Genomic DNA, 60948 nt, shown 5'->3' with positions numbered 1-60948 from the left:
GTGCCCGCTCATCACTAGTTACCAGTACTGAGCACCTGAGCATGGTAGTGCCCACTCATCACTAGTTACCAGTACTGAGCACCCGAGCATGGTAGTGCTCGCTCATCACTAGTTACCAGTACTGAGCACCCGAGCATGGTAGTGCCCGCTCATCACTAGTTACCAGTACTGAGCACCTGAGCATGGTAGTGCTCACTCATCACTAGTTACCAGTACTGAGCACCCGAGCATGGTAGTGCTCACTCATCACTTGTTACGAGTACTGAGCACCTGAGCATTGTAGTGCCCGCTCATCACTAGTTACCAGTACTGAGCACCCGAGCATGGTAGTGCCCGCTCATCACTAGTTACCAGTACTGAGCACCCGAGCATGGTAGTGCCCGCTCATCACTAGTTACCAGTACTGAGCACCCGAGCATAGTAGTGCCCGCTCATCACTAGTTACGAGTACTGAGCACCCGAGCATGGTAGTGCCCGCTCATCACTAGTTACCAGTACTGAGCACCCGAGCATGGTAGTGCCCGCTCATCACTAGTTACCAGTACTGAGCAGCCGAGCATGGTAGTGCCCGCTCATCACTAGTTACCAGTACTGAGCACCTGAGCATGGTAGTGCCCGCTCATCACTAGTTACCAGTACTGAGCACCTGAGCATGGTAGTGCCCGCTCATCACTAGTTACCAGTACTGAGCACCTGAGCATGGTAGTGCCCGCTCATCACTAGTTACCAGTACTTAGCACCCGAGCATGGTAGTGTCCGCTCATCACTAGTTACCAGTACTGAGAACCCGAGCATGGTAGTGCCCACTCATCACTAGTTACCAGTACTGAACACCCGAGCATGGTAGTGCCCGCTCATCACTAGTTATGAGTACTGAGCACCCGAGCATGGTAGTGCCCGCTCATCACTAGTTACGAGTACTGAGCACCTGAGCATGGTAGTGCCCGCTCATCACTAGTTACCAGTACTGAGCACCCGAGCATGGTAGTGCCTGCTCATCACTAGTTACCAGTACTGAGCACCTGAGCATGGTAGTGCCCGCTCATCACTAGTTACCAGTACTGAGCACCTGAGCATGGTAGTGCCCGCTCATCACTAGTTACCAGTACTGAGCACCTGAGCATGGTAGTGCCCGCTCATCACTAGTTACGAGTACTGAGTACCCGAGCATGGTAGTGCCCGCTCATCACTAGTTACCAGTACTGAGCACCCGAGCATGGTAGTGCCCGCTCATCACTAGTTACCAGTACTGAGCACCCGAGCATGGTAGTGCCTGCTCATCACTAGTTACCAGTACTGAGCACCTGAGCATGGTAGTGCCCGCTCATCACTAGTTACCAGTACTGAGCACCCGAGCATGGTAGTGCCCGCTCATCACTAGTTACCAGTACTGAGCACCCGAGCATGGTAGTGCCCGCTCATCACTAGTTATTAGAACTAAGCACCCGAGCATGGTAGTGCCCGCTCATCACTAGTTACCAGTACTGAGCACCTGAGCATGGTAGTGCCCGCTCATCACTAGTTACCAGTACTGAGCACCCGAGCATGGTAGTGCCCGCTCATCACTAGTTACCAGTACTGAGCACCTGAGCATGGTAGTGCCCGCTCATCACTAGTTACCAGTACTGAGCACCTGAGCATGGTAGTGCCCGCTCATCACTAGTTACCAGTACTGAGCACCCGAGCATGGTAGTGCCCGCTCATCACTAGTAATATGTAATCTGCCGCAGTGATATCATTAGTAGATGGCGCCCTTCTTTCGGTGCCCCCTGCAGATGGTGACTTTGTGCCCTTCTTCCAGGAGTGAGATGGAAGTGCAGCATCACCTCTTTTCCTGCAGGATAATGTATTCTCAGCGTCTCCTTCTGTCTGTGTTGCTATTTTTTCTCTTGTCACATTCGTCACTTTGTGCTTTGCAGATTTCTCGCCCTTGTCTATTCCCTGCGCAGTCACTCGCCCCCTCCTGTCGCTTTCTCTATGGATTTGTCCATATAGCTGACATCTTCCAGCCATTGTGCACTTTTCCTCCTCTGCACCCACAAACCTTCCCAATCTGCCCTGCACCCCCAGCCCCCCCTGGCAGTGTCCTCCGCGGAGGGTGGGGGTCCTCGTGTGCCCGCTCCTCGCCGTCCTGTACCTGGCGAGCGTCACATCTGCTGACATTATGCAAATTCTATATTTGCATCGTTAACATCTGTTTCTAAAACTGTAAAGCCGCGAGGACGTCACCGCCAAATCCTGGAAAAGTACCAGGGCTATGGGACGAGCAAATATAGATCACCAGGAGAGCGCGGAGGGGTAACCCCAAATATGCTGCGGGAACAGTATACCCATACATAACATTCATCCAAAGAATATTCAAGCTTCAGTCACAATGTATCAGTGTGCGGAGAGCCGAGGACGCTGCCTGACCACCATCTTATATAGAGTCATTACACACAGAGGGATCTATTCCTATATATTATATAGAGTCATTACACAGAGGGATCTATTCCTATATATTATATATTGTCATTACACACAGAGGGATCTATTCCTATATATTATTTAGAGTCATTACACACAGAGGGATCTATTCCTATATATTATATAGAGTCATTACACACAGAGGGATCTATTCCTATATATTATATAGAGTCATTACACACAGAGGGAGCTATTCCTATATATTATATAGAGTCATTACACACAGAGGGATCTATTCCTATATATTATAGAGTCATTACACACAGAGGGATCTATTTCTATATATTATATAGAGTCATTACACACAGAGGGATCTATTTCTATATATTATATAGAGTCATTACACACAGAGGGATTTATTCCTATATATTATATAGAGTCATTACACACAGAGGGATCTATTCCTATATATTATATAGAGTCATTACACACAGAGGGATCTATTCCTATATATTATATAGAGTCATTACACACAGAGGATCTATTCCTATATATTATATACAGTCATTACACACAGAGGGATCTATTCCTATATATTATATAGAGTCATTACACACAGAGGGATCTATTCCTATATATTATATAGAGTCATTACACACAGAGGGATCTATTCCTATATATTATATAGAGTCATTACACACAGAGGGATCTATTCCTATATATTATATAGAGTCATTACACACAGAGGGATCTATTCCTATATATTATATAGAGTCATTACACACAGAGGGATCTATTCCTATATATTATATAGAGGCATTACACACAGAGGGATCTATTCCTATATATTATATAGAGTCATTACACACAGAGGGATCTATTCCTATATATTATATAGAGTCATTACACACAGAGAGATCTATTCCTATATATTATATAGAGGCATTACACACAGAGGGATCTATTCCTATATATTATATAGAGTCATTACACACAGAAGGATCTATTCCTATATATTATAGAGTCATTACACACAGAGGGATCTATTCCTATATATTATATAGAGTCATTACACACAGAGGGATCTATTCCTTTATATTATATAGAGTCATTACACACAGAGGGATCTATTCCTATATATTATATAGAGTCATTACACACAGAGAGATCTATTACTATATATTATATAGAGTCATTACACACAGAGGGATCTATTCCTATATATTATATAGAATCATTACACACAGAGAGATCTATTCCTATATATTATATAGAGTCATTACACACAGAGGGATCTATTCCTATATATTATATCGAGTCATTACACACAGAGGGATCTATTCCTATATATTATATAGAGTCATTACACAGAGAGGGATCTATTCCTATATATTATATAGAGTCATTACACACAGAGGGATCTATTCCTATATATTATATAGAGGCATTACACACAGAGGGATCTATTCCTATATATTATATAGTCATTACACACAGAGGGATCTATTTCTATATGTTAAATAGAGTCATTAATTGGACAGGTACTACTTGCACAGAGCCACTGATTGGCTGCAGCGCTCCATTCCCAGTATGACAGTCTCCTGAGTGCACAGCAGCCCCTGCTTGATCAGCATTGTGTCTTTTTGCCTCCTGTAATGTGTTGCTGTGACTGATCTTATACTGTATCTTTGGCTGCAGATCTTTACGTCTCGCTGCAGCCTCTGCTGGTTCAGTGTCTGCACAGATCACGTCTCTGGTTTGTGGGTAGATCCTGCGCTGTTTTTTAGGGCAGGTCGGTCTTCTGAGTCCTGAATCATTTGAAGTTACAAATGACTCTACATTCCCGGCTATATCTGGCTGCTCACACTTTTTTGCTGATTCGGTGGCTCCGTTCTCCCATGGTATATATAGGGGTCTGATATAGAAAAAATAATAATTCATGTCCTTTTTATTTTTTTTACATACACTTAAAGTCAAAAATTCAACTCTAGTTTCTAGTTCTAGTTCTAGTTAAGACAATCCTTGCTGCCTGAAGCCACCACTAGAGGGAGCTTCACATACTACGGTCATTGTGTAAGTCATATGCCTTCAGCTCCCTCTAGTGGTGGCTGCAGGAAGTTACTCTTTTATTGTATAATTCTATCCCTAGAGCTCCCTCTAGTGGTGGCTGCAGGAAGTTACTCTTTTATTGTATAATTCTATCTCTAGAGCTCCCTCTAGTGGTGGCTGCAGGAAGTTACACTTTTATTGTATAATTCTATCCCTAGAGCTCCCTCTAGTGGTGGCTGCAGGAAGCTACACTTTTATTGTATATTTCTATCTCTAGAGCTCCCTCTAGTGGTGGCTGCAGGAAGTTACACTTTTATTGTATAATTCTATCCCTAGAGCCCCCTCTAGTGGTGGCTGCAGGAAGTTACACTTTTATAGTATAATTCTATCCCTAGAGCTCCCTCTAGTGGTGGCTGCAGGAAGTTACCCTTTTATTGTATAATTCTATCCCTAGAGCTCCCTCTAGTGGTGGCTGCAGGAAGTTACACTTTTATTGTATAATTCTATCTCTAGAGCTCCCTCTAGTGGTGGCTGCAGGAAGTTACACTTTTATTGTATAATTCTATCTCTAGAGCTCCCTCTAGTGGTGGCTGCAGGAAGTTACCCTTTTATTGTATATTTCTATCTCTAGAGCTCCCTCTAGTGGTGGCTGCAGGAAGTTACTCTTTTATTGTATAATTCTATCCCTAGAGCTCCCTCTAGTGGTGGCTGCAGGAAGTTACCCTTTTATTGTATATTTCTATCTCTAGAGCTCCCTCTAGTGGTGGCTGCAGGAAGTTACACTTTTATTGTATAATTCTATCCCTAGAGCTCCCTCTAGTGGTGGCTGCAGGAAGTTACACTTTTATTGTATAATTCTATCTCTAGAGCTCCCTCTAGTGGTGGCTGCAGGAAGTTACACTTTTATTGTATAATTCTATCTCTAGAGCTCCCTCTAGTGGTGGCTGCAGGAAGTTACACTTTTATTGTATAATTCTATCCCTGGAGCTCCCTCTAGTGGTGGCTGCAGGAAGTTACACTTTTATTGTATAATTCTATCCCTAGAGCTCCCTCTAGTGGTGGCTGCAGGAAGTTACACTTTTATTGTATAATTCTATCTCTAGAGCTCCCTCTAGTGGTGGCTGCAGGAAGTTACACTTTTATTGTAGAATTCTATCCCTAGAGCTCCCTCTAGTGGTGGCTGCTGGAAGTTACCCTTTTATTGTATAATTCTATCCCTAGAGCTCCCTCTAGTGGTGGCTGCAGGAAGTTACCCTTTTATTGTATAATTCTATCCCTAGAGCTCCCTCTAGTGGTGGCTGCAGGAAGTTACACTTTTATTGTATAATTCTATCTCTAGAGCTCCCTCTAGTGGTGGCTGCAGGAAGTTACACTTTTATTGTATAATTCTATCTCTAGAGCTCCCTCTAGTGGTGGCTGCAGGAAGTTACACTTTTATTGTATAATTCTATCTCTAGAGCTCCCTCTAGTGGTGGCTGCAGGAAGTTACACTTTTATTGTATAATTCTATCTCTAGAGCTCCCTCTAGTGGTGGCTGCAGGAAGTTACCCTTTTATTGTATAATTCTATCTCTAGAGCTCCCTCTAGTGGTGGCTGCAGGAAGTTACACTTTTATTGTATAATTCTATCTCTAGAGCTCCCTCTAGTGGTGGCTGCAGGAAGTTACCCTTTTATTGTATAATTCTATCTCTAGAGCTCCCTCTAGTGGTGGCTGCAGGAAGTTACACTTTTATTGTATAATTCTATCTCTAGAGCTCCCTCTAGTGGTGGCTGCTGGAAGTTACACTTTTATTGTATAATTCTATCTCTAGAGCTCCCTCTAGTGGTGGCTGCAGGAAGTTACACTTTTATTGTATAATTCTATCTCTAGAGCTCCCTCTAGTGGTGGCTGCAGGAAGTTACACTTTAATTGTATAATTCTATCCCTAGAGCTCCCTCTAGTGGTGGCTGCAGGAAGTTACACTTTTATTGTATAATTCTATCTCTAGAGCTCCCTCTAGTGGTGGCTGCTGGAAGTTACACTTTTATTGTATAATTCTATCTCTAGAGCTCCCTCTAGTGGTGGCTGCACTAAGTTACACTTTTATTGTATAATTCTATCTCTAGAGCTCCCTCTAGTGGTGGCTGCAGGAAGTTACACTTTTATTGTATAATTCTATCTCTAGAGCTCCCTCTAGTGGTGGCTGCAGGAAGTTACACTTTTATAGTATAATTCTATCCCTAGAGCTCCCTCTAGTGGTGGCTGCAGGAAGTTACTCTTCTATTGTATAATTCTATCTCTAGAGCTCCCTCTAGTGGTGGCTGCACTAAGTTACACTTTTATAGTAGAATTCTATCCCTAGAGCTCCCTCTAGTGGTGGCTGCAGGAAGTTACATTTTTGTTTTATAATTCTATCCCTAGAGCTCCCTCTAGTGGTGGCTGCAGGAAGTTACACTTTTATTGTATAATTCTATCTCTAGAGCTCCCTCTAGTGGTGGCTGCAGGAAGTTACACTTTTATTGTAGAATTCTATCCCTAGAGCTCCCTCTAGTGGTGGCTGCTGGAAGTTACCCTTTTATTGTATAATTCTATCCCTAGAGCTCCCTCTAGTGGTGGCTGCAGGAAGTTACCCTTTTATTGTATAATTCTATCCCTAGAGCTCCCTCTAGTGGTGGCTGCAGGAAGTTACACTTTTATTGTATAATTCTATCTCTAGAGCTCCCTCTAGTGGTGGCTGCAGGAAGTTACACTTTTATTGTATAATTCTATCTCTAGAGCTCCCTCTAGTGGTGGCTGCAGGAAGTTACACTTTTATTGTATAATTCTATCTCTAGAGCTCCCTCTAGTGGTGGCTGCAGGAAGTTACACTTTTATTGTATAATTCTATCTCTAGAGCTCCCTCTAGTGGTGGCTGCAGGAAGTTACCCTTTTATTGTATAATTCTATCTCTAGAGCTCCCTCTAGTGGTGGCTGCAGGAAGTTACACTTTTATTGTATAATTCTATCTCTAGAGCTCCCTCTAGTGGTGGCTGCAGGAAGTTACCCTTTTATTGTATAATTCTATCTCTAGAGCTCCCTCTAGTGGTGGCTGCAGGAAGTTACACTTTTATTGTATAATTCTATCTCTAGAGCTCCCTCTAGTGGTGGCTGCTGGAAGTTACACTTTTATTGTATAATTCTATCTCTAGAGCTCCCTCTAGTGGTGGCTGCAGGAAGTTACACTTTTATTGTATAATTCTATCTCTAGAGCTCCCTCTAGTGGTGGCTGCAGGAAGTTACACTTTAATTGTATAATTCTATCCCTAGAGCTCCCTCTAGTGGTGGCTGCAGGAAGTTACACTTTTATTGTATAATTCTATCTCTAGAGCTCCCTCTAGTGGTGGCTGCTGGAAGTTACACTTTTATTGTATAATTCTATCTCTAGAGCTCCCTCTAGTGGTGGCTGCACTAAGTTACACTTTTATTGTATAATTCTATCTCTAGAGCTCCCTCTAGTGGTGGCTGCAGGAAGTTACACTTTTATTGTATAATTCTATCTCTAGAGCTCCCTCTAGTGGTGGCTGCAGGAAGTTACACTTTTATAGTATAATTCTATCCCTAGAGCTCCCTCTAGTGGTGGCTGCAGGAAGTTACTCTTCTATTGTATAATTCTATCTCTAGAGCTCCCTCTAGTGGTGGCTGCACTAAGTTACACTTTTATAGTAGAATTCTATCCCTAGAGCTCCCTCTAGTGGTGGCTGCAGGAAGTTACATTTTTGTTTTATAATTCTATCTCTCTGTAGAGGGTTTGGTGCTTTGTATCTGTACAATATCTTTACAATGTAAATGGTTTAATACAATATATGCTTTTGTTTTTCTTCCCTTTGCCTCAGGTTCACGTTGATATGTTTTATGGCGGTGGTTGCCTGTCATATTCTCTGCCTTTCTGGCTGGCACTGTGTACTGGAATGCTCACCTTGAGTGCCCTGTCGCTGTGCCAGCCTCCGGGTTATTCCCTAGCTGCTCGTGTCTCTGCGCCAGGCTAGACTGATGCCATCGTATCTGCCCCTTCCTCACTCTGTTCCCAAGAGCATAAGTGGGGGTCTATTATATGTACGGGTGGATGAGGCATGGTGTTGTCTGACCTCCGGTCCCCCAAAATCTTCTACCATTGGACTTTTTACTTAGTCACTGTCCTATCAGCAAACTTTGCATAAATCAACAGTACTGGAACAAATCTGCTTCTTTCCCCACTTATGAGCCGCTTTTCCCCTCATCCTCCGGCCTCCTGAACCCATCGTTAACTAGAAAATACTGTCATGTCCTGCTGAAAACAAGATGGACTGCGGCTCCCTGAGGGATCGGATCCCAGTTTCCTATTGAAGTTTATAGAGTGAGAAAGAAGAGGAGCAGAAGAGGCAGAAACACACTTAGACCAGGGATGCTGCTTTTTATAGTTACGTGTTTTAGGGTTTTATCTCATCCCAGACCTGGATTCACAGCTACTCTGCTCAGTACTAGAAGCCGAAGCTTTCTAGTATGTGTTTTATCTCACCCCAGACCTGGATTCACAGCTACTATGCTGAGTACTAGAAGCCGAAGCTTTCTAGTATGTGTTTTATCTCATCCCAGACCTTGATTCACAGCTACTCTGCTCAGTAGTAGAAGCCGAAGCTTTCTAGTATGTGTTATATCTCATCCCAGACCTGGATTCACAGCTACTCTGCTCAGTACTAGAAGCTGAATCTTTCTAGTATGTGTTTTATCTCATCCCAGACCTGGATTCACAGCTCCTCTGCTCAGCACTAGAAGCCGAAGCTTTCTAGTATGTGTTTTATCTCATCCCGGACCTGGATTCACAGCTACTCTGCTCAGCACTAGAAGCCGAAGCTTTCTAGTATGTGTTTTATCTCATCCTAGACCTGGATTCACAGCTACTCTGCTCAATACTAGGAGCCGAAGCTTTCTAGTATGTGTTTTATCTCATCCAAGACTTGGATTCAGAGCTTCACTACTCTTTAATGTTCACAATGCTGAAGCTTTCTAGTGACACAATCAGACTGCGCTCTAGCACCCCCCTTGTTTGCAGGTCAATTTTGGTACTGCTGGACAATAAGAGAATGAGACTGCTTAGTTACTAATGCTAAATATTGAAGGTCTCCCAGCATGGGTAATGTATATATCACCGATTCCTGCTAATGAATATATAAATAAATATATATATATATATATATATATATACATATATACACCACGGTATCCATATGGGTAGCATCGCAATAAATCTGCACAACAATAACTTCGCTGCCACCACCGGACCATTCACAGGTCGTCCGGACACCTGTAACAGATAGCAAAAGGCTCTTCGGGCTCGGATTCGTATATAGAGCAGGAGGAACGGAGCGATTAAATTTTATATATTTAATCCAAAAATAGGCAGTGTTTATAAAATACACAAGATGTTACAAAAGGGAACCATACAAATACAGTGTAGACAGTTACATAAAACTAAAAGGGATAAACATGAAACTTACTGAACTCGTGCCATAGATGTGACGTCCGAATTTATGGAGGGAGGGTCTCCAGTAGAAGATGGTAAAGGAACGGCCAGCACCACAGCTTAGGTATGCCCTCCAGTGCTGACAACCTCCAAAAATGGGCTTCTGACTTTTGTGCCCTCAGGTCGCCCTCCCATCTGTGACCTCATTTTATGATATCTTGTGGGCTGTGCCGAGGGGTTCAGAAAAGTCAGTCTAGTTTTTCGCATATCTTTGCCCCTGGGCCACACAGGTGAGAGGTATTAGCGTCATATTTTATTTCTCGATTTTTCATTCGCATAGATACGAAACAACACATCTCGCATGATTTTATTGGCCAATACCCATTTGTCGTGATACCAGCGATCACCTGGCAAAGCCAAACGGTGCGCTGCGTTCAGCGCTTTGCTGGGATCCCGACAGTATGCTTAGCATTTTTCTAGTATTAACGTAGCACCTAAAACTGTGTTAATAGCTTTTCTACTTAAAAGAACAAAGACATGTCTTTCTCTGTACATTTTCCCTCCAGATGCTTCCATCCGCCTGGTCGTAAATACCACAATCTCAGTGTGCTAATGCTGGGGTGGGGGGTCGTATAAGGGACCTTAAGAGTTTTACCATGACATCTAGTATGTGTTTTATCTCATCTCAGAGTTGGATTCACAGCTACACTGCTCAGTATTGCTGTATAATGTTCCCAATGCTGAAGCTTTCTAGTATGTGTTTTATCTCATTCCAGAGTGGGATTCACAGCTACACTACTCAGTACTAGAAGCTGAAGCTTTCTAGTATGTGTTTTATCTCATTCCAGAGTGGGATTCACAGCTACACTGCTCAGTACTAGAAGCTGAAGCTTTCTAGTATGTGTTTTATCTCATTCCAGAGTGGCATTCACAGCTACACTGCTCAGTACTAGAAGCTGAAGCTTTCTAGTATGTGTTTTATCTCATTCCAGAGTGGGATTCACAGCTACACTACTCAGTACTAGAAGCTGAAGCTTTCTAGTATGTGTTTTATCTCATTCCAGAGTGGGATTCACAGCTACACTACTCAGTACTAAAAGCTGAAGCTTTATAGTATGTGTTTTATCTCATTCCAGAGCCCAATTCACAGCTACACTGCTCAGTACTGCTCTAAAATATTCTCAATGATGAAGATTTCTGGTACTTGTTACATCTCATCCCAGAGCTCAGGTTTACAGCTACATTTCTCAGTACTGCTCCAAAATATTCTCAATGGTGATGTTTTCTATTATGTGTTTTATTTAATCCCAAAGCTCAATTCACAGCTACACTTTCTTGTACTTGTTATATCTCATCTCTGAGCTCAATTTACAGCTACACTGCTGAGTATTGCTCTATAATATTCTCAATGATATAGCTTTCTAGTACATGTTTTATCTCAGCCCAGAGGTCAATTCACAGCTACACTGCTCAGTACTTGTCTATAATGTTCTCTATGCTGAAGTTTTATAGTAAGTGTTTATCTCATCCCACAGCTGGATTCACAGCTACACTGCTCAGTACTGTGCTATACTATTCTCTTGCTGAAACTTCATAGTAAGTGTTGTAGCTCATCTTAGAGCTGGATTCACAGCCACACTGCTCAGTATTGTTCTATAATGTTCTCCATTCTTAAGCTTTCTAGTACATGTTCTATCTCATCCCAAAGCTGGATTCACAGCAATACTGCTCAGTACTGTGTTATAATATTCTCTTACTGAAATTTCATAGTAAGTGTTTTATTTTAGCAACGAGATGGAATCACCATACTACACTGCTCAGTATTGCTCTATGATGCTCTCCATTCTGAAGCTTCATAGTAGGTGTTTTATCTCATCCCAGTGCTGGATTCTTAGCCACACTGCTCAGTGCTCTTCCATAATGTCCTCCTTGCTGAAGCTTTCTAGTATGTGTTTTATCTCATCCCAGACCTGGATTCACAGCTACTCTGCTCAGTACTAGAAGCTGAAGCTTTCTAGTATGTGTTTTATCTCATCCCAGACCTGGATTCACAGCTACTCTGCTCAGTACTAGAAGCTGAAGCTTTCTAGTATGTGTTTTATCTCATCCCAGAGCTGGATCCACAGCTACACTGCTCAGTACTGCTCTATAATGTGCTTCATAGTAAGTGTTTTATCTCATTCCAGAGATGGCTTCACTGCCACACTGCTCAGTGCTCTTCCATAATGTTCCCCTTGCTGAAGCTTTCTAGTAAGTGTTTTATCTCATCCCAGAGCTGGATTCATAGCTCCACTGCTCAGTGTATAATGTCCTCCATGCTGCTCCTGAGCATGTGCTGATAGACAGGACACAAGACCCCTCCTGTGTGTTGCAGTGGATGGAAAATCCCCCTGCAGCCGGTCTGTGACAAGCCGCTGACACACTGTGACTTGTCCCTTGGGTGCTCGTCTCCTCTCTTCTTATGTCCAGTCATCTCCATATTTGTATTCGTTTTGGAAGCATCAAATCATAAATGAATCCCTCATTAGGATGTGAGCGTCAGTCTCGCTGAATGTCTCCCATTTGACTCCTTTCCGGCTGTTATTGTTTTATCCTGATAATAAAAGGTCAGCGCCACCTTTGTGTGACCGGGGATCGCAGCCCTCACCTGTGCGGGGTCAGAAGACGCCGAGATACAGAGGAAAGTGACGCAGCTCAGGGGTTTAAAGAAATATTTTTTATATATATATTTATTTTACTCACTTATATAGCGCCATTATTTCCAGAGCGGTTTACATCATCACTGCACCGGGGCTCACGGTATAGATTCCCTGTGTATGTCTATGGAGCACGGGAGGAAACTGGAGAACCCGGAGGAAACGACCACAAACACGGGGAGAACATACAAACTCCATACAGAGGCTGGCCTTAATGGGATTTAAGCTCAGGATTCCAGCGCTGCAAGACTGCAGCGCTAACCACTGAGACCACATGAACAATGCTAACCACTGAGCCACCATGTACAATGCTAACCACTAAGCCCACATGTACAATGCTAACCACTAAGCCCACATGTACAATGCTAACCATTGAGCCACCGCATACAATGCTAGCTACTGTGTACAATGCTAACCACTGAGCCACTGTGAGGCAATGCTAACCACTGAGCCACCGTGTACAATACTAACCACTAAGACATTGTGTACAGTGTCACCCACTGAGTCAACATGTACAATGCTAACCACTGAGACACTGTGTTCAATGATACCCACTGAACCACCATGTACAATGATAACTTCTGAGCTACCATGTACAATGCTAACCACTGATCCCCCGTATACAATGCTAACCACTGATCCACCGTGTACTATGCTAACAATTGAGTCACCGTTTACAATGCTAAATCCTGAGCCACTATGTACAATGCTAACCACTGAGCCACCTTGTACAATACTAACCATTGAGTCACCTTGTATGATGATAAGCACTGAGCTACGTGTACAGTGCTAACCACTGAGCCACCATGCACAATGTTAACCACTAAACCACTGTGTACAATGCTAAGTCCTGAGCCACCATGTACAATGCTAACCACTGAGCTACTGTGTACAATGCAAACCACTGAGCCAACATGTACAATGCTAACCTCTGAGACCCTTTTTACAGTGCTAACCACTGAGACACCATAAACAATGCTAACCACTGAGTCACCATCTACACTGCTAACCACTGTGTACAATGCTAACCACTGAACCATTGTGTACAATGCTAACCACTGAGCCACTGTATACAATGCTAACCACTGAGCCACCGTGTACAGTGCTAACCACTGAGCCACCTGTACAATACTAACCACTGAGCCACCTGTACAATACTAACCACTGAGCCACCTGTAAAATACTAACCACTGAGCTGCCCATCTTTATAAAATGGGAGATTTATCAGCTTTGGTTAATGGTTGAAATGAGAAGTTTATACAGGTTTGGGGCCCTGTATTTTATCCTTGGCTCCTCTGAATTTCATTGTGATTTAATGATACATTAGAGTTTCTTCCCTTAATCCTCTCCACTTTCTCCCCCTTTATCCTCTTCTCCTTCTTCTTACTTTTCCCCGCTGGTGGATGCAGACAGAAGAGGGCCCCTGTGCAAGAACAATACAGGGCCCTCTGCAGCCCAAGAGCTCCCAAAAAGCAAAAGGTCACCTTGTGGAGTCAGTAATGGACGGACCCCTTATCACTGGGCCCTGTGTGGAGGCACAGGATGAATGTCCGCTGCTCCCTCCATCTTTCTTCTCTTTCTCCAGCACTTGCTTTCCCTCGTCCGGTGACCTTCATACCGGGAGAAGATGGTGGGCTGGAGCCGGCACAGAGCGGCCATACTGGGCATTATTGCAGCGCATTCATTACACGGGAGAGCGTTAATGTACGTCCTGTAGCCTCGGTCCTTCCGCTCTTCTGCTCGGACTCTTCCTCCTTATTTCTCTTTATTCTTACATTTATTTTATGTATTGAAGATCATTTTCCAATAAAAGCAGATTAAACACAACCCACTGATGAGCCCGGAGCTGCTGTCCCCCTCCAGTGCTCGGGCTGGGGTGACACGTCACGCGTGGCTGTTACATTGTGCGCTGTGTGCTGATAACCCTGTATCCACAGCTCCTGCTACATTGTATCACTCAGCGCCGATCATTAACCCCTTCCCTCACAGAGAGTGATTCAGCCGACACCTGCAGCAATCACAGATCTGACAGCACCCCCCCCCCCCCCCACGATCACAGATGGGTTGCCATGGCAACATGATGCCTGCTGAAAGGGTTTTTATTCCTAAAATACCTAAGGGATAGAGAATAACTTGCTGGGTGTCTAATTACTGAACCCCCACCCCACCCCCACCACCAGTGATCCTGAATCCAGGGCTCTGGAAAATTAAAATTGGCTCTACATCACATGTGAATAAAGCGGAGGTGCTTATTGGCTCAGTGAGACCCCCAGAAAAAGGACAAATGGGACTTCTGGAAGTCCTAGAGACAAAAAAAGGAACCAGATTTGCTCGGTTAAGGGTGAGAGCTGCAGAGCCCAATTTTTTGCTTTCCAGAGCCCAATACTTGAGTTTCTAGAGCCCAATTGTTAGACTTCCAGAGCCCAAGTCTTAGGTTTCCAGAGCCCAATTCTTTGGTTTCCAGAGCCCAATTCTTAGGTTTCCAGAGCCCAATTCCTAGATTTCTAGAGCCCAATTGTTAGGCTTCCAGGGCCCAATCCTTAGATTTCCAGAGCCCAAGTCTTAGGTTTCCAGAGCTCAATCCTTAGGTTTCTAGAGCCCAATTCTTAGGTTTCCAGAGCCCAAGTATTAGGTTTCCAGAGCCCAATTCTTAGGTTTCCAGAGCCCAATTCTTAGGTTTCTAGAGCCCAATTCTTAGGTTTCCAGAGCCCAAGTATTAGGTTTCCAGAGCCCAAGTCTTAGGTTTCCAGAGCCCAATTCTTAGGTTTCCAGAGCTCAATCCTTAGGTTTCTAGAGCCCAATTGTTAGGTTTCCAGAGCCCAATTCTTAGGTTTCTAGAGCCCAATCCTTAGGTTTCCAGAGCCCAATTCTTAGGTTTCTAGAGCCCTATTCTTAGGTTTCCAAAACCCAATTCTTAGGTTTCTAGAGCCCAATTCTTAGGTTTCCAAAACCCAATTCTTAGGTTTCCAAAGCCCAATTCATAAGTTTCTAGAGCCCCCAATCGCAGTATCACTGGGAATTCAACAGTCAGTAAATTCCCCTACCCTATACAAAGGGATATTGTGGAGTTTATTTTTTTGATGAAGGGGTAATAAGCCCAGAAGTCCCCATGGCTGCCATATTAGCATCTGTCAAGTCCACTTACTATCTGAGCTTCATTGCATTCATTAGCCACTTATATTAGTGGTGATGAACAAGAGATCAGATCATCACAGGACTAAATAAAAAACCTTGAATCAATAAATGCTGCAAAGCAAAATAAAATATAAAAAAATAATAAAAAAGATAAATATATATATATATATATATATATATATATATATATATATATATACTGTATAATATACTGTATATACAGTATGTATATAATGAAAAGGAAGAATTACAAATTTTTCGCACTGCTATTAGAAAAAATGCATTACAAAAACAATCAAGCCACCAGTGATGTAAAAAAGAAGAAAAAAAAGCAAAATAAAATATAAAATATAATAAAGAACATAAATAAATAAATATATATGTACTGTATATATGCATATAATGAAATGAAGAATTACACATTTTTCGCACTTCCATTACAAAAAAATGCATTGCAAAAACAATGAAAACACCAATGATGTAAAAAAGAAAAAAACCCATAATAAAATATAAAAAATAATAAAATAATAAAAAAGAGAGGTGCATATATATTTATATATATATATATATATATATATGTATATATATATATATATATATACACACATACAGACACACACACACACATGCACACACGCACACACACACACACACACATACTACATATATGTATATAATGAAAAGGAAGAATTACAAATTTTTCACGCTTCCATTAAAAAAAATGCATTAAACACAATGAAAACACCAATGATGTAAAAAAGAAGAAACAAAAACAAAATAAAATAAAAAATAATAAAGAAGACAAATACATATATATATATATATATATATAATATATATATAATACTGTATATATGTATAAAATGAAAATGAAAAATGTCACATTTTTTGCACTTCCGCTAAAAATCAAAGCACCAATGATGTAAAAAAGAAAGGAAGCCCAAAATAAAATATAAAAATGATAACTATAAATATATATATATCTTTGTTATTACTTATAATATTTTATTTTGGGGTTTTTTTTTTCTTCTTTACATCATTGTAGTTTTGATTGATTTTGTAATACTTTGTCTAAATGAAAGGGCGAAAAATGTGTAATTCTTCCTATATAGATATAGTATAGATGTATAGAATGAAAAGGAAGAATTCCACATTTTTCACACTTCCATTAAAAAAAATGCATTACAAAATCAAATCAAAAGTACAATGAATGTAAAAAAAAAGAAAGAAGAAACCTGTAAAGCAAACAAAACACAAAACAAGTAAAAAATGGACAAATTAGAGGAGAAAAAAAGGGGCAAAAACCCAAAACAGTCTGCGCCAGGAAGGGGTTAATGTATGCAGCGCCCGTGGTGTGATATGGGCCGGGTGTTACATGGTATGGATAGGTGATTGATGGTTTATGTCGTTATTTGGTTTTTTTTAGTCTCTTTCCTCTTTTTTTCCTCTTTTTCTTGCTTTGCCCTTCATCTTTCCCCTTCATGGTGGGTACCAGAGGACACAGCCCCTCCAGGCCCCGGCCCCCCATTGCTGCCTGGTACAGACATCCCCCTTTATCTCTGGCTCTGCAGTGGGGGGCAGATGATGAGTGCCCCCCCGTCCTCTCCTCCATCTCTCGCCATCCTGTGCCCATTTCATGCCTGGCCTGTGAATGGAGGCTGCTGTGGGAGGGGATGGAGGGATGGGGGAGCTGGAGGGAGGGGGGGACAGAGATGGAGGGAGGGGGGGAGAGATGGAGGGAGGGGGACAGAGCTGGAGGGAGGGGGGCAGAGATGGAGGGGAGGGGGACAGAGATGGAGGGAGGGGGGGCAGAGATGGAGGGAGGGGGGACAGAGATGGAGGGGAGGGGGACAGAGATGGAGGGAGGGGTGGCAGAGATGGAGGGAGGGGGGACAGAGATGGAGGGAGGGGGGACAGAGATGGAGGGAGGGGGGACAGAGATGGAGGGAGGGGGGACAGAGATGGAGGGAGGGGGACAGAGCTGGAGGGAGGGGGGGCAGAGATGGAGGGAGGGGGGACAGAGATGGAGGGAGGGGGGCAGAGATGGAGGGAGGGGGACAGAGATGGGAGGGAGGGGGACAGAGGATGGAGGGGGCGCTTTCCTTTCTTCCATAGAGGGGGGAGGGGAGCAGAGAAGGGTTTCAGATTGGGGGAGGGCGCACAGATGATATAGACAGAAGCCCACAGCCCCAGCAGAGAGGAAGACATAGGAAGGATCCCAAGGACGACCACCCTCGCCCATCGGTAACACTGCCTATATCTTATGTATCCTGCTCTGTGTATAGGGGGGCTGCGCATAGGGACAACAGGGGGTGCACGACACCTGCAGAGAGGAGGGGAAAAAGGGTGCTAATATGGAGGCATCCAGAGCCTGGGGAAATAGGAGGAGGAAAGGGAGAAAGCGGAGGACCGGCGAAAGGAGGACAGGTGGCCAGATATAAGGTGACAGCGAGGATAGAGGATCTGTGTATAAGGAGGTCTATGTGTCCTGATGTCTGTGTATTAGGAGGAGGAGAGGTCTGTGTGTCCTGATATCTGTGTATTAGGGAGGAGGGAGAGGTCTGTGTGTCCTGATGTCTGTGTATTAGGAGGAGGAGAGGTCTGTGTGTCCTTGATGTCTGTGTATTAGGAGGAGGAGGAGAGGTCTGTGTGTCCAGATGTCTGTGTATTAGGAGTAGGAGGAGAGGTCTGTGTGTCCTGATGTCTGTGTATTAGGAGGAGGAGAGGTCTGTGTGTCCTGATATCTGTGTATTAGGAGGAGGAGAGGTCTGTGTGTCCTGATGTCCTGTGTATTAGGAGGAGGAGAGGTCTGTGTGTCCTGATGTCTGTGTATTAGGAGGAGGAGGAGAGGTCTCTGTGTCCTGATGTCTGTGTATTAGGAGGAGGAGGAGAGGGTCTGTGTGTCCTGATGTCTGTGTATTAGGAGGAGAGGTCTCTGTGTCCTGATATCTGTGTATAAGGAGAGGTCTGTGTGTCCTGATATCTGTGTATAAGGAGAGGTCTGTGTGTCCTGATGTCTGTGTATTAGGAGAAGGAGGAGAGGTCTGTGTGTCCTGATGTCTGTGTATTAGGAGTTGGGAGGAGAGGTCTGTGTGTCCTGATGTCTGTGTATTAGGAGGAGGAGAGGTCTCTGTGTCCTGATATCTGTGTATTAGGAGGAGGAGGAGAGGTCTGTGTGTCCTGATGTCTGTGTATAAGGAGAGGTCTGTGTGTCCTATGTCTGTGTATTAGGAGGAGAGGTCTGTGTCTCCTGATGTCTGTGTATTAGGAGGAGGAGGAGAGGTCTGTGTGTCCTGATGTCTGTGTATAAGGAGAGGTCCTGTGTGTCCTATGTCTGTGTATTAGGAGGAGAGGTCTGTGTCTCCTGATGTCTGTGTATTAGGAGGAGGAGGAGAGGTCTGTGTGTCCTGATGTCTGTGTATTAGGAGGAGGAGAGATCTGTGTGTCCTGATATCTGTGTATTAGGAGGAGAGGGTCTGTGTATCCTGATATCTGTGTATTAGAAGGGAGAGAGGTCTGTGTGTCCTGATGTCTGTGTATTAGGAGGAGGAGAGGTCTGTGTGTCCTGATATCTGTGTATTAGGAGGAGGAGAGGTCTGTGTGTCCTGATATCTGTGTATTAGAAGGAGGAGAGGTCTGTGTGTCCCTGATATCTGTGTATTAGAAGGAGGAGAGGTCTGTGTGTCCTGATATCTGTGTATTAGGAGTAGGAGGAGGAGGAGAGGTCTGTGTGTCCTGATGTCTGTGTATTAGGAGGAGGAGAGGTCTCTGTGTCCTGATATCTGTGTATTAGGAGGAGGAGGAGAGGTCTGTGTGTCCTGATATCTGTGTATAAGGAGAGGTCTCTGTGTCCTGATATCTGTGTATTAGGAGGAGGAGAGGTCTGTGTGTCCTGATATCTGTGTATAAGGAGAGGTCTGTGTGTCCTGATGTCTGTGTATTAGGAGGAGGAGAGGTCTCTGTGTCCTGATATCTGTGTATTAGGAGGAGGAGGAGAGGTCTGTGTGTCCTGATGTCTGTGTATAAGGAGAGGTCTGTGTGTCCTATGTCTGTGTATTAGGAGGAGAGGTCTGTGTCTCCTGATGTCTGTGTATTAGGAGGAGGAGGAGAGGTCTGTGTGTCCTGATGTCTGTGTATAAGGAGAGGTCTGTGTGTCCTATGTCTGTGTATTAGGAGGAGAGGTCTGTGTCTCCTGATGTCTGTGTATTAGGAGGAGGAGGAGAGGTCTGTGTGTCCTGATGTCTGTGTATTAGGAGGAGGAGAGATCTGTGTGTCCTGATATCTGTGTATTAGGAGGAGAGGTCTGTGTATCCTGATATCTGTGTATTAGAAGGAGGAGAGGTCTGTGTGTCCTGATGTCTGTGTATTAGGAGGAGGAGAGGTCTGTGTGTCCTGATATCTGTGTATTAGGAGGAGAGGTCTGTGTGTCCTGATATCTGTGTATTAGAAGGAGGAGAGGTCTGTGTGTCCTGATATCTGTGTATTAGGAGGAGGAGGAGAGGTCTGTGTGTCCTGATATCTGTGTATTAGAAGGAGGAGAGGTCTGTGTGTCCTGATGTCTGTGTATTAGAAGGAGGAGAGGTCTGTGTGTCCTGATGTCTGTGTATTAGAAGGAGGAGAGGTCTGTGTGTCCTGATATCTGTGTATTAGAAGGAGGAGAGGTCTGTGTGTCCTGATGTCTGTGTATTAGGAGGAGGAGAGGTCTGTGTGTCCTGATGTCTGTGTATTAGAAGGAGGAGAGGTCTGTGTGTCCTGATGTCTGTGTATTAGGAGGAGGAGAGGTCTGTGTGTCCTGATATCTGTGTATTAGAAGGAGGAGAGGTCTGTGTGTCCTGATGTCTGTGTATTAGGAGGAGGAGAGGTCTGTGTGTCCTGATGTCTGTGTATTAGGAGGAGGAGAGGTCTGTGTCTCCTGATGTCTGTGTATTAGAAGGAGGAGAGGTCTGTGTGTCCTGATATCTGTGTATTAGAAGGAGGAGAAGTCTGTGTGTCCTGATATCTGTGTATTAGAAGGAGGAGAGGTCTGTGTGTCCTGATATCTGTGTATTAGAAGGAGGAGAGGTCTGTGTGTCCTGATGTCTGTGTATTAGAAGGAGGAGAGATCTGTGTGTCCTGATGTCTGTGTATTAGGAGGAGGAGAGGTCTGTGTGTCCTGATGTCTGTGTATTAGGAGGAGGAGAGGTCTGTGTGTCCTGATATCTGTGTATTAGAAGGAGGAGAGGTCTGTGTGTCCTGATGTCTGTGTATTAGGAGGAGGAGGAGAGGTCTGTGTGTCCTGATGTCTGTGTATTAGGAGGAGGAGGAGAGGTCTGTGTGTCCTGATGTCTGTGTATTAGGAGGAGGAGGAGAGGTCTGTGTGTCCTGATATCTGTGTATTAGAAGGAGGAGAGGTCTGTGTGTCCTGATATCTGTGTATTAGAAGGAGGAGAGGTCTGTGTGTCCTGATGTCTGTGTATTAGGAGGAGGAGAGGTCTGTGTGTCCTGATATCTGTGTATTAGAAGGAGGAGAGGTCTGTGTGTCCTGATGTCTGTGTATTAGGAGGAGGAGGAGAGGTCTGTGTGTCCTGATGTCTGTGTATTAGGAGGAGGAGGAGAGGTCTGTGTGTCCTGATGTCTGTGTATTAGGAGGAGGAGAGGTCTGTGTGTCCTGATGTCTGTGTATTAGGAGGAGGAGAGGTCTGTGTGTCCTGATATCTGTGTATTAGGAGGAGGAGAGGTCTGTGTGTCCTGATGTCTGTGTATTAGGAGGAGGAGGAGAGGTCTGTGTGTCCTGATGTCTGTGTATTAGGAGGAGGAGGAGAGGTCTGTGTGTCCTGATGTCTGTGTATTAGGAGGAGGAGAGGTCTGTGTGTCCTGATGTCTGTGTATTAGGAGGAGGAGAGGTCTGTGTGTCCTGATATCTGTGTATTAGGAGGAGGAGAGGTCTGTGTGTCCTGATGTCTGTGTATTAGGAGGAGGAGGAGAGGTCTGTGTGTCCTGATGTCTGTGTATAAGGAGAGGTCTGTGTGTCCTGATATCTCTGTATTAGGAGGAGGAGGAGAGGTCTGTGTGTCCTGATATCTCTGTATTAGGAGGAGGAGGAGAGGTCTGTGTGTCCTGATATCTGTGTATAAGGAGAGGTCTGTGTGTCCTGATGTCTGTGTATTAGAAGGAGGAGAGGTCTGTGTGTCCTGATGTCTGTGTATAAGGAGAGGTCTATGTGTCCTGATATCTGTGTATAAGGAGAGGTCTGTGTGTCCTGATATCTGTGTATAAGGAGAGGTCTGTGTGTCCTGATATCTGTGTATAAGGAGAGGTCTGTGTGTCCTATGTCTGTGTATTAGGAGGAGAGGTCTGTGTGTCCTGATATGTGTGTATTAGGAGGAGGAGAGGTCTGTGTGTCCTGATGTCTGTGTATTAGGAGTTGGAGGAGAGGTCTGTGTGTCCTGATATCTGTGTATTAGGAGGAGGAGAGGTCTGTGTGTCCTGATGTCTGTGTATTAGGAGGAGAGGTCTGTGTGTCCTGATATCTGTGTATTAGAAGGAGGAGAGGTCTGTGTGTCCTGATGTCTGTGTATAAGGAGAGGTCTATGTGTCCTGATGTCTGTGTATTAGGAGGAGGAGGAGAGGTCTGTGTGTCCTGATGTCTGTGTATAAGGAGAGGTCTGTGTGTCCTGATATCTGTGTATAAGGAGAGGTCTGTGTGTCCTGATGTCTGTGTATTAGGAGGAGAGGTCTGTGTGTCCTGATATCTGTGTATTAGGAGGAGGAGGAGAGGTCTGTGTGTCCTGATATCTGTGTATAAGGAGAGGTCTGTGTGTCCTGATGTCTGTGTATTAGGAGGAGGAGAGGTCTGTGTGTCCTGATGTCTGTGTATTAGGAGGAGGAGTGGTCTGTGTGTCCTGATATCTGTGTATTAGGAGGAGGAGAGGTCTGTGTGTCCTGATATCTGTGTATTAGGAGGAGGAGAGGTCTGTGTGTCCTGATATCTGTGTATTAGGAGGAGGAGGAGAGGTCTGTGTGTCCTGATGTCTGTGTATTAGGAGGAGGAGAGGTCTGTGTGTCCTGATATCTGTGTATTAGGAGGAGGAGGAGAGGTCTGTGTGTCCTGATGTCTGTGTATTAGGAGGAGGAGGAGAGGTCTGTGTGTCCTGATGTCTGTGTATTAGGAGGAGGAGAGGTCTGTGTGTCCTGATGTCTGTGTATTAGGAGGAGGAGGAAAGGTCTGTGTGTCCTGATGTCTGTGTATTAGGAGTTGGAGGAGAGGTCTGTGTGTCCTGATATCTGTGTATTAGGAGGAGGAGAGGTCTGTGTGTCCTGATGTCTGTGTATTAGGAGGAGGAGGAAAGGTCTGTGTGTCCTGATGTCTGTGTATTAGGAGTTGGAGGAGAGGTCTGTGTGTCCTGATATCTGTGTATTAGGAGGAGGAGATGTCTGTGTGTCCTGATGTCTGTGTATTAGGAGGAGGAGAGGTCTGTGTGTCCTGATATCTGTGTATTAGGAGGAGGAGAGGTCTGTGTGTCCTGATGTCTGTGTATTAGGAGGAGGAGGAAAGGTCTGTGTGTCCTGATGTCTGTGTATTAGGAGTTGGAGGAGAGGTCTGTGTGTCCTGATATCTGTGTATTAGGAGGAGGAGGAGAGGTCTGTGTGTCCTGATGTCTGTGTATTAGGAGGAGGAGGAGAGGTCTGTGTGTCCTGATGTCTGTGTATTAGGAGGAGGAGGAGAGGTCTGTGTGTCCTGATGTCTGTGTATTAGGAGGAGGAGAGGTCTGTGTGTCCTGATGTCTGTGTATTAGGAGGAGGAGGAGAGGTCTGTGTGTCCTGATATCTGTGTATTAGGAGGAGGAGGAGAGGTCTGTGTGTCCTGATGTCTGTGTATTAGGAGGAGGAGGAGAGATCTGTGTGTCCTGATGTCTGTGTATTAGGAGGAGGAGAGGTCTGTGTGTCCTGATATCTGTGTATTAGGAGAAGGAGAGGTCTGTGTGTCCTAATGTCTGTGTATTAGGAGAAGGAGGAGAGGTCTGTGTGTCCTGATGTCTGTGTATTAGGAGAAGGAGGAGAGGTCTGTGTGTCCTGATATCTGTGTATTAGGAGAAGGAGAGGTCTGTGTGTCCTGATATCTGTGTATTAGGAGAAGGAGAGGTCTGTGTGTCCTGATGTCTGTGTATTAGGAGGAGGAGAGGTCTGTGTGTCCTGATGTCTGTGTATTAGGAGGAGGAGGAAAGGTCTGTGTGTCCTGATGTCTGTGTATTAGGAGTTGGAGGAGAGGTCTGTGTGTCCTGATATCTGTGTATTAGGAGGAGGAGGAGAGGTCTGTGTGTCCTGATGTCTGTGTATTAGGAGGAGGAGGAGAGATCTGTGTGTCCTGATGTCTGTGTATTAGGAGGAGGAGAGGTCTGTGTGTCCTGATGTCTGTGTATTAGGAGGAGGAGGAGAGGTCTGTGTGTCCTGATGTCTGTGTATTAGGAGGAGGAGGAGAGATCTGTGTGTCCTGATGTCTGTGTATTAGGAGGAGGAGGAGAGATCTGTGTGTCCTGATGTCTGTGTATTAGGAGGAGGAGAGGTCTGTGTGTCCTGATGTCTGTGTATTAGGAGGAGGAGGAGAGGTCTGTGTGTCCTGATATCTGTGTATTAGGAGAAGGAGAGGTCTGTGTGTCCTAATGTCTGTGTATTAGGAGAAGGAGGAGAGGTCTGTGTGTCCTGATGTCTGTGTATTAGGAGAAGGAGGAGAGGTCTGTGTGTCCTGATATCTGTGTATTAGGAGAAGGAGAGGTCTGTGTGTCCTGATATCTGTGTATTAGGAGAAGGAGAGGTCTGTGTGTCCTGATGTCTGTGTATTAGGAGGAGGAGAGGTCTGTGTGTCCTGATGTCTGTGTATTAGGAGGAGGAGGAAAGGTCTGTGTGTCCTGATGTCTGTGTATTAGGAGTTGGAGGAGAGGTCTGTGTGTCCTGATATCTGTGTATTAGGAGGAGGAGGAGAGGTCTGTGTGTCCTGATGTCTGTGTATTAGGAGGAGGAGGAGAGATCTGTGTGTCCTGATGTCTGTGTATTAGGAGGAGGAGAGGTCTGTGTGTCCTGATATCTGTGTATTAGGAGAAGGAGAGGTCTGTGTGTCCTAATGTCTGTGTATTAGGAGAAGGAGGAGAGGTCTGTGTGTCCTGATGTCTGTGTATTAGGAGAAGGAGGAGAGGTCTGTGTGTCCTGATATCTGTGTATTAGGAGAAGGAGAGGTCTGTGTGTCCTGATGTCTGTGTATTAGGAGGAGGAGAGGTCTGTGTGTCCTAATGTCTGTGTATTAGGAGAAGGAGGAGAGGTCTGTGTGTCCTGATGTCTGTGTATTAGGAGAAGGAGGAGAGGTCTGTGTGTCCTGATATCTGTGTATTAGGAGAAGGAGAGGTCTGTGTGTCCTGATATCTGTGTATTAGGAGAAGGAGAGGTCTGTGTGTCCTGATGTCTGTGTATTAGGAGAAGGAGAGGTCTGTGTGTCCTGATGTCTGTGTATTAGGAGGAGGAGGAGAGGTCTGTGTGTCCTGATGTCTGTGTATTAGGAGGAGGAGGAAAGGTCTGTGTGTCCTGATGTCTGTGTATTAGGAGTTGGAGGAGAGGTCTGTGTGTCCTGATGTCTGTGTATTAGGAGAAGGAGGAGAGGTCTGTGTGTCCTGATGTCTGTGTATTAGGAGAAGGAGGAGAGGTCTGTGTGTCCTGATATCTGTGTATTAGGAGAAGGAGAGGTCTGTGTGTCCTGATATCTGTGTATTAGGAGGAGGAGGAGAGGTCTGTGTGTCCTGATGTCTGTGTATTAGGAGGAGGAGGAGAGGTCTGTGTGTCCTGATGTCTGTGTATTAGGAGGAGGAGGAAAGGTCTGTGTGTCCTGATGTCTGTGTATTAGGAGTTGGAGGAGAGGTCTGTGTGTCCTGATATCTGTGTATTAGGAGGAGGAGGAGAGGTCTGTGTGTCCTGATGTCTGTGTATTAGGAGTTGGAGGAGAGGTCTGTGTGTCCTGATATCTGTGTATTAGGAGAAGGAGAGGTCTGTGTGTCCTGATATCTGTGTATTAGGAGAAGGAGAGGTCTGTGTGTCCTGATGTCTGTGTATTAGGAGGAGGAGAGGTCTGTGTGTCCTGATGTCTGTGTATTAGGAGGAGGAGGAAAGGTCTGTGTGTCCTGATGTCTGTGTATTAGGAGTTGGAGGAGAGGTCTGTGTGTCCTGATATCTGTGTATTAGGAGGAGGAGGAGAGGTCTGTGTGTCCTGATGTCTGTGTATTAGGAGAAGGAGGAGAGGTCTGTGTGTCCTGATGTCTGTGTATTAAGAGGAGGAGAGGTCTGTGTGTCCTGATGTCTGTGTATTAGGAGAAGGAGGAGAGGTCTGTGTGTCCTGATATCTGTGTATTAGGAGGAGGAGAGGTCTGTGTGTCCTGATGTCTGTGTATAAGGAGAGGTCTGTGCGTCCTGATGTCTGTGTATTAGGAGGAGGAGAGGTCTGTGTGTCCTGATGTCTGTGTATTAGGAGGAGGAGGAGAGGTCTGTGTGTCCTGATGTCTGTGTATAAGGAGAGGTCTGTGCGTCCTGATGTCTGTGTATTAGGAGGAGGAGAGGTCTGTGTGTCCTGATGTCTGTGTATTAGGAGGAGGAGGAGAGGTCTGTGTGTCCTGATGTCTGTGTATTAGGAGGAGGAGAGGTCTGTGTGTCCTGATGTCTGTGTATTAGGAGGAGGAGAGGTCTGTGTGTCCTGATGTCTGTGTATTAGGAGTTGGAGGAGAGGTCTGTGTGTCCTGATGTCTGTGTATTAGGAGGAGGAGAGGTCTGTGTGTCCTGATGTCTGTGTATTAAGAGGAGGAGAGGTCTGTGTGTCCTGGTTTCCATGAAATCTTCAGCTATTGCCATATTACACTGTCAGTGTGCTGCCCCCTATTGGTGGTTGCTAAAAGGTAGAATATTAGCTGTTTTTTACTGATTTATTAAATAGAGTACATCAGAAAAGTTAGTACACCCTTCTCACTTTTGTGAATATTTTATTATATCTTTTCCTGGGACAGCGCTACAGATCTGCCCCTGTGATACAATGTGCAGTGTCAGTGTGCAGCTTGTATATAATGTGCAGTGTCAGTTTGCAGCTTGTATAACAGGGTTAATAAGTCAGCACAAAACCATTAAAGTGTAAACCGCTGGCAAAAAGTGAGTACACCCTAAGTGAAAATGGCCAAATTGTGGCCTTGGTGTGAATATTTTGTGGGGGGCCATTATTTTCTAGCAATGGCTTCGCACTCTTGGGCCTATAGGTCATTAAAGCTGCAGAAGAGCCGCGGATCCTCTTCCATTCACCAAGACGATGTCTCGGAGCTGGTGGATGTTACAGACTTTGCGATCCTCCACCTTCTGTATTAGGAGGCCCCAGAGGTTCTCCATAGGGTTTAGGTCTGGAGACGCTCAGCAGCACCTCAGTTTCTGTAGCGAAGCAGTGGTTGTCTTGGAGGTGTTTGGGGTCATTATCATGTTGGAATATGACGGGAGGGGATCCTGCTCAGCTTCAATGTGTCTCAGGACATGTTGGCATTCATGGTTCCCTCAATGAACTGTAGCTCCCCACAGCCGCCAGCACTTATGCACCGCAAACCATGACACTCCCACCACCATGCCTGACTGTAGGCATGACACACTTGTCTTTGTCCTCCCCACCTGATTGCCCATGTGCACTCAACTTCTGTGGTCAAGGCATGTCCTGAGTGGATCCTGTCTTGTTATACCGCTGTATGGGCTTGGCCACCGTGCTGCAGCTCAGTGTCAGGGTGGTGACAATCTTATAGCCTCGGCCATCTTTATGTAGAGCAACAATTCTTTTTTTCAGCTCCTCAGAGAATTCTTTGCCATGAGGAGCCATGGTGACCTTCCAGTGACCAGTATGAGAGAGTGTGTGAGGGATAACACCGAATGTATAACCCCTGCTCCTTCAGTCACACCTGAGACCTTATAACACTAATGAGTCACATGACACCGGGGAGAGAGAATTTCTAAGTGGGCACAATTTAGCCGTTTTCACTTAGGGGTGTACTCACTTTTGTTGCTAGCGGTTTTGACATTAATGGCTGCGTGCTGAGTTATTTACACTGTTACACAAGCTGCGCACTGACACTGCACATTATATCACAGGGTCAGATCTGCAACGCTGTCCCAGGAAAAGATGTAAACAATTTTTTGATAAAAATGTGAGGGGTGTACTCACTTTTGTAATATACTGTAGATATATGTCTTCTGTTGTGTCCCTGACTTTGATGTGGGCCTTGGTTGCAGCTCTGCCTGTGTCTGTTAACCTGTTAATTGCTGCTGTCAGGCTCTGGCACCGGGTTTTAGCAGGCGTCGGCAGTGGGGGGCAATGTGATCTCAGTGAGGCGATGGTTTGCCATGACACCTGGGGGTCTGCTGAAGCCCCTGGTGCTTGTCATGATGATTCTCCTGTGAAAACCAGCGTTTAGCTGCTGTTCCTAGGAGATTGTGATTTTTACTATACATAGCAGTGCATCAGCACTATAATGTATAGCAAAAGGGATCGGATGAAAAAATAAATACATTAAAAGAAATTAAAAATACACATATTTGGTATCGCTGCGTTTGTAAATGTCTCACGTATCAAAATATAAAATAAGTTAATGCAATCAATAAATAGATTAAGAAAAAAAAAATATTACCTTTTTTGGCCCCGGCAACATTGCAATCAAATGCGATAATAGACGATCCAATCAGGATATCTACAATATGGTGGTGTCACCGGCGGGTAATGTCTGCACACACAGCACTGCACATACTATAGGTTTCCCGGGTTGTGATGTGTTGGCTTTTACCCAATTTCTAATATCGTTTCCTGAGGATTACGGTGGTCGGTGTTCTGGAGGTCACAGCCGCGGGGGAGTCACAGGGAGCGGTGCCGGGAGGAGAGGTGCCGGTGTTCTGGAGGTCACAGCCGCGGGGGGAGCACAGGGAGCAGTGATGGGAGGAGAGGTGCCGGTGTTCTGGAGGTCACAGCCGCGGGGGGAGCACAGGGAGCGGTGACGGGAGGAGAGGTGCCGGTGTTCTGGAGGTCACAGCCGCGGGGGGAGCACAGGGAGCGGTGACGGGAGGAGAGGTGCCGGTGTTCTGGAGGTCACAGCCGCGGGGGAGTCACAGGGAGCGGTGCCGGGAGGAGAGGTGCCGGTGTTCTGGAGGTCACAGCCGCGGGGGGAGCACAGGGAGCAGTGATGGGAGGAGAGGTGCCGGTGTTCTGGAGGTCACAGCCGCGGGGGGAGCACAGGGAGCGGTGACGGGAGGAGAGGTGCCGGTGTTCTGGAGGTCACAGCCGCGGGGGGAGCACAGGGAGCGGTGACGGGAGGAGAGGTGCCGGTGTTCTGGAGGTCACAGCCGCGGGGGGAGCACAGGGAGCGGTGACGGGAGGAGAAGTGCCGGTGTTCTGGAGGTCACAGCCGCGGGGGAGAGCACAGGGAGCGGTGACGGGAGGAGAGGTGCCGGTGTTCTGGAGGTCACAGCCGCGGGGGGAGCACAGGGAGCAGTGACGGGAGGAGAGGTGCTGGTGTTCTGGAGGTCACAGCCGCGGGGGAGTCACAGGGAGCGGTGCCGGGAGGAGAGGTGCCGGTGTTCTGGAGGTCACAGCCGCGGGGGGAGCACAGGGAGCAGTGATGGGAGGAGAGGTGCCGGTGTTCTGGAGGTCACAGCCGCGGGGGGAGCACAGGGAGCGGTGACGGGAGGAGAGGTGCCGGTGTTCTGGAGGTCACAGCCGCGGGGGGAGCACAGGGAGCGGTGACGGGAGGAGAGGTGCCGGTGTTCTGGAGGTCACAGCCGCGGGGGGAGCACAGGGAGCGGTGACGGGAGGAGAAGTGCCGGTGTTCTGGAGGTCACAGCCGCGGGGGAGAGCACAGGGAGCGGTGACGGGAGGAGAGGTGCCGGTGTTCTGGAGGTCACAGCCGCGGGGGGAGCACAGGGAGCAGTGACGGGAGGAGAGGTGCCGGTGTTCTGGAGGTCACAGCCGCGGGGGGAGCACAGGGAGCGGTGACGGGAGGAGAGGTGCCGGTGTTCTGGAGGTCACAGCCGTGGGGGGGCCACAGGGAGCGGTGACGGGAGGAGAGGTGCCGGTGTTCTGGAGGTCACAGCCGCGGGGGGAGCACAGGGAGCGGTGACGGGAGGAGAGGTGCCGGTGTTCTGGAGGTCACAGCCGCGGGGGGAGCACAGGGAGCGGTGCCGGGAGGAGAGGTGCCGGTGTTCTGGAGGTCACAGCCGCGGGGGGGGGTCACAGGGAGCAGTGATGGGAGGAGAGGTGCAGGTGTTCTGGAGGTCACAGCCGCGGGGATCACAGGGTGCGGTGACGGGAGGAGAGGTGCTGGTGTTCTGGAGGTCACAGCCGCGGGGGGATCACAGGGAACGGTGACGGGAGGAGAGGTGCCGGTGTTCTGGAGGTCACAGCCGCGGGGGGATCACAGGGAACGGTGACGGGAGGAGAGGTGCCGGTGTTCTGGAGGTCACAGCCGCGTATGGGGCGACACTTATCTCTGGGCTTATGGCTTAATCAGGATATATTTATAGTGTCCTGTATGTAGTGTCCTGTCCAGATGCTGCGGGGGACGCCGGGGGCTCAACTAACACTGTATACACTGCACAGGATTCACTCCTCCCTCCATATCACTCCTTCTACATCACTCCTGCTCTACTTCTATATCCATCCATCCATCTATCCATATATTCATCCATCCATTCATCCATGCATCCAAACATCCATCCATTCCTCCCTCCATCCATATATTCATCCATCCATTCATCCATCCATCTATCCATATATTCATCCATCCATCCATCTATCCATATATTCATCCATCCATTCATCCATCCATCTATCCATATATTCATCCATCCATCCATCTATCCATATATTCATCCATCCATCCATCTATCCATATATTCATCCATCCATTCATCCATGCATCCAAACATCCATCCATTCCTCCCTCCATCCATATATTCATCCATCCATTCATCCATCCATCTATCCATATATTCATCCATCCATCCATCTATCCATATATTCATCCATCCATTCATCCATCCATCTATCCATATATTCATCCATCCATCCATCTATCCATATATTCATCCATCCATCCATCTATCCATACAGTGCCTACAAGTAGTATTCAACCCCCTGCAGATTTAGCAGGTTTACACATTCGGAATAACTTGGCATTGTGACATTTGGACTGTAGATCAGCCTGGAAGTGTGAAATGCAGCAAAAAAGAATGTTATTTCTTTTTTTTTTTTTTAAATTGTGAAAAGTTTATTCAGAGGGTCATTTATTATTCAACCCCTCAAACCACAAGAATTCTTTTTGGTTCCCCTAAAGTATTAAGAAGTATTTCAGGCACAAAGAACAATGAGCTTCACATGTTTGGATGAATTATCTCTTTTTCCAGCCTTTTCTGACTAATTAAGACCCTCCCCAAACTTGTGAACAGCACTCATACATGGTCAACATGGGAAAGACAAAGGAGCATTCCAAGGCCATCAGAGACAAGATCGTGGAGGGTCACAAGGCTGGCAAGGGGTACAAAACCCTTTCCAAGGAGTTGGGCCTACCTGTCTCCACTGTTGGGAGCATCATCCGGAAGTTGAAGGCTTATGGAACTACTGTTAGCCTTCCACGGCCTGGACAGCCTTTTAAAGTTTCCACCCGTGCCGAGGCCAGGCTTGTCCGAAGAGTCAAGACTAACCCAAGGACAACAAGGAAGGAGCTCCGGGAAGATCTCATGGCAGGGGGGACATTGGTTTCAGTCAATACCATAAGTAACGTACTCCACCGCAATGGTCTCCGTTCCAGACGAGCCCGTAAGGTACCTTTACTTTGAAAGCGTCATGTCAAGGCTCGTCTACAGTTTGCTCATGATCACTTGGAGGACTCTGAGACAGACTGGTTCAAGGTTCTCTGGTCTGATGAGACCAAGATCAAGATCTTTGGTGCCAACCACACACGTGACGTTTGGAGCCTGGATGGCACTGCATACGACCCCAAGAATACCATCCCTACAGTCAAGCATGGTGGTGGCAGCATCATGCTGTGGGGCTGTTTCTCAGCCAAGGGGCCTGGCCATCTGGTACGCATCCATGGGAAGATGGATAGCACGGCCTACCTGGAGATTTTGGCCAAGAACCTCCGCTCCTCCATCAAGGATCTTAAGATGGGTCGTCATTTCATCTTCCAACAAGACAACGACCCAAAGCACACAGCCAAGAAAACCAAGGCCTGGTTCAAGAGGGAAAAAAATCAAGGTGTTGCAGTGGCCTAGTCAGTCTCCTGACCTTAACCCAATTGAAAACTTGTGGAAGGCGCTCAAGATTAAAGTCCACATGAGACACCCAAAGAACCTAGATAACTTGGAGAAGATCTGCATGGAGGAGTGGGCCAAGATAACTCCAGAGACCTGTGCCGGCCTGATCAGGTCTTATAAAACACGATTATTAGCTGTAATTGCAAACAAGGGTTATTCCACAAAATATTAAACCTAGGGGTTGAATAATAATTGACCCACACTTTTATGTTGAAAATTTATTAAAATTTAACTGAGCAACATAACTTGTTGGTTTGTAAGATTTATGCATCTGTTAATAAATCCTGCTCTTGTTTGAAGTTTGCAGGCTCTAACTTATTTGCATCTTATCAAACCTGCTAAATCTGCAGGGAGTTGAATACTACTTGTAGGCACTGTATATTCATCCATCCATCCATCCATATATTAAGCCATCCCTCCCTCCATCCATCTATCCATCCATCTATCCATCCATCCAAATATCCATCCATCCATCCATCCATTCATCTATCCATCTATCCATCTATCCATGTATCCATCCATCCATCCATCTATCCATCCATCCATCTATCTATCTATCTATCTATCCCTCTATCTATCTATCTATCTATCCCTCTATCTATCTATCCCTCTATCTATCTATCCCTCTATCTATCTATCTATCTATCCCTCTATCCCTCTATCCATCTGTCATGAACAGCTGGGAAAGTCACTCAGAAATCCGCAGCTGTTCACTGATTTGTTACACACGACTACTTTCTAGCGCCCCCCTTGTCTGCAGGCCACTTTTGGTACTGCAGGACAATGCATAAGATGAGGCTGCTGTGCTAATAATGCCAAATATTGGAGGTCTCACAGCAAGGGTAAATGTATATATCACCGATTCCCGCTAATGGAATATATATATACCTTTGTACCCTTAATGATAGCACTCCAATAATTCTATGCAATAATCATTACGCTGCCACCACCCAGATTTTCCGGGATAGCTGGGGAACCGTTTCAGATAGCATAAGGCCCTTCAGGTTTATTGGATTCGTATATAAAGCATGAGGAAAGAAACTATTAAATTTTTTATATTTAATCCAAAAATAGGCAGTGTTTAAAAAATATACAAGAATTTACAAAAGGGAACAATACAAATACAGTATAGAAAGTTACATTAAAAATAAAAGGTATAAAACGTGAAACTTACTAAGCTTGTGCCATAGAAGTGGCGTCTACTTAGGGAGTGGAGGGAACTCCAAGATGGTAGAAGAACGGCCAGCATCACCCTTCATGATGCCCTCCAAGTACTGACTGAGCCCCCCAGACAGGAGCTGTCTCTTATGCCCTGGCTAGCCCCCCTTGCCTGTGACATCATTTTACAGTCTCTTGTGGGCTGGGCTTGAGATGTTCACAAAGTTTCGTAATTCTAGGGTTTCCCATATCTTTGCCCCTGGGCCACTCAGGTGCACGATTTTAGCGTCATATTTTATATCTCGATTTTACATTTACATTGATACCAAACACAACGCCTCTAGTACAATTTTACTGGCCAATACTATTGTGCCGTGATTCCGGCGATCTCCCAGTGGAACTAGACGGTGCGTTGGGTTCAGCACTCCACAGGGATTCTGGAAATATGTTTTTCATTTTTCTAGCATTAACGCAGCACTTAAAACCTGCTTTGGAAGTTTTCCCACCAATAGCACAAAGGATTGTCTTTCCCTGCATTTTATTTTCTGTAGATATACCATCACCCATGTCGTAAATACCTTAAGCTTCCAAGCAGATCAGATAATCGTCATGACGATCTGTGGCTGAGGGTGGAAATGAGGGGGGTGAAGAACCTTCAACAGTTTTGCATGACACCTCCCCCTTTTTGAGGTAGCATGGGAGATTGATTTGACGATCGTCTCCTAAGCCTACCTCGCTGGCATCCCCCTGCCGGGACAGCCCGTCAGCGTTGCCATGCTCAACACCCTTCCTGGGTTGAATGGTAAAATCATACTGCTGTAGTGCCAAGCTCCACCGCAGTAGCTTACCATTGTAGCCGGCCACACGGTGTAGTCAGCTGAGAGGGTTGTGGTCTGTTACTATGGTGAAGTTGCGTCCATATAGGTAGGGCTGCAGCTTCTGCAGGGCCCACACTATAGCGAGGCACTCCTTCTCCACAGTGGCGTAGGCCACTTCACGGGATAAGAGCTTACGGCTGAGAAACACCACCGGATGCTCTTCTCCCTTCCCATTTACCGGGCTGAGTACTGCACCCAGGCCAAATGCACTGGCATCTGTCTGAACTATGAACCGTCGGGTGAAGTCTGGGGCTTGTAGGATTGGGGAATTGGCGATGGCAGCTTTCAGTGCCCTGAAGGACCGTTCACAGTCATCTGTCCAGGTGACTACTTGCGGTAGCTTCTTTTTGGTGAGGTCCGTCAACGGCTTAGCAAGAGCACTATAGTTAGGAACGAACTTCCTATAGTACCCTGCCGTACCCAAGAAGGACATCACCTGCTTCTTTGACTTGGGGGTAGGCCAGGAGGTGATGGCATCAACCTTGCCTGGCTCTGGTTTCAGGGCTCCGCCACCCACTCGGTGTCCGAGGTACTGTACCTCCGTCATGCCGATCTGACACTTCCCTGGCTTTATAGTCAGACCAGCGCTTTGGATCCACCTGAGCACCTGCTCCAGGTGCCCCAGGTGTTCCTCCCAAGTGGGACTAAAGATGGCAATGTCATCCAGGTCACCAACAGCAAACCATCCTAGTTCATCGAGCACCTGGTCGACCAATCGCTGGAAAGTAGCAGGAGCATTTCTCATGCCAAAGGGCTTGACAAGGGATTCATACAGCCCGAATGGGGTGATGAAGGCAGACATTTCTTGTGCTTCCTTGGACATAGGAATCTGCCAGTATCCTCAACTCAGGTCCATGATCGTAAGGTACCGGGCCCCAGCTAGACAATCCAACAGCTCATCGATGCGTGGCATTGGGTATGCATCGGGTGCTGTGATTGCATTTAGCCTCCTGTAGTCCATGCAAAACCGGGTTGTCCGGTCCTTTTTTGGAACCAAGACTACCAGCGAAGCCCATGCATTTTTGGACTTCCGGATCACGCCAGGACTAGCATTTCATTGATCTCCCTTTTTATGTACTTTTGTACCTCTAGGGAGACATGGTAAGGGGTTTGACGGACTGGGGGATGACTCCCTGTCTCCACCTGGTAGATGGCTAGCAATATCTTCCCTGGGACATCTGTGAAGGTCGTCAGGTAGGGCCGGAATATCTCCCGCAGCTGGGACCTTTGGTCCATGGATAGCTATGGGTTGAATTCTGCCTCCTCAATAGACCCTCAATCCCGGACCAATGCGAGCAAGTCCACCAAGACTTCACTTTTGCCTTCCTCGGGAAGGCTACACACAGGAAAGGAGAAGGCTTCCTGATAATGATGAGCTTTCATCATGTTAACATGGAAGACCTTTTGCCTCTTCCTGGCATGGTCAATGGTGACTACGTAGTTCACATCATTGAGACGCTGATGCACAAGGTATGGACCCTCCCAGGCCACCTGAAGCTTGTTCTGGTTCATTGGGACTAGGACCCACACCTTCTGACCCACTTTGTACACCCACTCCCGAGCGTGTTGATTGTACCACAGCTTCTGGCTGGCCTTGGCCTCCATCATATTCTCATGCACCAGCTGTGTCATTGACTCCATTTTGTCACGGAGCCGCGTAACATACAGACACTTCTAGAATTCCCTTACCAGACCAAGAGGTCCCTGCCGTACAGGAGCTTGAAGGGGGAGAACCCCGTTGAGGCCTGTGGCACCACCCTGTAAGTAAAGAGTAGGTGTGGTAGATAGTGCTCCTAGTCGTGTCCATATGACTCAATCAGCATCGTAAGCACCTGCTTAAAGGGAACCTGTTACCAGATTTGGGGCCTATAAGCTGCGGCCTCCACCAGTGAGCTCTTATATACAGCATTCTGGGATGTTGTATAGAAGAGCCCAGGCCACTGTGTAGAACGTAAAAATCACTTTATAAAACTTACCTAAATGGTTGCTGCGGTGGAATTGGGTCATATGGGTGTCTCCGTTGTCCGGTGCCGGCGCCTCCTCTTTCGGCGATCTTCGTCCTCCTTCTGAAGCCTGTGTGCATGACGCGTCCTACGTCATACACACTCGCCGGTCCCGCGCAGGCGCACTACAATACATTGATCTGCCCAATTCAGGGCAGATCAAAGTGCGCTTGCGCAGGACCTCAATGCCTGCGAGTGTGGATGACGTAGAGTGCGTCATGCACCCCGGCTACAGAAGAAGGATGACAAATAAGTAAATAAGGCTGCTGACCTACCAATGCCAAATATTGAGTATATATTACTGATTCCCGATAATGGAATATATATATATACTGTAGGTATGGCCACCAGTAACATACCAAGTCCAAAAATTGGCTTCTGACTTATATGACCTCAGGTCGCCCTCCCATCTGGAAACTCATTTTATGATATCTTGTGGGCTGTGCCGAGAATTTCAGAATATTAGACAATTCTAGTTTTTCACGTATCTTTGCCCCGAGGTCACACAGGTATTAGTGTATTATTAGTAGATATTAGTGTCTGATTTTATATCTAGATTTTTCCCTCACATAGATACCAAACACAGCACATTTTTCATGCTTTTATTCGCCAATACCCATTTTTCGGGATACCAGTGATCGCCCAGCAAGGTAAGATGGGGATCTGCATTCAGCACCTTGCCCGGATTCCAACTATATGCTCTTTATTTTTCTAGTATTAATATGGCACTTAAAAACTGGGCTCACAGCATTTTTACTTGAAAGAACAAAAAAATGTCTTTCTGTGCACAACGTTTGCCTCCAGTTGCTCCATTCACCGATTGTAAATACCACACTCACCGTTGTTATATTCTTGTACATAGGGGCAGTATTATAGTAGTTATATTCTTGTACATAGGAGCAGTATTATAGTAGTTATATTCTTGTACATAGGGGCAGTATTATAGTACTTATATTCTTGTATATAGGGGCAGTATTATAGAAGTTATATTCTTGTACATAGGGGCAGTATTATAGTAGTTATATTCTTGTACATAGGAGCAGTATTATAGTAGTTATATTCTTGTACATAGGGGCAGTATTATAGTAGTTATATTCTTGTACATAGGGGGCAGTATTATAGTAGTTATATTCTTGTACATAGGGGCAGTATTATAGTAGTTATATTCTTGTACATAGGGGCAGTATTATAGTAGTTATATTCTTGTACATAGGGGGCAGTATTATAGTAGTTATATTCTTGTACATAGGGGCAGTATTATAGTAGTTATATTCTTGTACATAGGGGCAGTATTATAGTAGTTATATTCTTGTATATAGGGGCAGTATTATAGAAGTTATATTCTTGTACATAGGGGCAGTATTATAGTAGTTATATTCTTGTACATAGGAGCAGTATTATAGTAGTTATATTCTTGTACATAGGGGCAGTATTATAGTAGTTATATTCTTGTACATAGGGGGCAGTATTATAGTAGTTATATTCTTGTACATAGGGGCAGTATTATAGTAGTTATATTCTTGTACATAGGGGGCAGTATTATAGTAGTTATATTCTTGTACATAGGGGCAGTATTATAGTAGTTATATTCTTGTACATAGGGGCAGTATTATAGTAGTTATATTCTTGTACATAGGGGCAGTATTATAGTAGTTATATTCTTGTACATAGGGGCAGTATTATAGTAGTTATATTCTTGTACATAGGGGCAGTATTATAGTAGTTATATTCTTGTACATAGGGGCAGTATTATAGTAGTTATATTCTTGTACATAGGGGCAGTATTATAGTAGTTATATTCTTGTACATAGGGGCAGTATTATAGTAGTTATAATCTTGTACATAGGGGCAGTATTATAGCAGTTATATTCTTGTACATAGGGGCAGTATTATAGTAGATATATTCTTGTACATAGGGGCAGTATTATAGTAGTTATATTCTTGTACATAGGGGCAGTATTATAGTAGTTATATTCTTGTACATAGGGGCAGTATTATAGTAGTTATATTCTTGTACATAGGGGGCAGTATTATAGTAGTTATATTCTTGTACATAGGGGCAGTATTATAGTAGTTATATTCTTGTACATAGGGGCAGTATTATAGTAGCTATATTCCTGTACATAGGGGCAGTATTATAGTAGTTATATTCTTGTACATAGGGGGCAGTATTATAGTAGTTATATTCTTGTACATAGGAGCAGTATTATAGTAGTTATATTCTTGTATATAGGGGCAGTATTATAGTAGTTATATTCTTGTACATAGGAGCAGTATTATAGTAGTTATATTCTTGTACATAGGAGCAGTATTATAGTAGTTATATTCTTGTACATAGGAGCAGTATTATAGTAGTTATATTCTTGTACATAGGGGCAGTATTATAGTAGTTATATTCTTGTACATAGGGGCAGTATTATAGTAGTTATATTCTTGTACATAGGGAGCAGTATTATAGTAGTTATATTCTTGTACATAGGAGCAGTATTATAGTAGTTATATTCTTGTACATAGGGAGCAGTATTATAGTAGTTATATTCTTGTACATAGGGGGCAGTATTATAGTAGTTATATTCTTGTACATAGGGAGCAGTATTATAGTAGTTATATTCTTGTACATAGGAGCAGTATTATAGTAGTTATATTCTTGTACATAGGGGCAGTATTATAGTAGTTATATTCTTGTACATAGGGGCAGTATTATAGTAGTTATATTCTTGTACATAGGGGCAGTATTATAGTAGTTATATTCTTGTACATATGGGGCAGTATTATAGTAGTTATATTTTTGTACATAGGAGCAGTATTATAGTAGTTATATTCTTGTACATAGGGGCAGTATTATAGTAGTTATATTCTTGTACATAGGAGCAGTATTATAGTAGTTATATTCTTGTACATAGGGGCAGTATTATAGTAGTTATATTCTTGTACATAGGGGCAGTATTATAGTAGTTATATTCTTGTACATAGGGGCAGTATTATAGTAGTTATATTCTTGTACATAGGGGCAGTATTATAGTAGTTATATTCTTGTACATAGGGGGCAGTATTATAGTAGTTATATTCTTGTACATAGGGGGCAGTATTATAGTAGTTATATTCGTGTACATAGGGGCAGTATTATAGTAGTTATATTCTTGTACATAGGGGCAGTATTATAGTAGTTATATTCTTGTATATAGGGGCAGTATTATAGTAGTTATATTCTTGTACATAGGAGCAGTATTATAGTAGTTATATTATTCTACATAGGGGCAGTATTATAGTAGTTATATTCTTGTATGTAGGGGCAGTATTATAGTAGTTATATTCTTGTACATAGGCGCAGTATTATATTAGTTATAATCTTGTACATAGGGGCAGTATTATAGTAGTTATATTATTCTACATAGGGGCAGTATTATAGTAGTTATATTCTTGTACATAGGGGCAGTATTATAGTAGTTATATTCTTGTACATAGGGGCAGTATTATAGTAGTTATATTCTTGTACATAGGGGCAGTATTATAGTAGTTATATTCTTGTACATAGGGGGCAGTATTATAGTAGTTATATTCTTGTACATAGGGGGCAGTATTATAGTAGTTATATTCGTGTACATAGGGGCAGTATTATAGTAGTTATATTCTTGTACATAGGGGCAGTATTATAGTAGTTATATTCTTGTACATAGGGGACAGTATTATAGTAGTTATATTCTTGTATATAGGGGCAGTATTATAGTAGTTATATTCTTGTACATAGGAGCAGTATTATAGTAGTTATATTATTCTACATAGGGGCAGTATTATAGTAGTTATATTCTTGTATGTAGGGGCAGTATTATAGTAGTTATATTCTTGTACATAGGCGCAGTATTATAGTAGTTATATTCTTGTACATAGGGGGCAGTATTATAGTAGTTATATTCTTGTACATAGGGGCAGTATTATAGTAGTTATATTCTTGTACATAGGGGCAGTATTATAGTAGTTATATTCTTGTACATAGGGGCAGTATTATAGTAGTTATATTCTTGTACATAGGGGGCAGTATTATAGTAGTTATATTCTTGTACATAGGGGGCAGTATTATAGTAGTTATATTCTTGTACATAGAGGCAGTATTATAGTAGTTATATTCTTGTACATAGGGGCAGTATTATAGTAGTTATATTCTTGTATATAGGGGCAGCATTATAGTAGTTATATTCTTGTACATAGGGGCAGTATTATAGTAGTTATATTCTTGTACATAGGGGCAGTATTATATTAGTTATAATCTTGTACATAGGGGCAGTATTATAGTAGTTATATTATTCTACATAGGGGCAGTATTATAGTAGTTATATTCTTGTATGTCGGGGCAGTATTATAGTAGTTATATTCTTGTACATAGGGGCAGTATTATAGTAGTTATATTCTTGTACATAGGGGGCAGTATTATAGTAGTTATATTCTTGTACATAGAGGCAGTATTATAGTAGTTATATTCTTGTACATAGGGGCAGTATTATAGTAGTTATATTCTTGTATATAGGGGCAGCATTATAGTAGTTATATTCTTGTACATAGGGGCAGTATTATAGTAGTTATATTCTTGTACATAGGGGCAGTATTATATTAGTTATAATCTTGTACATAGGGGCAGTATTATAGTAGTTATATTATTCTACATAGGGGCAGTATTATAGTAGTTATATTCTTGTATGTCGGGGCAGTATTATAGTAGTTATATTCTTGTACATAGGGGGCAGTATTATAGTAGTTATATTATTCTACATAGGGGCAGTATTATAGTAGTTATATTCTTGTACATAGGGGCAGTATTATAGTAGTTATATTCTTGTACATAGGGGCAGTATTATAGTAGTTATATTCTTGTACATAGGGGGCAGTATTATAGTAGTTATATTCTTGTACATAGGGGGCAGTATTATAGTAGTTATATTCTTGTACATAGAGGCAGTATTATAGTAGTTATATTCTTGTACATAGGGGCAGTATTATAGTAGTTATATTCTTGTATATAGGGGCAGCATTATAGTAGTTATATTCTTGTACATAGGGGCAGTATTATAGTAGTTATATTCTTGTACATAGGGGCAGTATTATATTAGTTATAATCTTGTACATAGGGGCAGTATTATAGTAGTTATATTATTCTACATAGGGGCAGTATTATAGTAGTTATATTCTTGTATGTAGGGGCAGTATTATAGTAGTTATATTCTTGTACATAGGGGCAGTATTATAGTAGTTATATTCTTGTACATTGGGGCAGTATTATAGTAGTTATGTTCTTGTACATAGGCGCAGTATTATAGTAGTTATATTCTTGTACATAGGGGCAGTATTATAGTAGTTATATTATTCTACATAGGGGCAGTATTATAGTAGTTATATTCTTGTACATAGGGGGCAGTATTATAGTAGTTATATTCTTGTACATAGGGGCAGTATTATAGTAGTTATATTATTCTACATAGGGGCAGTATTATAGTAGTTATATTCTTGTATGTAGGGGCAGTATTATAGTAGTTATATTTTTGTACATAGGAGCAGTATTATAGTAGTTATATTCTTGTACATAGGGGGCAGTATTATAGTAGTTATACTCCTGTATATAGAGGGCAGTATTCTAGTAGTTATACTCCTGTATATAGGGGCAGTATTATAGTAGTTATATTCTTGTACACAGGGGCAGTATTATATTAGTTATATTCTTGTACACAGAGGCAGTATTATATTAGTTATATTCTTGTATACGGTATTATTAATGATTTCTAGAGAGCGCACATTTTGATTTTCATTGCATATATAACGATGACTTTTACTAACAAAAAAATCTTCCAGTAAAATCGCTTTATTTTCTGCATCGTAGATGTAAAGCCAGTATGTAAATGTAAATTTTCTTAAATTTGCTTAAATATATCCAATGTCAGGAGTCTCTGGAATTAGTGGTGACCTATCTCTGTATCGCAACATTTTTCAGGACTTCCAGGAGTTGTTTTGCTCTCTGTGTCCTATATATACAGAGAGGAAAATAAGTATTTGATCCTCTTCTGATTTTGCAAGTTTTTCAACCTATAAGGAATGAAGAGGCGTGTAATTTTTATCATAGGTAACTTTTACTGTGACGTGTCCTGTATGATTTTAAGCCATGTGTTATTAATTGTAATCTTTGAGACCGTGGTCCCAGCTCTCCCAGGTCATTGACCAGGTCCTCCTGTGTAGTTCTGGGCTGATTCCTTACTGTCTCAGAATCATCCTTACCCCATGAAGCGGGATCATACATGAAGCCCCAGACTGAGTAAGATTGTCAATCATCTTATGTTTCTTCCATTTTTTAATAATTGCACTAACAGTTGTTGCCTTCTCACCAAGCTGCTTGCCAATTGTCCTGTTGTCCATCCCAGCCTTGTAAAGGTCTACAATTTTGTCCCTGGTGTCCTTACACAACTCTTTGGTCTTGGCCATGTTGGAGAGGTTGGAGTGTGTTTGATTGAGTGTGTGGACAGGTGTCTTTTATACAGGTAACAAGATGAAACAGGTTAAATAATACAGGTAATGAGTGCAGAGTAGGAGGAAAAATACCAGGACTGTGACAGCAGAATTCTTGCTGGTTGCTCGGTGATCAAATACTTATTTCATGCAATAAAATGCCAATTAATTATATAGAAATCATAAAATTGGATTTTCTCAATTTTTTTTATTCTGTCACAGTTGAAGTTACCTTCAATAAAAATTACCGACCTCTGTATTCTTTGTAGGGGGAAAACTTGCAAAATTGGCAGAGGATCAAATATTTACCGTACTTCACCACTGCAGACACGTCCTGTTCTGTATATTACTGTCATTGGTGACATTATGTGAATAGTAACAGATAAAAGAAAAAACAAGAAAAGAAAAAGAAAGTTTAAAAAATACTTTATTACTATTTAGATAATGGCAGCTTTATTAGCTTTATTAGAAAATAGACAAAAAGAGGGTACTAAAAATAATTCTAATTAAATGAATTGAAAAAAAATGCTACAATTAAATATGATAAATATAAAAAAATAAACAAATAGAATATAAAAGAATAATAGAAAAAAAAATAGGATACTAAAAAAACCCCCAACAAATTAAATGAATTGAAAAAAAAGCTATCATTAAATTAAATACATAAATATAAAAAAAAAACCCTAATAGAATATAAAAGAAAAATAGGAAAAAAAAGAAGAGGGTACTAAAAAAATCTAAAGAAAAACACAAATGAAATAAATTGAAAAAAATGCTACAATTAAAATTAAATAAATAAATATTATTATTATTATTATTTATTATTATAGCGCCATTTATTCCATGGCGTTTTACAAGTTAAAGAGGGTGTACGTACAACAATCATTAACAGTACAAAACAGACTGGTATAGGAGGAGAGAGGACCCTGCCCGCGAGGGCTCACAGTCTACAGGGAATGGGTGATGGTACAATAGGTGAGGACAGAGCTGGTTGCGCAGTGGTCTACTGGACTGAGGGTTATTGTAGGTTGTAGGCTTGTTGGAAGAGATGGGTCTTCAGGTTCCTCTTGAAGCTTTCCACGGTAGGGGAGAGTCTGATATGCTGAGGTAGAGCGTTCCAGAGTATGGGGGAGGCACGGGAGAAATCTTTTATGCAAATGTGGGAAGAGGCGATAAGAGAGGAGTAGAGAAGATCTTGTGAGGATCTGAGGTTACAAAAAATTCTAATTAAATAATTTGACAAAAAAAGGTACAATTTAAGAAATAAATAAAGATGAATAAAATAAACTAAAAGATAATAAAAGAATAATAGAAAATAAAGAGGGTACTAAAAAAAATAAAATTTAATGAATTGGAAAAAAAATGCTACAATTAAGTAAGATAAATATAATTTAACAAATAGAACATAAAAGAATAATTGAAAAAAAAAATATGGTACTACAAAAATCTAAAAAAAGAAAACAAATTAAATGAATTGAAAAAAAAATGCTATCATTAAATTGAATAAATAAATATAAAAAAAACTAATGGAATATAAAAGGAAAATAGGAAAAAAGAGGGTACAAAAAAAATCTAAACAAAAACCCCAAAAAACAAATTAAATGAATTGAAAAAAAAAGCTATAATTAAATTACTTAATTAAATAAATAAATAAATAAATATAAAAAAATAAGAAAGTAGAATATAAAAAAATAGGAAAAAAAGGGGTTATAAGTAAATACAATAAATACATTTTAAAAATAAGCTAATCAAATAGAAAGAAAAAAAATATATATAAAAAATGAATGGGGGGGAAAAAGATACATTGAATAAGTAACTAAAACAATAACATACATTACAAAATAAAAAAAAGAAGAAAACAAATGATGAAAAAAATAATAAGAGGAAAATCAGAAAACAAAATTCAATGATAAAATTATCCTGTGTCATCCTTTGTAATGATTTGGCTAAATTGAGACCCAATTTGTTTCCGGTTCTGTGCACTTGTAATTAGTGTGTTTTTTTTTATTTGTGAGCTATTTTTTTAGCATTTTTGTGTTTTCGCTACCCTTGAATTGCCAGGGCTCTTTGTCCCAATCTGTCACCAGCGTAGAACATCCTGTTCTGAATATTCTTTTTTTTTCATCATTTTGCTCAGTTGGCAAATTAACCGACCTCCTTCCAACACCCACTCCCGGATCATAATGAAGAAATTAAAAATAAAATTCCTGTGGGGTTACAATGAGAGCCTGGAAGGGTTTCTATAGATAATATATTCCATCGTGATCCCTCGCTCTCCACACTTCACTCATTAGGCGGCGGCGAAATTTTTTCGACTTGTTTACACAATGTCAGTCTTCTGTTAAATATAGTCAGAAAATCATCAGGTGGGAAAATCTGATGGTGACAACCAGTAATGAAGGTCGTCAGTCTCGTGAAATGACGGTAATTTGTCACCTACTCAAGGAGGAGGTAGATGTAGATGATCTAAGTATCTTAAATAACTCTTAGTATACTCATCCAGTTATTTTCTCTTTATTCCAAATATTTGGTAACATATAAGTGTAATTTAAAATAATATATATATATATATATATATATATATATATATATATATATATATATTTATTTAAATAGAAACCATGTTCTACTGCCTAAATTAGGTCACTGTGTTAAATATATTTTTATTTTTCTCCATATCACAAAAACAATTATTAGAAATCTCGAAATTTTCAATTTGTTTTTTTTTTACATTCGAATTTGCTGTTGTTTTAGGAAACAACACATGTACATTGTCACAATGATCAGTCCCCGATCCTATCTTTTCTATCAAATTATTGTGAATTGAATGCATGATATTGCCTACAAATGTATATTTTTTTCCATATCACAAAAATCATCACATTGGTCACTGTGAATTTTTTTTCCCAAACATTCAAACTTCCTGTTGTTTTAGGAAACAACACATGTACATTGTCACAATGCTTGGACCCTGATCCTGTCTTTTATATTGAAGCATCGTGACTGGAACAAGTGATATTGCCAATAAATGTATATTTTTTTCCATATCACAAAAATCATCACATTGGTCACTGTGAATTTTTTTTCCAAACATTGAAACTTCCTGTTGTTTTAGGAAACAACACATGTACATTGTCACGATGCTTAGACCCTGATCCTGTCTTTTATATTGAAGCATCGTGACTGGGACAAGTGATATTGCCTACAAATGTATATTTTTTTCCATATCACAAAAATCATCACATTGGTCATGACCTTTAAGTTTTAGCAAAACAAAAATGTAGAGTCATGCATATGAGATAAGAAGAAGACAAGAAGAACATTTAGAGACAATAATAATCCTTGAGACTGTCTCTTATTCCGTAGGCTCCATGACTATAAACTACCATCAGATATACTTACTAATAACAATAAATCTTTAATGAAGAAATAGAGAAACTATTAACCCTTCTATATCACTATGAATTTTTTTTCCAAACATTCAAACTTCCTGTTGTTTTAGGAAACAACACATGTACATTGTCACAATGCTTAGACCCTGATCCTGTCTTTTATATTGAAGCATCGTGACTGGAACAAGTGATATTGCCAATAAATGTATTTTTTTTTCATATCCCAAAAACAATAATTGGAAATCTTATAATTTTCACATTGGCCAATGACTCTTTTTTTTCGAACTTAATGTGGTTTTAGGAAACAACACATGTACATTGTCACGATGCTCAGTCCCCAATTCTATGTTTTGTATTGAAGCATTTGTGAATGGAAACAGTGACGTTGTCTACAAATGTATTTTGATTTTTTTTCCCATATCACAAAAACAATAATTTTCACATTGGCCACTTTTACTTTGTTTTGAATGTTCGAAGTTCCTGTTGTTTTAGGAAACAACACATGTACATTGTCACAATGGTCAGTGCCCAATCCTATCTTTTGTATCAAAGCATTGTGAATCCAAACAGTGACATTGCCATAAAAAAGGATTTTTAATTTTTTTCCTATATTACAAAAACAATAATTTTCACATTGGCCACTTTTACTTTTTCTTGAACGTTCGAAGTTCCTGTTGTTTTAGGAAACAACACATGTACATTTCCAGAATGGTCAATCCCCGATCCCATCTTTTGTATTGAAGCATTTTGAATGGAAACAGTAACATTGTCTACAAATGTATTTTTTTTCCATATCACAAAAACAATAATTAGAAATCTCAAAACCATCACATTGGCCACTGCGACTTTTGACTTTTTTTTCCAAACATTCAAACTTCCTGTTGTTTTAGGAAACAACACATGTACATTGTCACAATGGTCAGTGCCCAATCCTATCTTTTATATCAAAGCATTGTGAATGGAAACAGTGACATTGCCAACAAATGTATTTTGATTTTTTTTCCCATATCACAAAAACAATAATTTTCACATTTGCCACTTGAACTGTTTTTTGAACATTCGAAGTTCCTGTTGTTTTAGGAAACAACACATGTACAGTGTCATTCCACGATCCTATCTTTTGTATCAAAGCATTGTGAATGGAAACAGTGACATTGCCTACAGTGATTGGTGGACACTGGTTTTCTACATGATTTTGCCATTATGTATACTTTGTTGAATATTGTTTTCACAACTTTAATAAAAACAGTACGAACACAGAAGTGTCATTTTAACCCTGCCTCTGATGATAATGGGTCTGCTGAAAACTGTCCCTTTAAGGACAGGAAGTACTAGCCTAAAATAACCCCAGTGGACAGTGTGAACATTGTAGGATTACTAATTTTGATTTTTAATAAATATTGCAATAAATATAACCAAAAAGAAAATTGGCAAATTTTTTATAAAAATATATTTAACACAAAAATGTGATTGTTTAATAGGTTATTTTCTGATTAAAAATTAACAGTCTCTTTAATTATAGTGCAAAATAGTCTTTCAGAATCACACAGTGCTGCTTAATTCCCTTTTGCACCTTGACATAAATGTATTCTACATCCTTGATCGTATCGCTGAGAACCTTTATGGTATACGTATCTGTGTCCACCGTCGTTTCCTGGCTATGGCTGATAGTCGGAGCCCGCATTGTAACAGCTGATATTGGAAAAGCTTTAACCTCAAATATGAAGCGATATATAGCGATTGTGGCATTAAAAGAGCTTGACAGAAGGAGAACAAGCCGACGGGTTAAGATTAAAGCTGAATGCTTACAAAGGCATGACCTAATAGATTGCCGGTCAGGGTACTACAGGCAGAAAACTATACTTTTGCATTACTAAGATTCTCAGACTATAACAATATCTATTATAGCCTTTTATATATATATATATATATATATATATATATATATACTAGTTGTAGTGCCCGGGTGTTGCCCAGGATAGTAATGTCTCTCTGTTTCTCTCCCAGTCTCTGTTTGTCTGTCTCTGATTTCTGTCTCTGTGTCTCTGTCTGTCTCTGTATCAGTCTCTCTGTCTGTCTCTCTCGCCATTTCTGTGTCTGTCCCTATCTCTGTGTCTGTCTGTCTCTGTCTGTCTGTCAGTCTCTTTCCCGGTCTGTCTCTTTCCTTGTCTGTCTCTTTCCCTGTCTGTCTCTTTCCCTGTCTGTCTCTTTCCCTGTCTGTCTCTTTCCCTGTCTGTCTCATTCCAGGTTTGCCTCAGTCCCCATCTGTCTCTTTCACGGTCTGTCTTGTTCCAGGTCTGTCTCATTCCAGGTCTGTCTCATTCCAGGTCTGTCTCATTCCAGGTCTGTCTCGTTCCAGGTCTGTGTCTTTCCCCATCTGTCTCTTTCATCGTCTGTCTCTTTCCCCGTCTGTCTCTTTCCCCATCTGTCTCTTTCCCAGTCTGTCTCTTTCCCAGTCTGTCTCTTTCCCAGTCTGTCTCTTTCCCAGTCTGTCTCGTTCCAGGTTTGTTTCATTCCCCGTCTGTCTCTTTCACCGTTTGTCTCTTTCCCGATCTGTCTTGTTCCAGGTCTGTCTCATTCCAGGTCTGTCTCGTTCCAGGTCTGTCTCGTTCAAGGTCTGTCTCTTTCCCCCGTCTTTCTCTTTCATCGTCTGTCTCTTTCCCCGTCTGTTTCTTTCCTCATCTGTCTTGTTCCCCGTCTGTCTCGTTTCAGGTCTGTCTCGTTCCTCATCTGTCTCTTTCCCCGTCTGTCTCTTTCCTCATCTGTCTCGTTCCCCATCTGTCTCGTTCCGGGTCTGTCTCATTCCCCATCTGTCTCGTTCCCCGTCTGTCTCATTCTAGGTCTGTCTCTTTCCACGTCTGTCTCTTTCCCTGTCTGTCTCTTTCCCCATCTGTCTCTTTCTCAGTCTGTCTCTTTCCCTGTCTGTCTCGTTCCAGGTTTGTCTCGTTCCCCGTCTGTCTCTTTCCTGTCTGTCTCTTTCCCCATCTGTCTCTTTCATCATCTATCTCTTTCCCCGTCTGTCTCTTTCCTCGTCTGTCTTGTTCCCCGTCTGTCTCTTTCCAGGTCTGTCTCGTTCCCCGTCTGTCTCTTTCCCTGTCTGTCTCTTTCCTCATCTGTCTCGTTCCCCATCTGTTTCGTTCCAGGTCTGTGTCGTTCCCCGTCTGTCTCATTCCCCATCTGTCTCTTTCCCGGTCTGTCTCTTTCCACGTCTGTCTCTTTCCATGTCTGTCTCTTTTCACGTCTGTCTCTTTCCCTGTCTGTCTCTTTCCCCGTTTGTCTATTTCTTCGTCTGTCTCTGTTGACTTTCCCTGTATCTTTACTTATTTGTCTCTTCCCTGTCTCATTACTTGTCTCTGTCTCTTTCCTTGTCTCTTACCTTGTCTCTGTCTCTTTGCCCGTCTGTCTCTTTCCCCGTCTCTTTTTCCCCGTCTGTCTCTTTCCCCGTCTGTCTCTTTCCTCGTCTACATCCAGACAAAAAGGTATAAAAGTCAATACAAAATGGTGTCAATAAAAAAAATCCATAAAAAAACCCCATGCAGATTCATTTCTAGCAGTTAATAAAATAATGGCATTTGAAATGCTTTAACAAATAAATAAAAAATTGCTAAAGGGGCAATGCGATATAAAACAAAATAAAAAGCAAAGACACTATTACTCACAAGATAAATCCCCTGCCACTCCAATGCTGTTGCTTAACATAACTTGTTATTTACTTTGCTACAGCTATGCCATGTCCAACTACCCTTATGACCACTGCAGTCAATCATTAGCATCAGCGGTCTTGTGCCATTAACAGTGACTAATGGCAGTAGTCACATGGGTAGAGGGGCATGTTATCATTAAGGAATTATGCAGGTGAATTATCGGGTAAGTAATTTTTGTTTTATTTTATGTCATTTTCACCTTTAAGCCAACTTTTTTCTGTTCTTGAAAATCCTATTAAATGGTCAAAAAGTTTCAATTGACATCTTTGTGTGCAATTATCACCACCGACAAAATTCCATTAAAGGGACTCTATCACCAGGTTTTTGTTCCCCCATCTGAGAGAAGCATAATGTGAAGACAGAGACCTTGATTCCAACGATGTGTCACTTACTGAGCTGTTTGACAAAGACCTGATTCCAGCTATGTGTCATTTACTGAGCTTCTTGACAGAGACCCTGATTCCAGCGATGTATCACTTACTGAGCTGTTTGACAGAGACCCTGATTCCAGCGATGAGTCTCTTATTAAGCTGTTTGACAGAGACCCTGATTCCAGTGATGTATCACTTACTGAGCTGCTTGCTGTAATATTGATAAAATCACTGTTTGTTTTCTCTGCTGCAGATCTAGCAGTTAAATAGAGCTCATGAATATGCTGGGCTACCTGCAAGTAGTCTAATGATCTATTTCTGATTAATCGGTGATTTTTTTTCACAACTACACTAAGTAGCCCAGTAAGTGACACAGTGCTAGAATCAGGATCTCTGCTCTTACGTTATCCTGCTCTCAAATTCTGGTGACAGATTCCCTTTAAAGAAACCATAGTAGTTATTTTTTAATTATCTTCCAAAAAGTTTGAAAAACTTCATGATCACATTGACTTATAATGGGGTCAGTTAAGTGCCCTTCGCGGTTCCAATATTTTTGATGGCAAGAATAATGTTGCAGACTATACAGTACTTTTCATCGAATTATCTTCCAACAAGTCTGAAAAACTTCATGTTCTCATTGACTTATAATGGTGTCCGTTAGGGGACCATCGCGGTTCCTATATTTTTGACAGCAAGAATAATGGTGCAGACTATACTTTTCATGGAAGTATCTTCAAATAAGTCTGAAAAACTTTATGATCTCATTGACTTATAATGGGGTCAGTTAGGGGCCCATCGCGGTTCCTATATTTTTGATGCCAAGAGTAATGGTGCAGACTATACTTTTCATGGAAGTATCTTGAAATAAGTCTGAAAAACTTTATGATGTCCTTGAGGTATAATGGGCTCAGTTAGGGGCCCATCACGGTTCTTATATTTTTGATGGCAAGAATAATGATGCAGACTATACTTTTCATGGAAGTATCTTGAAATAAGTCTGAAAAACTTTATGATGTCCTTGACGTATAATGGGCTCAGTTAGGGCCCCATCACGGTTCTTATATTTTTGATGTCAAGAATAATGATGCAGACTATACTTTTCATGGAAGTATCTTGAAATAAGTCTGAAAAACTTTATGATCTCATTGACTTATAATGGGATCAGTTAGGAGCCCATCGCGGTTCCTATATTTTTATTGATTTCCACAGGCTAAAACATTGATTCTATTTTTTCATTAATTGATCCTTTCAAGGCCGTGATGCCAAACATAGATGAGAGTTGTGGAATGAACAGATGACTTACAACTCATCTATTAACACTTAAAGAGGCCACGTAATGTATAAGTAAAATAAAAAATAAATTACTCTGCCATGTTAATGGACTTGGCACAAGTAATATTGAATCATTACAAGGGCTAAACAACTCAATACAGCCAAATGTGACCTTATTGGTCCCATTTGATGCCTATTAAAATGCAAAATTACACTATTATATGGAATGTTCAAGTGTATGAAAGCTATAGTTTAGGTAAAAAGTAAAATGTTAAGAATATTGAGTATTTTTATTTTGCATACTGTATTTGCTTTTTTTTCTTTCTGTGACATTTTCTCCATAGATCTCCTGTGATATCTTATTACAAAGATCGATTTTACTCAACATCTCAACCTCCTCAAGTGTCCTCAGCTTGTTTGGCTTACTGGTGGCATTGGTCTCCTTCACCACTTTCGTGGCTTCCTCACTCTCTTTTCTTTGGCGTTCCTGGCTCTTCTGGCCTCCACATGAAGATTGAAGCTATACCCGGTGTTCCTCAAGATGGGGATTTGGAATTTGTGCTAGCCACCGAGAAAGAATTTGAAGAAGTTATCTCTATGTCCCATGGGATCTATGCAGGCCTGGACTATCTGCCAAGTCGATACCACAGTTGGGTCAATGAGAAAGATCGAATGGTTGTGCTAGCCAAGAAGGAAGGAGATGTTGTAAGAAAACACAATGGTTCAAAGAAACCTCTACTTTTCATAAACTTTTTGACCAACTGGGCTTCCATCTTGCCCTACTGGTCTAATATATTGCTTACGCCCATGGGTATATGTTGACTAACACCACTGTCTGCTGTCTCTGTCCATGGATACTGCCCTGTCCCTGAGCTCATTTCTTCATGCATTGATATGGACTTTAGGAGGCCTCAAGGGCCATTCACACAGCCATTGGTGCCGTGCAAAGAACTTATTGTATGATCCATTGAACTTTGATAATGAATTCGCCCGATTTGCTGTGTCAATGGTCCTTCCCAGTCAACAGGTGCCATTAAATGGCATTAAACCCAACGAATGAACAGGAAAGACTGAAAGCCCAAATTAATCAACGCGAAAAATTCTTTATTTTTATGCCAAAACTAAAGTCATCTGGATTAACAAGGGAAAACTTGGATTCCCTACCCAGCACCAACCACCCTTTTCCTGGTTGAACTTAATGGACTTATGTAATTATCTATACATGTACAAAAAAAGCTCATAAAAAATGGTGGTGGTTGGCATTGAAATATTCAGCCATGATGGAACACGTGACCATAAAGTTCCGTATATACATGAGAGGTTGATAAAACCTAAAGGGTGGCTCAGAATTTTAAGATTTATGCTCTTTTTTGGATCAAGCCTCCCTCCGTATGCTGGACACCCCATTGGTCACCAAAAGAATATGCAACGCTGTAATGTATATCCTCAGTTGCTTGCAGTGCCCTCTACGGGAGACTTAGAGCCATCACTAATAAATCAGTAGAGCCTTTGATTTCTATAGCCTTCCATGGATGGAACATGGACGTAGCTTGGATGCCACCTTTGAATTGGCTCTAGTTAGGAGAAGAGAAGCCGATTCTAGATTAATATGGCGTAACGAGGCCATATGGAACCTTTACAAGAAAATAACCACCACAATATCAATAAATCCCTTTACCAAGAACCTGATTGAAAAAGATCAGATTAGGAACCATTTTGAAAGTCCAAGAGGGGTGGGTATGTAGTAATAGAATCACCAAATAAGGGAGGGGGCATCACAAATTAAGCCTAAGGAACGGGCATGCACCTTGTCAATGAGATGTGCTGCCGATTGTTCCAGGTAGTAGCAACTTGGGTGTATATATAGCATTCTTAGTCACTCACAAGATGCAGTTATAGGGTCTCCAGGAGATCAGTTAGGCTCATAACATAGGTCTTTTAGGTTCTGGTAGGTCATAGAGATGCTAATTTGTTTTCCCCTTCGACTTCAACCCTAGATTGGCCTCCTTTCCATGTTCGTGGTGGACGGTGGGGAGACAGCTCTACTTGAAGGACTACGAGTGGCGCCATGGGAGAGAGGCCGAGGTGTTGCCGGGGTTCTTCAAAGGTTCTGCAGCCAATTGGTGAAACATCGATACCCAAGTGTCAAAGTCATAAGGCTGACACGAGATGACAAGCTGTCTCCAAAGGAGCTTAACAAGTATAGAGTCATTGCTAAACAGGTATGGTCACGGCATTGGTCATGGGCAAGATTGGTAATTCAATACTAGAATTTTAACAATACCTTCTCTGTTTTTTCCTTTTTCCTTCCATGTTGTCATTTACATTCCATCTCAAATTTATCACACAGGGCATACTTCTTGTCCGTTTCAATGCACCAGAGTTTTCCTCTCGTATGTCCTCCATACAACTGCCTGCCGGGCCATCTCATTCATCTCCACCTACCCTCTTGTCTCCTGACGATGTCCATGCAGTTTTCCTGGAGCGTGGTGGCCTCCTGAAAGACCTCCTGCCGAACCAGACTCTCGTCCAGGACTGGCAACCATTCCAGGCGCTTCCTGGGAATTATGACCTGCTACGCCGCAAGTCCCTTCGTTGGATGACCGATGACAGCGTTCGACCCCGGGTGGCTTCTCTTTGCACCCCACCATTCCCGGTTCCGGCAGGGCCGCTCTGCTTCTACCTCAACATTGATGTCTTTGGTTCTGGTTTGCGAGGGGCCCAGGAGCAGTTACTATCTCACCTAGCTGCTCATGTCCCCCTGCTGCCAGGAGATGTAAAATGTCAGCTCTTCCTGCCCCCAAACATGTGGAGGCCCATGGCTGATTTTTGCACCTCCGTGCTGGGCTTTCAGCTGGATAAAGGTTACACAGAGCAATATCTTCTAGAAGTAGATATCTAGAGGGACTTAGAGGCCCCTTAAAGGCCCTACCCCCACTTATATAAAGTGAGGGTGGGAAGCAAACCCAATCCGCATTATTGAAGCCACTTCCTATAACTGAGCCCACCCATTAGATATAAAACTCACCTAGTCCCTCACTCATCACTACAGATATATGTCTCCCCTTAAATGTGAAAAAGTCCTATATCACCCACATGTTGCTCAATATATATATATACAGTGTATATATATGTGTAGAGCATAAGGGATGATAGGATGCTGACCAGCATTATATATTGTTCTAACATGCTCCTCGTGGGCGAGGCTTTCAAATGTGGGTGTGGCTAAGTGTTGATTGGGTAGAGCTTGGGCAGCTTGTCCTCAATGTATTGTCAATCTATATGTATATATCTATGTATATACATATGTAGACAGACCTTTCCTTTTCGTACTGTCCTGCTAACATTGCACTATACGTATGAGTGTACGTGTGTGTATATATATATATTTAAGGATATATATACACTATATATATTTATACAGGGGGCTAGGGGGAGTGTAAGGTATAATAAGGGGGAGGGGTAGGGATTTTATACTCTGCACTGAGTTTTTCGAGTGTGTGTGATAAAATATTTCTATATTTATTGCACTTTTTTCAGACGGAGGGTAAGTCCGAGGCCATGCGCTGCGTATATATACATACACATACACGGTTTCTATAGTGTGACCGCAGCTGTCTAGATGTGACACACGAGAGATAGTTAGACTTATGCAATAATTTGCACTGCACACGCCGACGTTGAAGTGGACCCGACGGCCTCACCTAACGGTTAGTCGCCAATTTTGTGGACCAAAGTGGCGAAGAGATATATTTTAACATAACTGCTGACGGTTTTGGAGGCTTTTTTTTCTCCGCGTTTCCACTAACCCTAGGTTTTGGGTAGATCTAGGCAGGCGGGGATTTGGAGGGGGGTATATAACATTAGGATAATATATGATTATAGAGTTTATGGTGTAATAACATGTGGCGGCCATAGATGGCGCTGTGAATGATGATACCAGCACTTACTCATTATACTGTAGGTTAGGACAACCATTTCCAGTTTGGAGGGACCGAGGAGATGGCAGCTGCCTTTATCTGATAGGTAAGAATTGCACAGCACCCACGTGAAACAATGGGTGCCCACCAGTGGCGTAGCGGGGGCTGCCAATATTAATAATATTAGTAATAAATAATGCACCCTGAATGCAAGTAATATAGGGATTTTATACTCTGTATTGAGTTTTTTTTAAGGATTTTACACCCTCCCCATATGCTACGCCACTGGTGCCCATCAGTAGAGACCACCCTAGATCGTATAAACTAGTGGAATATTCCCTGCAATTACACATAGTCACCACTAGAGGTCAGCACAGTTTAATCCACATTGTAGAACTCACTGCAGTTACACACAGTTACCACTAGAGGTCAGTACAGATTAGTCTACATTGTAGAAATAGGTGCAGTTACACACAATCACCACTAGGGGTCAGTACAGTTTAGTCCACATTGTAGAACTCACTGCATTTACACACAGTCACCACTAGAGGTCAGTACAGTTTAGTCCACATTGTAGAAATAGCTGCAGTTACACACAATCACCACTAGAGGTCAGAACAGATTAGTCCACATTGTAGAAATAGCTGCAGTTACACACAGTCACCACTAGGGGTCAGTACAGTTTAGTCCACATTGTAGAACTCACTGCAGTTACACACAGTCACCACTAGAGGTCAGTACAGTTTAATCCACATTGTAGAACTCACTGCAGTTACACACAGTCACCACTAGAGGTCAGTACAGTTTAATCCACATTGTAGAACTCACTGCAGTTACACACAATCACCACTAGAGGTCAGTACAGTTTAGTCTACATTGTAGAACTCACTGCAGTTACACACAGTCACCACTAGAGGTCAGTACAGTTTAGTCCACATTGTAGAAATCACTGCAGTTACACACAGTCACCACTAGAGGTCAGTACAGTTTAGTCCACATTGTAGAAATCACTGCAGTTACACACAGTCACCACTAGAGGTCAGTACAGTTTAGTCCACATTGTAGAACTCACTGCAGTTACACACAGTCACCACTAGAGGTCAGTACAATTTAGTCCACATTGTAGAAATAGCTGCAGTTACACACAGTCACCACTAGAGGTCAGTACAGTTTAGTCCACATTGTAGAACTCACTGCAGTTACACACAGTCACCACTAGAGGTCAGTACAGTTTAGTCCACATTGTAGAACTCACTGCAGTTACACACAGTCACCACTAGAGGTCAGTACAATTTAGTCCACATTGTAGAAATAGCTGCAGTTACACACAGTCACCACTAGAGGTCAGTACAGTTTAGTCCACATTGTAGAAATCACTGCAGTTACACACAGTCACCACTAAAGGTCAGTACAGTTTAGTCCACATTGTAGAACTCACAGCACTTACACACGATCACCACTAGAGGTCAGTACAATTTACTCCACATTGTAGAAATAGCTGCAGTTACACACAGTCACCACTAGAGGTCAGCACAGTTTAGTCCACATTGTAGAACTCACTGCAGTTACACACAGTCACCACTAGAGGTCAGCACAGTTTAGTCCACATTGTAGGACTCACTACAGTTACACACAGTCACCACTAGAGGTCAGTACAGTTTAGTCCACATTGTAGAACTCACAGCACTTACACACGATCACCACTAGAGGTCAGTACAATTTAGTCCACATTGTAGAAATAGCTGCAGTTACACACAGTCACCACTAGAGGTCAGCACAGTTTAGTCCACATTGTAGAACTCACTGCAGTTACACACAGTCACCACTAGAGGTCAGCACAGTTTAGGCCACATTGTGAAACTCACTGCAGTTACACACAGTCACCACTAGAGGTCAGTACAGTTTAGTCCACATTGTAGAACTCACTGCAGTTACACACAGTCACCACTAAAGGTCAGTACAGTTTAGTCCACATTGTAGAACTCACTACAGTTACACACAGTCACCACTAGAGGTCAGCACAGTTTAGTCCACATTGTAGAACTCACTACAGTTACACACAGTCACCACTAGAGGTCAGCACAGTTTAGTCCACATTGTAGAACTCACTGCAGTTACACACAGTCGCCACTAGAGGTCAGTACACTTTAGACCACATTGTAGAACTCACTGAACCTTCCTCAGTCCCTCGATCGATGACTTTTCTCTCCGACGCTCGTATGTAACGCGTTGCAAACCTTGATGTGCGCTTAAATATTGTGTTGCTTTGTACAATAATAAGGATTTACTTGACGTGCTACTAATATTTGCTTTGGATCCTAAAGCAGCTATTGCTCTCTGTTATCTCCCCTTTGCTACATAAAGAGCCAGGCTGCTTTGTCTTCCAGTCTTTTAACAGAATAGAAAAGCTACTCTTCCCAGGAAACACTGCACCCCACCCCTCCCCCCAGTGATCCTACCACTGGATGCCCCTCCCCCCACCGACTGTCCTCTCCCCAGCTTTGTGTCATGCCCCACCCATTTCCGAACCTCATTTGCATAGTGTGGGCCTCAAGACTAAGTAACCTGCAGAATTTCCTATCTGTATAGTAAACATGACCTTTAAGGGTTTTTCCACCTTAAAATAATGGCACCTTTATTCTAGGTAAATAAAAAAAATATTAAAAAAAAAACCCAAAAAATTGCATTATATGCAAATTATAAATTATTAATTGCATTATATGCAAATTAGCACTTTTTTAAAGGACCATATATGACATAAGCACAGACCATGTGATATAAAGGTGCCAAAGGAGGAAAAACACCAAAGATTTGTCATTGGAGTGGTGTTTGTAAATTTAAAGGGGAACTCCATCAAAAATTTAAAAACCTCCTAGCTGTTTCAAACGCACTTAGTTATGTCAGGTTTACTTGACTAACCAATTTAATATTGGTATTTATGAAGATTACATTCCATAGACTTATGTAAAAATTAAATGCAAATTAGGTCATTTAGAAAAAAAAATTAGTTATACCAAATAAATCATGTTATGCTGCTTAACATGGGATTATAATGTCTCTTTAAATGGTTAGTCACGTTAGTACAAATCCCTTAAAAATGCCCTAGTGATAGGGTAAGGACCCCGCAATCTTTTAAAGGCCAGAGTGCAGATTAGCTGTAAAAGTAAAATGGGTGGCGCTATTGCATTGGGGCCTATGGAAAATAGATGCAAAATCAATTAGTGGTGAAACATGGTACTGCAAGTGAATACAAAAACTGAGATGTAAATTGCAATAACTTTTGAAAGAAGCATCAAGCCGAAAAAGAAGAGGACTCATTCTCATCAGCAGGGAGGGGGTCAAGATATATGAAGGGGCCTGACTTTTTCATGACGGCAAAAAAAAAAATCATCTCTGTACTAAACCCGGATTGTGTATTTAGGATAAAGTCTGTGGTCATGTATCTTCCATATTTCTTCGCTGGCACAATTGTGATATTCTATGTAACCGGTAAAATGATTTGTCTATTCATCTGCACCCCTATGTCTGTACAATGCTGTAATATTTTACCCCAAGTTCTGCAGTAATATAAACACCAAACCCGGCTCCTGATAATTACTGAATATATCTCCTGTGTCCGCACTGACCACAAAACCCATCACTCCATCTGTATGCACCATAATGACCATATCGGAAGAGATCAAGGAGCAAAGCAGCTGCAGGTAGGTACCTGTCTATAGGGGGCAGCATTATAGCACTTATATTCCGGTACATACAGAGGGGAAAATAAGTATTTGATCCTCTGCTGATTTTGCAAGTTTTCCCACCAACAAAGAATGGATAAATCTGTAATTTCGATCATCAGAACTCACTGCAGTTACACACAGTCACCACTAGAGGTCAGTACACCTTAGTCCACGTTGTAAAACTCACTGAACCTTCCTCAGTTCCTCGATCGATGACTTTTCTCTCCGACGCTCGTACGTAACGCGTTGCAAACCTTGATGTGCGCTTAAATATTGTGTTGCTTTGCTTTCAGGTCACTCCTCCATTAAGATCTTCTTTCAGGTCACTTCTCCATACAGATCTTCTCCAGATCTTTCAGGTCACTCCTCCATTAAGATCTTCTTTCAGGGAACTTCTCCATACAGATCTTCTCCAGATCTTTCAGATCACTCCTCTATACAGATCTTCTCCAGATCTTTCAGGTCACTCCTCTATACAGATCTTCTCCAGATCTTTCAGATCACTCCTCCATACAGATCTTTTCCAGATCTTTCAGGTCACTCCTCCATACAGATCTTTTCCAGATCTTTCAGGTCACTCCTCCATACAGATCTTCTCCAGATTTTTCAGGTCACTCCTCCATACAGATCTTCTCCAGATCTTTTAGGTCACTCCTCCATACAGATCTTTTTCAGATCTCTCAGGTCACTCCTCCATACAGATCTTTTAGGTCACTCCTCCATACAGATCTTCTACAGATCTTTCAGGTCACTCCTCCATACAGATCTTCAGATCTTTTAGGTCACTCCTCCATACAGATCTTCAGATCTTTTAGGTCACTCCTCCATACAGATCTTCTCCAGATCTTTCAGGTCACCCCTCCATACAGATCCTTTAGGTCACTCCTCCATACAGATCTTCAGATCTTTTAGGTCACTCCTCCATACAGATCTTCTACAGATCTTTCAGGTCACTCCTCCATACAGATCTTCAGATCTTTTAGGTCACTCCTCCATACAGATCTTCTCCAGATCTTTCATGTCACTCCTCCATACAGATCTTCAGATCTTTTAGGTCACTCTTCCATACAGATCTTCTCCAGATCTTTCAGGTCACTCCTCCATACAGATCTTCTCCAGATCTTTCAGGTCACTCCTCCATACAAATCTTCTCCAGATCTTTTAGGTCACTCCTCCATACAGATCTTTTCCAGATCTCTCAGGTCACTCCTCCATACAGATCTTCTCCAGATCTGATCTTTCAGGTCATTCTTCCATACAGATCTTCTCCAGATCTTTCAGGTCACTCCTCCATACAGATCTTCTCCAGATCTTTCAGGTCACTCCTCCATACAGATCTTCTCCAGATCTTTCAGGTCACTCCTCCATACAGATCTCCAGATCTTTCAGCTCACTCCTCCATACAGATCTTCTTCAGGTCACTCCTCCATACAGATCTCCAGATCTTTCAGCTCACTCCTCCATACAGATCTTCTTCAGATCTTTCAGCTCACTCCTCCATACAGATCTTCTTCAGATATTTCAGGTCACTTCTCCATACAGGTCTTCTCTAGATCTTTTCGGTCACTCCTTCATACTGATCTTCTTCAGATCTTTCACGTTTCTGGGCTGTGGCTGGACAACATTGAGTTTCAGCTCCTTCAAAGATTTTCTATTGGGTTCAGGTCTGGAGACTGGCTAGGCCACTCCAGGACCTTGAAATGCTTCTTAGGGAGCCACTCCTTATTGGCCCTGGCTGTGTGTTTCAGGTTATTGTCATGCTGGAAGACCCAGCCACGACCCATCTTCAATGCTCTTACTGAGCGAAGAAGGTTATTGGCCAAAATCTCGTGATACATGACCGCATACAACCTCTCTTCAATTTAGTGCATAGTTCCTGTCCCCTTTGCAGAAAAGAAAAGTATAATGTTTCCACCCACATGCTTCACGGTTGGGGCAGTGTTCTTGGGGTTGTAC

General features: G+C 42.6%; 1 protein-coding gene across 1 annotated transcript; it reads left to right on the top strand.

Moving 5' to 3' along the window:
• Positions 1–17881: 17881 nt before the first annotated feature.
• On the top strand, positions 17882–58861 carry NAT16 (N-acetyltransferase 16 (putative)). Its single transcript, XM_075346667.1, has 4 exons — positions 17882–17989; positions 51692–52052; positions 53345–53569; positions 53698–58861. Exons 2-4 carry the CDS (start codon positions 51855–51857, stop codon positions 54247–54249), a joined length of 975 nt encoding a protein of 324 aa, XP_075202782.1. The 5' UTR covers positions 17882–17989; positions 51692–51854; the 3' UTR covers positions 54250–58861.
• Positions 58862–60948: the final 2087 nt, after the last annotated feature.

The sequence above is a fragment of the Anomaloglossus baeobatrachus genome, chromosome 4 (assembly GCF_048569485.1).
Source record: "Anomaloglossus baeobatrachus isolate aAnoBae1 chromosome 4, aAnoBae1.hap1, whole genome shotgun sequence".
In the NCBI taxonomy this organism is placed as follows: Eukaryota; Metazoa; Chordata; class Amphibia; order Anura; family Aromobatidae; genus Anomaloglossus; species Anomaloglossus baeobatrachus.
Note: the sequence above shows the minus strand (reverse complement) of the source record. Positions and strands in the feature narration are given on the sequence as shown.

Excerpts from the sequence above, each read along its gene's own strand:
- NAT16 (XM_075346667.1), top strand. The coding sequence starts at position 51,855 with ATGAAGATTGAAGCTATACCCGGTGTTCCTCAAGATGGGGATTTGGAA. Across the intron at positions 52,053-53,344 it reads CCAAGAAGGAAGGAGATGTT|ATTGGCCTCCTTTCCATGTT; the intron begins GTAAGAAAACAC and ends CTTCAACCCTAG. Across the intron at positions 53,570-53,697 it reads ATAGAGTCATTGCTAAACAG|GGCATACTTCTTGTCCGTTT; the intron begins GTATGGTCACGG and ends TTTATCACACAG.